A 60948-nucleotide genomic window follows, 5' to 3' on the forward strand; every position below is an offset into this window, starting at 1 on the left:
AGAGAAAGAGAGAGACAATGGACCGTTCTCTCAATGCGCTAATAAATTCTAAAGTCCAGTACTCGATGAGTTAAATTTCTGGACGTGCACCTACATCTCGTCTTAGAGATCCCGGGAGAAGTGGGCCCACCCGGGATCGTTTCTTCAATGGAATGGTGGGCGATCCACCGTGAATGGAGGTCATTTACTCGCATTCAACGTTCTCCGCATGCACCGTGGACCTGCCATTGTGCGCAGGAGGACGAAGACTGTACCAGGCCGGAGTCCATGATCCGACAAAGACTCGGACACGTCCGACATGACACTACCGGAGGTGACGTCTATCTTCGCTGTCTCCCTCCTTCATTCTCCGCGCGATCGTTCTGAAAGGATACCTGACGTCTTGTCCTCGGATGCTCCTTGAAGAAGTCACCGCGCAACAACTTCTATCTCGTGGTTTTATTATAGTTCGTTTATGCGGCAGTTTTGGTCACTTCCAAAACGACTATATTACGTTTCCAGCTGAATGAGAAGGAATTAAGACTCAAGCTGGAGTGGACAGACTGACGGCTAGGTCAAAGACCTTCGTGTGAGAGAAGCAAAAATTTTTTTTCTAAATGTAATAAACAACAAGTATAAATTTATAATTATTTTAATAATATGTGTATATATGTTATTTGTCATTTCCTCAGCGTTTGCGTTTTCTTTATTTTTTCTGATACAATTTTAAATTTAGTTTTCTCGTCAATCTTCTCAATGATTCGTTCATAGATCATCACGGATGCGACTAACACATGGCGCGTGTCTGCAACCATATATAGATCCTCAAAGACAGTTGAACGAGCGGCACGTCACCTTGCAGGTAATATATCGATGCGCGTGTCTGGAAAGCGATAGAGGGTGTAACCATCCTCTAGAGATGGGACTGACCACCATCGGTTATTGGTCCCATGGGCCAATAACGAGGGCGGATGCTAGTCGTTTAGTTATATTTTGCCGACGACTTGTCCCACCTGCTGTTGCGGGGGTTCCTTCCAATTTTTCCATAATAACGGAAAACCACCAGCCAATTCTTAATGACCATTTAATGCTGGGTTCCGTACCTCCAACGTCTTTGTTTTCAAGAGGATTCTAGACCTCATTCGTTTAAAAAAAAATTGATGTGTCTTTCAAATAGACTCCCTTGTCGCAACGTAATTAATACATAGTATTTTCTTTATTTTTCTAAACACGATATTTAATCAATAATGTTCGATAACATAATGAAAAATTATATGTTGTTATTGTATAAATAATGACTACGATTTGAATGTCATCGAATTATTCATTAGACCTTTGAATCTGAGAAAAAAATCACAAGACTGTTTCTAAATGTCTTCGCGAAGGCTATCACCTCGATATTTCTACGATTCTCGGTATCTCAATTCTGTTACTTTAAAACGTTACATTTGTAATAGCCGTGCGATGTCGCGGGAACGGTGAATATCGTGGACGATGTCGCGTAGCCGTGCGTCGACCACACACGTCGCTCCCAACGCAGGTTCTCTCGACGAAGGATTTGCCATGAAACGAGCGAGATTGTAAGCGCGAGATTCACAATGAAACGTGCATGAGGAGTCTCGGGGATTTACGGCCTTTTCTTCGAGCGACTCTCCTATGCGCTTGTCTTGGCCACGCACAATAGCACGTGTTGCGCGACCGCCGGTGCTTACCACTTGTTCCTTCATTGTAGACGCGGTACGGGGAACCAATGTCTCTGCAGCTCGCTTTTGATTACGCGATATGAGCCAGCTCTTAAACATTGTTGCGCGCGCGTCCGGCATCGCCGGCTACTTCGTAGGCATCGCATCCATTCAAGCACCATGACTCTCACGCGACACCGTTCCGTTTCATGCCGGACCACGGTGTGAGATACAGTTTAAGAGCCACTATGACCTATTGTGACTTCATCGTAAAAACATCGTCTTTATTGTTTCTAGCGCGCGGTGTTTCTCGCGAACGCATGTACGTCGACGCCTGTACGCGATACGAGTCTGGCGATCATTATAGCACCATTTTGTTGTATAGCAATTATAAAATAAAATTGGATATAATTATAAATTATAATTCGATATAACATGTCTAATGTCTAACATTTTGATTAACGCGAGATAACATTATTAAACAGGAATTTTCCTCATGTAATATTGCTTATAGATAAGCAATTCTCGTCTAATGATTTTTATTTATCATAATTCAGACTTTAAAATATGTAAATTATAAAAAAATGTTTTGAAAATTGACTCATTAAATTAACATCGATAACGGTTTTACGTTTTCTGTTTGGCATATTAGTAACATAAATTCGATCGAGGCGATATCTTATCCTTCCAGAAGATATCCTTCCTCGTTCTCCACTTAACTCGAGTCCGTATCTACCGCCATTTAATCTTTGCATCCCCTGAAGAAGAGAGGAAGATCGAAAGAGGGTGCCGAAGAGAGCCATATGGTATCTTCGGACGCGTGGCATAAAGAGGAAAGTCGGCATCGTTTTTAACGCCATGTGGCAATTCGAAGACGACGGGTATACGAAGACCCCAGACTCATTTGTAATCACAACTGTCAGATCTTTATAGAAGATCGTTGGTGGTAGTAAGCATTTTCCATTTGATTTTCACCGACCAGACGACACAGTAATCGAGTCGCTGCTTCAGGTGTGTGTGTCAGCTGTCTGTGCTGCAGCGTGATATCACCATGACTTTGCACATTTATGCAATTCTTCGCTTACAAGGCTTTCGTCGATTTCTTCCGGTTTCTTGCATCATCCGGATGCGTCGTCCGTATGCTATTGATTCGAGAATGGCGGAAGAGATTGGGTTTCGAGAGATTCGATTTCAAGAGGCTAGATATAAGACAACTAAGATGGTTTCTCGAGTAGCATTATGCGTTAATAGCTTCTACGATCTAAAAGCTGTACAGATTATTTATTATAATAATTTGAACTTAATTGTTATGCACATCACGATGTTCAGTCATTTATGGAATCTTGACAAAACGTGCCAAAATGAAGGGATTTCAAAAGCTTCTAAAGTATCTTCTCTCTCTACGTGAAATTACATTTCTCTTTTATGAATACGCTTTTTCCTAAGTGTCTGTCATTTCTACAAATTTATGAATATTTTGTAAAAAAAAAAAAACCCAAGCAGAGAAGTTCGGGCATGACCTCTCACAAACGACGGAAAGTGAACGATGGTAGAGTGTAAAGCTATTTTCGCGCGTAAAGACCGTTAACTCTGATCGCACCGCTCGAGGGCACGGCACTTAGAATAATTTCTACGGTTCTGTGCCAGAAACTGATGATTCCGCCTTCTCGCCCTTCCTACCGTTAACTCGGCGAATTTCGTCTCGATCGAAGTGAATGGCACGGATCCACTTAAGTAATTTCCCAGAATGACTGCCTTGCGAATCCTCACTCAGTTTGGGATATTAATGTACGGTTTTACCAATTTTGCAAATAACTTCAATCCGAGACGCAATCCCAATAACGTAATTATTTCCTGTTGACCGATTTAAAGACGTTAAGACGTCAGAGAATTCGCAATTCTATTTTTGTTATTGGTTTAACTATTATTGGTTTACTTAAATTCAGCCATCATCATTTACAATATCTATTACTTGCTATATATTTATTATCTAAAGCGCTCAATGTCGGTTGCTAGATAACAGACACATTTCCATTATTTTTTTTTATTTTTGTATGAGATGACAAAGGTTTCCGAGGATTACAACAAGCGTGAACTCCGATCAACTCGACGAGATTTGTCGGTACAAAGAGTAACTGAAGCGTAAAAAAGGAAATCTTATGTTAAAATCTCAAAGGATTGCGAAAGCCGTTGCGGCGACAACGAGGCGACAAAGATGATCGCTTTGTCGAGGTTTACGGATAAAAGGGCGAGAAGAAAACGAGGAAAAGCGTCCGCAGTTTCGCGGACGTTCCCATACAGTCTTTTCCCAGTAGGAGGATAGGGAAGGCGGGAGGGGGAAGGAAGAAAAAACATGGAGAATAGAAAAAGGTTTCCAGATTTCGAGCAAGTCTGTGGGAAAGGACTGAATGAGCATAGGTCGCTTTTAATGCTGTAATACTATTCTATAGGATAAAGAGTCTCGAGGCATGTCACATCAGAAATCAGGCGACATCTGATATCTCGTAAAATAATTACTATCTTCAAATCAGATAAGATGCACTGTAAATAACTTTTAGAAATAATAAAAACAGCAAATAATTACTTTTAACATTTCCAATGAGATCATAAAATATAAGTTTTAATACTATCTATCAATATTAAAAAATTAATTCTTTCATGTTATTCGGGAATGTAGAATTAATAAAGCGACTAAATTATCATTGTTAATAATCGACCGATATCTCGCTTAATCATTGTTCTTGATATTAATAGATTAGCGTAAATAGTCTATAATATCTGTGAATATTGCATTTGCAACGCGATTTTCGAGACAAGATACCCGTGTTCTCTGTTCGAGGTGTAGTCAGTCACGGCGTACACGGGCGAAATGCACAAAGAAGATCACGATAATTCGTCCGTCACACCCCGGCCGCGTCACCACGACCGGTCGCGCGCAATTTCGAATTCCTCGGGACTTAAAGAGCCTCGAGGATCAGGTGTGGTCGGTCCCTTTGGGTGCCTTCTGCATAGGTGTCGTCGCGCCATCACGTATTCGAGACGACAAAGGGTCCGCATCCGCGTAAAGCGAACTTGTCCGCGCGATAGACGACACGGCGGCGAAACTTCACAGGCCCCGAAACGGGGCCAGGCTGTCGGGGACCACGGCTCGTAATGGGGGTGGGTGAAGGGGGAAGGGAGGGAGCAGACGGTCGTTCCTCACCGCGCAACTCGCGCGGTACTCGCAACGAGAAAGAAAAAAAGAAGTTGTCAACAAGCAGGATCCGAGTAAAAAGTGCATTGTATAAGAGAAAACGGGGAAAGAGGGGCGATGGGATGTTAGAGAAGAAGGGAAACACTCTCTCGGAGACGAGAGATTAGCAGCGGAACCCCGCCGGTAAAAAAAGCGGTCTACCGGCGAAATAATATACCCAAATACTGGGACCTCGTTGCCAGGAATGTGAGATGTTTCTTTCTTAAATATGCCGACTCAGAGCACTACAAATTTGCTCGGTCGTAAAAAAAAATGGACACTGCGGTTATTAAGAAGGGTGACGTAAAATACGTGAAATAATGTTCACCCTGGTATTTGTAAATGTTGCTTGTATTTAACTCGTTTGAGAGAAATTGTATTTTATATAAAGATTATCGATTTTCCGATGTTATTAATTGTGGATTTCTTTAGGAATCAAACAATTTCATTTATACATTTTAAAGAACATTGACTCATTCTCTTTTTAATCATACAAATCTTAAATAAAATTACATGACAATTGTTGATTAATTCGATAGTTTTGAACAAATAAAGAAAGTTAAAAATAATTTCACAACAAAAAATATTATATACGAAAGAAGCATTAAATCATTTATATCCTTTATAAAATCTCATGTATGGAGTTCTATTCACAGAAAGAATCATTATTCATTTTATTTATACTCTATGAAAAAATATTCTATATATATATAAAATATTATATATTCTATGAAAAAAAAGAATCATGTCTATACTATCTTTACAAGCGCGTTTTTTGAAAAAAATAAAAAAATAAACAGGAAGTCTTCAAAAGCAATAAATACTTAAACTATGTTGAAATTCTTTTCTGAATTTGTTTCTTGGATATAAAATAAAATTAATAAGAAATAATGAAATTCTTCTTCTATGCCAAACCATGAAGATATTATCGTAAAAATCCTAGTTTTTTTCAATTTATTAATGTGCTTCAATACAGAGAAGATTGATCTGATGGTCAACGATGGCCAATTTATAGTTTTACATGAGAGGTTACATAGGAATTCTCTATGGAAGCGTAAGGTGCAGAGCATTGTTGCGAAGGTATGAATGGACGAAAGAATGAAAGTTGGAACAAGTGTACCGTCCCACAATGGGACACACCGGGAATGCGAAGAATCTCAAGTGATTTATGAACTTCGATGGATCCGATGAGTCGGAAAGATTTCAAGAACGAGTCGATAATAAATTGACGATGCCTACGTCATGTCTTATGAATGTGTAGTTCGTCGTTATAGATTACACCTAATTTCGCAGTAATCTCACTACTAATCAAACAATCATCTTTATTATATCTCTTTATACTTAATAAATACAGAAATGATTTAAAAATCTAAATTAATTTACAAAATAATTCTAAAAATAGTAAAATAAATATTTTTTTTTTATATAAAAGTGAAACAAGATGTACAAGATGTAATCAATTTCTCTTGAGAAATAATCGGAATATTTGTGCGCTTCTAGCATACAATGAACCGGTCATATTGGTATTCGAAGTGTCAAATTATTCGAATTTACTAACGCTAGGAATGTCCCTCGCAGCGTCTACGGCCTTGGTGCCAATTATCTATTTGCACGTGAACGCATAAATCGTAATTCGTTAATTCATGAGGCGACTCTTCGCGCGACTAGTGGGATTCGATATGCCAATGTCAAAATCTGCCCCCGAGCGCGATGCTATTCATTCGACTGGAGAAACTCGAGTCGGCTATTGTTTGTAAGTTATGTTCTCGTAAATCGAGAAATAAAGTTTCGATGCGATATATCGTCCTAACAGTTACCAATTCGCCCGTCTTCGAGATCGAATGTAATGCGCATTGCGAGAAAGTGTTTCGCTTCGTCGCGCTTGCGAGCGAAATTACGGGCTGAAGCTATGTTTACGAGAGCTTCTGCGAGATATTGCATGATTAGTTTGCTCTCGGGACAACTAAATTACCAGACAAAACAGATTAAATTATTTTGTTTTGTTTTTTATAAAAGATGCACGTTATTTCCGGTTCTGAATTTTAATTTATATATTTTTTTGCTCAATAAAATATAAATGCTCAATAAATATAAATTAATCAATTAATAGAATCTTAAATGAATCTTATAATGAAGTTTACATCTAAGTTTTTTTTTTTCGAAATCTCCTATATTAATTATACTTAATTTTTGAAATTCCTAAATTTGATATAAAAGATTAGTAGTCGTTTAAATTTCTTCAATTTTTCATAGTATGCACATGCTGGATGAAGAATGCGTTTTTCGGGCAGAAAAACGGAGAAGAAGGGAGGCTTATTCAATTGGGACAGGTTAAATTCAAGGTGCTTCACAAACTCTATAAAGTAATCCGACTTTGGCAGCGGATCGCGTATACAGTCCACAAACCTGCGGACGTAAGAAGCGAATAATGGCCTCATTCATCGAAATAACGAAAACCTCTGAGCGCGTAGTGCCGTCACTAACCGTCCAACGTTTATAAAGGCATTGTACTGATCTCAATATCTACTTGAAAGAAATGACATTCCATTCCATTTCAGAATCTTCCCAGCTAAACGACGCATAATCAGAAATATGAAAATATAAATTATTTTTCCTAATTTCATACGTAAAGGTGTAATTTAGATTTTCTAGAAAATTTTAATTTTTACAATATTATATATAAATATTTTTCTTGATGTATAAAGTCTATTAATTAACAATGAGATAAAAAATAGTAATATCATTATTAATAATCACTTATAAATCTTAATAGAACGAAAAATATGATAGAAAGAATTATATGCATCATAAAATTGTAGATCCCTGTGATTTGAGACAAAAGTTTAGTAGTAAAGTTCTTTTTAAGAGAAATAGATTTCAAGATTCTGGAGCACGAAGTGTATCGTCGATCTAATCTCCACAATTGTAGAGCAGTCGGAAAGAAGCGGTCTGTTCGTGAAGAAAAGCGATTTGAAAAGCGAAGGATGGAGTTGGAGGCGGTACAGGTCGTAAAACCCGTTGGAACTACGTAGAATTTAGAAACCAGATCGACACCGAGGCCAATGATGAATAGACCGATTCGTGAAGTAGCGAGGGGGAAAAAGGGGGTCACGATCATTGAGACGACTCTACGTATGCGTGTGAGACGTGCGACCGTGCACGTCTAGGTTCTACACGATAAATCTTGGACCTTGGTCCTGTTTTCGTGTCCGCGCACTCGAGCGTGTCGACTAAATCTCTGCGATACAAAGAATTTTATAAAGTGGGTGAAACTTATAAAGTGACCTTTTTTATGATCTCCGTGAATGAGAATGTCACGTGAACCGGGCGATCCCTCGGATTTTCCAAATTTTATTATGCTTCTACTAGGTGCTCGTGTGAACCTACAAAGTAATTCGAAACGAGGCCAATTTCCGCCTGCCCATTCGTGATAAAATATCTTAATTCATGGAAAATATATGTTCGTACGAAGTACGTCAAAGAAATTGATTACATCAGCCTACACGACATAAAAAAGTAATTTTAAATAGATGTATGTATAGATAAAATTAAAATTAAATCCCGCACCTTATATATGACATTGAAAATGATACTTCTATCTAAGTGACATTAAATTGTCGATATGTCATCCATAAATATATTAAAAAAAAAAATAAATGTACGTCTAGACAGAACAAGTTTCAACTACCGAATAATATTAAAGTCTGACTATATCAACATTTTAAGCGCTATGTTCACGGCCATTGAAACGCGATCGTTGGAGATCTCGTTTTGTATAAGGTGCACGCAAAGACCTTCCTAATGATGCTGATCAGTCAATCGAGGTGACAGCGAAAGCATGATCGAACCGGTCGCAGCACGTGCTCCTACTTCTGAGAAATATTCTCGTACGGATTTCGTGTGCCTCTCGGAAGCGCATCTAATACTAATGCATCGCCATTTTCTGATAAGCTGCCAGAGATAAAATGCAAATTTCTTCGGTGGAGTTTGAAAGCCGGTCGAGGATTAAAAGCTTGTTGCGAATTTGTTGCGAGTATGCTTCGATAAGCGCCGCTATAACGGACATTTGATAAGGACTCGCTCACTTTCCTGCGGAGCAGGAAATGTCCCAGGAAACCGGTATCCTTAAGCCTTTTTCTGAATGCGCGTTGTCCATATGGGATCAAAGGGAAATTTGATGAGCAGTATTTAATAAAGATTCCGCTATATTCCGACATGTATTCGTACATATCTGTGAATATTATTTATTATATTACACACGAATGTACAAATATATAAATTTAACGTGATTTATGTTGGCATAATAATAGTTGCAATAAATCGATAAAAGGAATTGACTCCAAAATAATTAAATAAAAGGATTTGTGGAATCGCAATTCGCAGGAATTCACAATTTTTGATATTTAGATCGTGAGGAATTACATTCCTGGAGTATTCAAGAATAACGGACTAGCGAATGACATCTCTTCGATCCCCACAGAATCACATGACCCTCGGTCATCAGAAACAATCCCAGATCGGTCTTGAGGATCCCGCATAACGGCTCGATCGTTCGATCATTGTTCTCATCCGCGTTTCTCAGAATGATGTGCAAAATGCTTCTCTCCGTAAAGGCATTTGACTTCTTAAGGATAGTTAGTGCTCGATTCAAGATAGTCATCAAAGACACGATAATTGCTGGTGAAGATTGCAGCATCGTGCGCTCGTAAATATTATAAAGAACTCATTCGGGCTAATTCTCACATTTAATTCTCACACGAACAAAGTTTTAAATGATAAATTTCAATATTCTCTTCTATAAATATTATATTGTATAGATATGAAAAATATTCCTGGATAAATATTATTCAATATTGCTGATATATAGATATTATATAAGTTAATATTGAAATTTTGGAAAAATTCTGCGTCGATGATCGATCAAATCCGCCGCCGGCGACACTTCAACAATAGTTGAATTTGCGCTGCTTCCAACAACTGCTTCTGACTCTTCGAGATTTTCCTTCCGCGCTTAACAATACTCCGCTGATACGAGCTGCGGCATGCCCGCGAGCGACGAGATCATAAAACCCCTATGAGTGATCGTAACCGGAAAACGAAGAAGAGGCACCGTGAGGTGGCCGTGCTTTACCCTAGCCTACTCTACCCTATGTCAGAATCGACCGCTCGCGATGGAAACTGTTTCCGGGTAGAAGGATCCGCCGGTGCGGTTAGCACGATGCCCCAAAGCGGGTTGACCTCGAGAGACCGTAGAGTCCGTAGGTCCAGGACGGTCGAAGCCAAGACCATCGTCTCTCCAATCTCGTTCCTTGCGTGTCTGTATGGGTCTTTTCTACCACCACACGAAGCGATACTCGTGGAGGAAATCGTAGAAGAGACGGAGCCGCTAAGGAACGACACGACGACGGGAGGACGGAGGAGGAGAAGAAGGGGGTGGACCACGAGGAGCGAGCATCTAGATCGCTGCGGAACGTCGTCCGCTTTACTCGGATCGGAGATTTGAAAAATGGCCGCGGGTCGGTTTCCGGGTCACGCGTCCGTCGAGACGCTCCCCGAGCATCAAGTGTCATTACCATTGCCTCCTCGACTCGCGCTCGATGCGCTTCGGGGATGCGCTTACCCGAAGCGGGACTCGTTGTTGAGAAAACGAGTACCGGTGCGGCCACTGAGCTACAAAGTAAATACGGATGTGGGACGACCAAGTGTTCCCAGTCACGCCCTGGCGACGGTGTTGCCTGCGACGAAACATATCGGCGGATCGCGAAGAGCTGTTCGGTTTCCGAGCAGCTTTTTGTGGTTCACGAGCAACATTAAATATTAATATTTATTTTAAATTGCAATAAAAATAATGTATCATTATTTATCTAAAAAATTATTATTGAGGAAAATTATTTTTTAAACGTATATCATTTGTATATCAATGTTAATATTTACGTCAAATAGTGCTTTGACAATCACTGCCATTATTATATCGATATTACCCGCAGCATGGCTGTGTATTTAATTACTGGAAATTCCCTTCTCTCGCTTTGATCATCCACGTACACGAGCTCCTACATCGCGCGGTTAGTTTCCTCGGGCCTGGTCGATCGTACGGCCGCGCCTCCGTGCAAAGATGATCATCCCGATGCCTAGCCCCCTACACGACTTCCTTCCTCAATTCCCGTGGCAATCGGACCGCGATTTCTGTCTACCCTCCCATGGACACAACGGGCAATTAGTTCGTCGAGCGTGTATCGGAGTGTATCGACCGATCGCCACGGCGTCCTGCTGCCGTTCGTGATTTATGCCGCATTGTCTTCTGGCCCACGGCAGCGGTCGTACAGTCCCAGATCGTTTGAATCCATCCGTCGCTTATATATTCTTTTTCCTCATCGCGGCCACCTTCTCCACTTCGCCATACGGATCGATATCGCGAGACTCGAGGAGTTCTCGAACTCCCGAGAGCTGGTTTCGCGCGCGTGACCAGAAGGTTCTTTCTCTTCGTCCCCCCGTGCGTTTCTCTTCGCTCCACCGCCGCCGCCGCCGCCGCCGCCGCCGCCGCCGCCGCCGCCGCCGAGGAGGTGCGATCGTCGTGGCTGTAGTCTCATTAGTCGCCTGATGTCTTTCTTAATTGCCTGGCTCCTTCCCGTTGCTTTATTTCTTAACGCTGATCGCCCGCCCAGTAAGTCGCGCAATTTTTCTTTTCGTTATTAATACGTAATGGAAGAGGGTAGCATGCAAAAAGCTCGTTAAAAGTCAGCTGATTGGCTTTGCATTGGCAGTAAATCTACATCACCCTTGATACTTCGCGGATGGAGGTCGGTGCTATGTAGATTAAACGCCGTAAGTGCCGTAAACACTGTGATCACGCATCGCGTGCATTACGCGGAAGAACGAGAGTGCATTGTCGCGTTTTCCCACATGATGGATGTGTCGGGGTGCCGAGGTTATTCCTGTGCGTTTTCCGCAAATTAAAAATGTTTCACCATAATAATGATTAATAGGATAATATATTACTATTGCGAATAATATATTATACTTAGGACATGATAATTTTGCGACAAAATGCGGAAGCGGAACATACGCGTGTGTATTATTATATTTAAAAAAAAAATCTAAACTTCAATAGAATTTTATATTAACATTTCCGAAAGTAATGCATAACGTACGTGAAAATAAAGAAAAGAATGAGCGTGATACCTCGAATCGCATGGAGTTTATAATAATGCTTACATTCACGATCGTAATGGAGCGTTCGCGAAGGAAGTGTTCTCTCACGTATCACCGCACCGCGTGGTCATATATTTTCCAGCAACGAACTCCGAGTCCCTTTACATCCGTATGCCGGTCGTGTATCGATCTCTTCTCACGAGTGATCGATGTGGAGATCCGAGTCTACGGCCTCGTCGATCGTCACCGTCATCGATATCGTCGTTGTTACCCGATGATTTAAGTTCTTAACCCGAGACTCCTGCTGTCAGACGCGGCGCAAACGACGTTCCCGCTTCCACGCGGCTGACACAATCTGCGCTCTGTTATCCTTCCTCCTTCACCCTTACACTCTTTTTCTTTTTTCCGAGTAACGATTGTTTCGAAAGATCGGTTATTGGCGTGAATGTCATATGCATAACTCGCGCAACGTATGGACGGTTCATGTAAACGTACTTACTTTCTATAAACCGAATGTCGGCACGTTGCCTAATCCATTTTCGCGCAGACAATCACTTCAGTTGTACTTCAGATAGCGCGCATTTTTACAATGCTCAATGTGAAGTTGTTGATCTAAAGTAGGAACGATTTCAATTCAACGTTCGATCTAGCGAATAACTTAAGTCAGAAAGTTACTTATAAATGCGGCAGAGCCGGAGGCAAAAAAACGGAGTTAAATTTGAAGTATATCGTACATTAATTCAGTATCGACAACGAATACGTAACGTCAGCGTATCTCGCATCGGTTATTTCAATTCTCCCGACTTTCGCGGAGACGCCTTGAATTTACAGTTGCGCCATCGATACTCCACGGGATACTCGAGCTCATGATAATGTTGTTCTACGAATCCGACAGCGGACGTACGCGCGTGGAGCGCGATTTCGCGATTGCTAGCCATATTGTACGTATCGATGCATACACATTGGAAAGTGAAAGAAGGAGCTCGAGTATCGAAGAAGGAGCCCGAGTACCGAAGAAAGAGCGGGAAAGAAGAAAGCCGGCGTACGGTTTTATATGCGACCGCGAGGAACGAGGAGGCGTCCGGAGGTCCGCCGGGGAGAGACCCGCTGAGTTATGGACACATTCGGGATTTCTTCAGGTTGTACCTGCTGGCATCGGTTAGAGGGAAAGGGCAGTCTGCTTTATTGAATTGAGTTACATGATTTATGATACCGCCTCCCGATCTCGTTCGATCACCGCTCCCTGTCGGGGTTGACTCATAACGTTTAACCCCTTGGGAGCTCACGTCGCTCGTTATTGCGAATCTGTCTTTCGTTTGGATTGATAAGATCGGACAAACTCGACAAACGACGTCGACGTCGAAAGATTTCTACGGTGAAATAGAAAATTCGACGGGGAAAGTAAGACTATGCAGAGAATGCGTGTTGCGATATGAACGAATTTGATAGATGCCAAGAAGTCGTTAGCATCTTCGGTATATAGTGCGTAGGCGGCTAAGAAATATTAATTCCTTCAGAGAACGCGACGGGGTGATTTAGCGATGCTCGAGAAATCTACCTATCGTCGGGACGAGCCTTACGTCTGCGCTTACCGGGAGATATTAGCGATAAGGTGTATCTGCTTCAACCTGTTGTGCACGCGGGGGAAATATTACCTCGGATTGATATAGTGCCGTGTCGCGGTGAATATGTTGCCCTGTGTACCGTTCACCGTAATGACGTTGTACGGTAATGACATGGTAATCACGGTGGCTATTAATACTCCGACGTGATATTTGTTCTCGGACCTGTGATCTTTCTCTGATCTTAACCACCGATGGACTTGACAGTAACGCGCACCCGGACCGCATTTCTGTTCATTGAAATTATCGCACGGCACGATCGCGATATATCGTCCCTTCAGTCGCGATTGCAACTTGCTCGCAACATTTAGAATATCAATGTTAACGTTTTTATCATTTCTCCACTTGATTAATCGCATACAAGACATCTTATAATATCCTATTATCTTTAATTATTCGCTATAATATCTTATCGATATAATTCGTACTCTGAAATGATCTATTTTGTGTTAAACAATAAGTCATTAATTTTTCAAAGATCAATGATGAAAAGTTGTGTACGTGTCATGTGAGCGGATAATCCCGCGGTGCGAAACGATAAATCAACGGTGAAATCATTTTTTTTCGTTCGCAAGGCGAAACAATTTCAGTTCGCGCAAGATGCAGAGCACGCGCCTTTTGCTTGCTCGTACGTCAATAAAATCAGCGGGTGTGGCTAAGCTCATTGGTAGACTTGTTCAGAGCTGCTCAGATATAGGAAGAGAATCTCGTAAAACTAGAGAGAGCGCCATTCGCTCGTAGACCGAACGCAGGAAAAGTTTCCGGTATCGTCGATTCGCTCGTAGATCACCCGATGGCGAAGGAGAAATCTGGATGGTTTCAGCGAGATAATCATCAATCGCCGTCTGAATTGTCAGTAAATTATCGCATCCCGATACGAAGTTCGCATCGACAAGGATCAATCTTCATCGATGCTTAATTCGCATTCTAGGATGAGTTAAATCGGAGCAATTCCAAATATGACACATTCGATAATGAGACTATCGCGCATCAACGCGGCGGTCGGACTCGATCGGGAACGCCGAATCATAAATATTTGACGCGCGATCGCATAAAGAATTGGGCGATCCGACAGATCCGACGGTAACGTCGGACGCAGACGGTTCGCCAATTTAAAGCGGCCTCGAAATCACAATCTATCAGGAAACCAGTTTGAGTGCGTTCCCGCTCTTGGCACACACTCATGCCGTTGAGTGATGGCTGGAGCCTAGGGGACCGCGCATTGGAACCCGTGTACCATAAAATCGCTTCACTATATCAATCTGCTTATTGCTTCGTCATATATGGCCTTTGTATCGCAATAAGCCCGGGCGAGGTGTACAAGAGTGTCACCTCCTCTTCCTCCTGTCTACGTCATAATAAATAGCGGCGTGAATCACACAGGAGGATCTTTATGTCAATCGGATATTCCGACGTGCGTAGTACAGTTTATTGTCGGTTTACGCAACTTAGCGCTGCATATTAGCATAAAAGATTTAATCAAACGTAAAATATACGGTGTATACTTGAAGAATTTCTTGCGCGTATTTTTCCCTTACGTAAGTTGCACGCGTTGCCAGGTATAATCTTTTACACTTCCACCGCCCGCTACTACTCGCAACAATGTCGACGATGAATTATGTAATCCGCACCGTTATCCCGAATCCTTGGAGGAACGCAATCGTGCGAGCATTAACAGTCCTGCGTACACTATGCCGGTAATTACTGTCTCGCAACAACGGAGTTCTCCGTTCGATAATAATTTATATTCGAATGATATACTGCGACGGCGGGGTTGACTGATATTGTTATATCCTACGTCTGACTATGTGCTGCACGATGTAAAGTCCATCTCTTTTGAATCGCGCGTAACAAGTATAGCTCCCGCAAGAAGACAACTAGAATAGAACCGAAAAGAGAAAGATCAACTTTCATGACGCTAGATGTAAAGAAAATGTTACAGTCTGATAATTATATCCTGATAAATATAACTCTATTAAAATATACGATATTATTTTTCTGCAATTACATTTCGAGTCTTATCGTTTGCTGTAATCTGCCGCCTTCATCAGTCCGATTGTCAAGAGAAATCTCTCATCGGAGAGAATTCTTTCTTCCGCTTGGAAGAAATCAAAGCTGGTGAGAAATAAAAGTCGAAGGACGTCTAAGGACTATTAGCGAATATCAATGACGGCACGACTACGAGGTTCACGGCTGAACTTAGGAATTATAGCGACGCGTCTCGCGAGCGGAAGAGCGGTAATACGATTTAACAGTGATTTAATAAGTGGACGCTGGTGCACGCGGCGTACGGGTAACGTCTCTCCGCGTCTCCTTCCCGAGTCGCTTCCACGATCAAGCTACGCGTTATCTTCTTTACCTTTCTCCTTGGTCTCTCCTCTTCTCTCGACGAACGATTCCTCTCGGTGCGGCTCCGTTGGACGTCGCCACATTGGCGCCAAGCACTCCCACCCGCACCTTCAAGTTACGCCGAGGGAGAGTGCACGCACGCACGCACGCACGCACGCACGCACGCACGCACGCACGCACACACGCACGCCCGGATGATCGCCGCGCAAGTGCAACGCGTGCATCAAGCGTACATCGACGATGATGTCAGGGGAATTTGCACCTGGCGGTACGCGCATGTACACACGCCGGCGATCGTACAGTATATCCGCTGCCACGACGAGGAAGGAGAGTCGGATTCCTCGCCATTAGAAAGCGCGCGCGTACGCAGATGGACGACGGCCACATGCGAAATTCTGCGGACGATGGAAAGTATCCTCGGCAACGTACGACTACATCTCACTCCGAGAGAGGCGACGGCAAATAATTATCGCCGTTGGTTTACGGCACCGCCGCGCGGACGGTATCGCCGCTACCACGATGAGGCGACCATGGAAAGTAAAATGTACGCATCCGACATGCATGTCCGCATGTTTGTGAGAGTTAACTAAAATACCGAGATGCAAATACTTCAGAGACGCAGGTATCGCTGATCATTGATGGTTTTCTCTCAATTCGAGTCCGCTAAAGTAAAAAATGCGGTTGTAGCTTTTAATGGACAATCGATTTAAAACTGTTGCACAACATGTAATTACGTTACCCTCCGGTCATAATTTTTTTCTCTCCGTGAAAAAAACATCGGGAAGTGAGCATGTTTTATGGAATATTCTGACAAAAAGCGTACGCGAAATCGAGATAATTTATGTGATTTTAAAGAGATCTTTAGTTAAAGTACCGTAGTTAATGTTGCGCATTCTTTCTGCACGCAAACCTATTACGATATCTCGCGTCTGACCTATTGTCCCAGAGAGAGAGAGAGAGAGAGAGAGAGAGAGAGAGAGAGAGAGAGAGAGAGAGAGAGATCCAGAAAGAGTAATAGAAATAAGGCCGCACGTTAAGTGTGTCGTCAGGCACCGTTACTGCCTGCGCAATCTACGCGAACAATTTGTTTTACGATCACATTGTCCCGTTTGATATAAGTCGCCGTCTTGTATTCCGTAAACGGGGCATAGTTAAATTTCAATTTGACGCATGAGAACGTGAGAAAAGAGGAAGAGTAGATGGGCGAAGCTCAGGCTGATCAATCTGGTAGATGGGTTACGTGCTCTCCTCCGGGGCGGCATCAGCAGGCCTTAAGAGGCCCCGGAGAGGCTACTGAATTACTGACAGCCAAATAACAGGCCGATCCGCGGCACGATGTTGTCGGCGCCCTTTCTCTTCTTCTTTCCCGCTTGTATCTCAGGCCCGCACTGCCCGGCTGTCCCAATATGGGCCAACATATTATGCATATCGGTCATCGTGGCTCTTATCTAAACGACGTAAGTACAGGCGCGTCCCTTTGGAGAAGCCGACCGCGAATGTTGCTCCTCGTGAATGTTTCGCAACCGGATCGCCGTCGGATTCGTCGAATCGGCTTGATTAGACGAGAATTCCAGACGAGAATTCTCGATCTCGGGAGAACGAAACCCTTCGGATGAACGATCGGCGATGTGATTGCTGATCGATGTAATATTGTGTTTCCCACCAATACTGAGAAAATGCCATTTACCATGTCGGATTAATGCGCCGTAAAAAGGAGGCGGCCTTATAAAGTTAAATTCGCGCTTGATTATTAACAGTCGTAATGCAACGCTGATATAGGCGCCTATTCATTATCTCCGCTCCGTCAAAAGGCTTTTAAAGGGAAGTTACGTAAAGTACGTATTATACGCGTGAATACGATTAATTGCCACGATTTGTTCCATCCACTTTAATGTATGTTCATATAATCACTGTCGTTTGTTCCTTTCTCTTGCAGCCGCGCCCGAATTCGTCGTCTCCTTACTTAACCGCGCACGTACAGCGCGGAAATCGATCGGCGTCGATCTTGAACCGGCACGTCTAAGCCGAGAGCGCCCCGTACGGTGTGCGCTCGTTAGTATCACCTAGCTCAATAATTACAATCGCGCGATATTTTTCCGCAGCTGTCCGATAAGATCCGGCGCAGAGGTCGCGCAGAGACATAATCTATAATTACATCGGTGCGCCGGCCGATGCATGTACACGATCGCGATGCTTGTTAACACACACTCGCGCTCGATCGCGCCTGCCGTTTCTTTTCGTTACGAGAAATAATACGTGAGTATTGAAGGATGCCTGGCTAGCTTTGTTGTATTAACTTGTAAAATAGATATATTCTCGGCTCTGAAAGAGAAACGATTACGTTCGGCTATTTATCCGAACTGCGGGCGTAGCGCCAAACATCTCAATATCCTCTACCTTGAAATAACGTATTGCTTATAACGTATCGCGCAGCAGCGGCATCGTGATACGATGAAGAAATCTGTGCCGCTCCGTCTGGCGAACACTTGGAAGGAAGATAAATCATACTTCCACACACAATTCGCCTTATATTCGCCCTATCAGCTTTCCCAATATAACGTCTCCCGGGAAATCGGTAATGTGGTCGACCACGCGTCCACCTTCTGCGCGAGCGATCCAGATGCGACGGGTGAACGTTAATTTGTTGCTCGTCGAATACGCTCGAGCCACAGGGGAGTTGTGTATAACGGTCCGTCGTGTCGCAGTTAGTCAACGCTGAAGTCGAGACCACCCCGATTTGCCCGGATTGCCCTCTTGCTCCTTCGTCTCGGTACAGACCTCCGCACTTCTCCACCCTCCGCCGTTATTCGCGCTCTCCTCTTACCTCTTTGGTACGCGATCTCTCCCTTTCTTACGTCTACGTGATTCATAGACTCGGCGAGAAGCGACTACACGCGGGTGTACATCCCGATTCGTTCCTGGGTAAAGCAACAGCCTATCTATCCATTTTCCTCGCGTCACGCTGAGATCTGAATGGAAAAGAAGCGAGAATTAGATGTCTTCGGATATCAAGTATATATTTATCGGCAATATGTTTCGTATGATGATGACGTTTAATCGTTACGTAATGATCTACGACATTAATTATTCATACAAAAGTAGGAATTTCGCAATAACGATATTGCTTCTTAGCCAGATTGAAGAGATGATTAGCTATTCATGTCGATGCACTTTCGAACCTGTGCTCGACGGTTTAGAGGATTTCAATCTGTCTGATCTTCGTTGACCGGTGAACCAAGCCGTTTCTCTTATCTCACGGTACCGATCCTGAATCCTGCGTAACCGTTACGAGAAAGCGAGAGAAGAACATTGTCATCATAAGGATTAATGCGTTCCACGTACTCCAGGCAGCCTTGATATTTCAGCCGACCGTTCTAGGGTGACCAGGCTGTTTTTCTTCGTCAACTCGTGCAGATACCGCGTGCGAGAATATCGCGAGCGGATACCCGTATCTTCGGTTTAGACGCTGGGCGGAGCGTGGCGAATTTCAATCGTGTGAATCCCATCGATGCCGTTCAAATGCATCGGTCGATTAGGGACGGTTAATAGTCATTTGAATGGTGAGAGACAAACTAGACGTCACGATCGCAAGGTACTGCTGACTAGGACGTTACTGCTGTTTGTATTCTTGACGATCAAGATTTTTATTTCACGCATGATTTCCAGATTGTAAGAGCGACGACAAATATATTCATCGCTTCTCCGACCTGCACAAGTGGAGGCATTTACAGAATCTATCTTTGCTAGATTATATCTTTTCTCATCTTTCAAACTTTTGGCGATTTGGTATTTAGAACAATTACGTAACGACTTCAATTTCTCTGTAAAGAAATGTCGCGTCGCTTTGCGCATCGGAAATAGGGATATCTGAATCGAGTAAAAGCGGCTAAGTAAGTAGCAACCGGTAAGAAGATAACGCGAGCGAGACAAACGCGGCAACTTAAAATATCCGATAAGCACGCGCGCGGGGCGCTTAACGATTTCATAAACGAGATAGTGGTCTCGAGGAGAGAGCTAATTAAGCGATACATCCCTGCATCCTAAGGGCCGTTAAAGCGAACATCAAACGCATGCTTATCCGTAGTGGAAGATACTTAAGATACCAACACCGGGTATCGATTCGCCTAATTATCCGTGACACTTCGGTGCACTGCGTTCGCTGCACGATTCAATCTTTTAGTATATTACGTTCATATTTGCTGTCACATAATGGCTTTCATATTTATAATTTTATATATTAATACAATTCACACAGTTTTATTATTATCTATAAAGAAATACTATTAATATTAAATTAATTAAATTTTAATTATAAAATTAATATATTAAATTTTATTTTTGAATTAAATACTATTAATCTTACAAATCGCTTACATGTTACACATATGCACACATACACACACACACACACACACACACACACACATTTCATAATAAAAATCTTCAAACTTCCGCTGGGTATTACCGAATGGGTTTCATCGGCTTTCGTCAATTCCAAATCGGAATATCGCGCGCCACACCCTGACAGCACACGCGTGCATAAGTGCGTGTTGCTTCTCGAGCCAAACATAAGAACGTTCACCAGCGATACAGGGTAGATAGGTGGAGTCGGTGTTCCAGACTGGTCGGAGCGACGCGAACAGATCCGCAGCCAGAAGTTGATCCACGATTATGGCCCCGCGCACGCCCTTGTTCCTTCGATGCTGCTTGATAACTCGGGACACTCGACGGTGCGAGTTCCCGGCCGTGAAACAGTTTTCGGTCGGAATTGTTCTCATTGTCGACACGACGCGGCCAATCTCCCTCGACACGGAATGTCCCGCGTTACTCTTGTAGATAACCCGCTGCGTCGCCGAATTCCTCGGAGAGCGATCTGCGCGACGAATGGTATCGCAAACATTCATCTGAAAAGGATCTGCTACTCCGAGAGCAATGCCTCGTCTTCCGGACACGAAATTTCAGATCTCTTTTTTTAACCGATTATATAAGAATTCAATGCTGAATCAGCGATAAGAAACGAGAGTTATGTATCCTAGAAAAATTGCAACGATAGTTCAATTGCCATCGAGTGAACACACGTTACCATACTTAGATATTCATGCATCACAATGCAAAATTTATGTCTGAGCGACGCGTTTTAAACATAACTGTTTTTGTCCCGTTAGCTCTCTGAAATTATACGTTGCTTGTAGATTGCAACATTATCACAATTATCTTCGTAATACGGATACGCGTGACTATAAGAAGACTGAAATTTCTTTTTCTCTTGGCGATCGCGAAGGTCTGACGAAATGTCTTACTCGCGCATGATCGCGACGCGTTTTGTGCCATGGAAAGAGCCATCGAATATAATCACGGTGAATTATAGATGAAATACGACGTTTAATGGAAGACTTATTCTAATGTTATGGCCGCGCGATATGCAGGCCTCCCCGGACTCGATTTATTAATTACTATGCAGGTCACCTGAAGTTGTCCGGCACTTTCGTAGTGAACGCGCGCATGATATCACATGCAACGAATAGGAATCATGCAGGTGCAACTTGACTCGAGAACCACGCGAGAATTCGCCTTCACCTCCCACCCTCGTCTCTCCCCTTGGTCTTTTCGCAACCTTTCTCTCCTTGCTATCACGAGGAACTGATTCGCACACTTCTCGCGTTTCCATAAAGAGACGAAGAAAGTCGCGGTGCATTCCTGGACCGGCGTGTGGTCCAGGCCGTGGAAGAAAATGGAAGTTCCGCGTCGCGTAAAAAGAGGCGGAAGGGCACACCTGCGCTTCTCAGCACGGTGCGACGTGGGCGTTCCGCGACAGCAAATGTCATCATGATGTATGCTTCGAGGACGTTTTCCTTCGCCATTATAATATCGCACATAATAATCGTCCTTGATTTTTAAAGAGATACCACGGGAAGATTTTAATGTTAAGACACGTTATAAGTTATACACCAAGTTATACACTCTTGATTAAATTCGTGGATTAAACTTATTAATGATCATGAGATTTTTTTAGCCTTTCGTGCTAACAAAGTTTTAGCTTTAATAGTTTGAAATGTACGTACAAAATTTATAGTTTTAATAACTTGCAAACTGTAAGTACCCCAAGAGTTATAGTGATTGCTGGACATCTAAGAATGACTATGTGTTTGTAAAAAAAATGATATACTAGCAATCGCATTTCCTGCTCTCAAGAGGCAAATAGCTCCAAGTCGCTCCGCATGTGGAGATCACTTTTACGAGGGGGTTTAATAGATTATAAAGACGTTACAGAGAAATACTTAGGACTCCTGCTGATGTGTTGTACTGCTCAAACTTTTGTAAACTTTTATCGCTCGTTTCCTTGTGGCTGATCGAAACTTGAATTTTCAGAATACCTTCGGAGCAAGTTCTATTGGTACTAACTTGTTTTACTGTCACCATAAAAATTTAAATTATTAAATTTCTTGTGTTTTATATATACCATCTATGTGTCTATGTGTAAATTCCTATGTGTAAAATATATTAGATGTAAACGTTCACGGAAATAATTCTCAAGTTCTGACGATGTTCTATCGAAAGCGATTCGTGCGAGAGATCGACGGGAGAAATTGAGCGATCACTTGAATCACGTTGTAAGTACCATTCGTGCGATAATAATCATCCCCGGAGACCCGCCGCAACCGTCCTCGTGATTATCTTCTCGAAGAGACACGTGATCCGGACGACTCCGGCCGATCGAGATAACCACGAGCTCCGAGGACGTTATTGACCGTCCAGACGCTGCTCGTACCTAAGCCGGGCCCGCGATCCGGCGGAATGGAAGCGACGGAGAGGGACATTTTTACAAACAACGACAACTTGTCCTGTGGTGTTCACGATTCGACCTGGGCTGTGACCTCGACGTCGTAAATTCCGCGTCATAGCGGTTGTCACCGGTTCACCTTTTTACGAGCGTACGGCTCGCATTCACGGCTCCCTCGAGATGTACTCCGCATTGCCAGGGTTCCCTGGATCAGCCGTGAGTTGTTAAAAGGACCTCTTCGACGGGAGGTCCGTGACAGCGACTTGGCGCATCTTTCACGGCGGTCCCGCTGTCGCGTCGCTTGGACTTTGAAGAACTACTGCGAACATCTCATGAAACGATAAGTTATATTTACTCTAAAAGCAGACAGTTCTTTTTGCATAATGGAGACCTTATCGAATTATTTCGCACTATAAATAACTGCTTGTTTTCTGATAACATACCAATTTGCATATCTATATCATGTTGTTAACAGAAACGATTGACGAGATTGGATATCCTGATTTTATATTCAGGAATATAACTTATGTAACTTATGTAACATTATATCCTATGAATAGTTGGATCATAGAATATTTTGGAATCACCAATGTAGGTTTATATAGAGCTATCGCAATAACTGTATCTTGAATGGATTTTGGAATAGGATCTGCTTATCGTGAGGCTAGTTAATGCGTCAGCTATGTTCGCCAAGATGGAGATGCTCTTAAGACGAGATATGACAAAGTTTTGATTTATAGTCTTGGCGTAATTCGACTGGAGACGTGACGATAATTCGTTAACGAAAAGACTACGTCGTTGATAGCGACCCGACTCACATTGTCACTCGCAGCAACAACGTTAATGTGACCAAGCCTTTTCTCATTTATAGCGTTTGTATACGCAGGTACACGTCATGCGGCTACCGTGTTTTGTGTCCAGCATCTCATTAATATTTCAATTACCTATTCCCGTTTACGATCGCGCTCGTGTGAGGAACAGTGTTCGAGGTGACATTTCTTTGCCTCGAAACGGCATATACGGATCAGAGTTTAATGGGCGATTGCTTTGTCACGGTCCTTTCGCCGAGGACTGCAACATTCTCGACGAAATTCCAACTTGAATTTAATGTAGTATCTTGAATGGATCTTGGAATAGTAGGATCGTAATGAAACGCGATATGGTCACAACTCACAACTCATTGCATAAATATAAGAGTTAAATATTTTACATGTTAGTTTTATGAGTATATTAATCCAATAAATAAATTAATATAATAATAAAATTTTATGTAATTTATGTTTTTATACAATTCCGTCCCTACTCATTAACTCTCTTATTTTTTTCCATCTGTTCTCTTTTTTTTTTTTCCATTGCAAAAGATGCATAAAAAGCTAAATAGCATCATTTTATTTATTTATTATTATGATAATTTTCAGCTATTCTAAGGCGACTTAATTACTTAATTTAAAATTTTAATTTATAAAACAGAGGGAACAAATTAAAAAAATAAAATTTTAATTAAAAATGATATTAAAGCGATTCGCGAACATGAGAAAGAAATTATTCATTTTTATATTTTCTCTTTATAATTTCTCTCGAATTTGCGATTAAATATTTATACGGAGAATTTTGGCGCGAGTAATTCGATGCGCACTTTCGAAAGCAGTTGGTCTTGAATTAAAGGTCTCTATGGACGAAACCTTAAACCTACTTCGCCAGCCCTCATGCAATAATTTAAGCTTCGCGCGTTCCTGGCATGTTCGCGACATCAGGAATCGCAACCTCGTGACCCTGTCGACACGAGGAAATAAATCGCGCGCCGAGTCACGGAGAAAATTCGTGGAGGACCTCTCTTGGAGGCGAAGAAGAATGATACGAAGGAAACGTCCTCCTGTCCTTGCCGGTGGATCGACGGCGATGTCGAGCCGCGCATTTAATCGTCCCGCTTCGTAATTAATTGGACCCGGTAACGAGCTGCGTGCGGAGATCTACGGAGCTCGCTGGTGGAATTGCAAACATTTATCATCTATTAATTAAGCGATTAGTCCGCGGCGTCGCACTAACGAGGAAGCCAGTGCGTGAAAGGGAATTTCTTTGGCGCGAGCGCCGACGGGCAATTTCTGTAATACTAGTCGGTATCTTGTAGAACCCGTTGGAATTCGAACGTGCATAATTCCAAGCGTTAGCAGATCCAATAATCATGGTATATTGATTTCCGAGAAATAAATTATTATTTCTTATCGTCCGTCACGCGAGGAGTCACCGACATTTAAATATATTCAGATTGATTCCTTGATTTACCTTTGCTTTTCGTCGCTTTCTGTTCCTCATGTTTTCTGCATCTATTCATGTTGGCGCTCAACGCTTGATTCTGAGTTTAGTGAACAGCGTGCTAATCATCGAAATGAGTTGACGATAATCCATCTCTACTTCACAACTCGTCAAACGTTACGAAGTGAGGATCGACACCGAGCATTGTATTCCTGTGACTCGCGATTCTGTCTAGCAGGAAAAGACGGCCATGCTTTACGTCTACGGACACGCATTGAAATGAGCGCGTGGGTGGAGCGAAGAGAAAAGACGCAGGTAGATTCGCGGAAAAATATACGGCACTTTACGTTTTCGTACGCAGATCGGCCGCGAGGAATTTCTCATAACATCTCCAATCGACTGTTGGGGGAAAGCGTATGCTTTTTTTTTTTTTAGCAATCCGTGCAATCCACTTGCATTCGTGAATTTCGCATTCGTTTGTGAAATTTTTCGATTGCGTGTGGGTGACCCGGTGTTCCCGTTTCGCAAGACGTTGCAATCGCAATGTGACGCGTCGCCCCCGCGATTTTCTCCGACGGGAGGAACCCCGAGATCTACGGGGAACATTATAACGCTGATTTTCGCGTAGGTTGACACCGGCTCTCTCGGCTGTGACACGCGGCGCCAACGTGGCGGCGACGGTTGGACGTTACGCCGATGTCACGGCGCTCGTATTATTCGCACGTTGCATTTCTGCGGAAACGTCGGAGTCCCCGTTTATCAGCGGCCGTTGCGAAAATCGTTGTTGCATCACAAAATCAATCTGGCGGGCGATATATGTCACCGGCGCGACTCTATGCGATCGCGACGCCGAAGAAATTTTACGACGATCGTCGTGACTTAAACGACGGCAATCAGTAGTTCCAATGGCCATAACTATACGCGCGAAGCTTAATAGCTCCGCTTATTTCAGGGATGTAAACCGGTTTCACTTCGCGAATAGCCTGTTTTCCGGTACCCTGCGACGCGACAATGAGCCATAGACTTATAATTGCATTGTTCATATCCTTTCTCCGTCTGCAATCCGGAAAATAGAGCATTTAATTTTCAATAGCTATAAATATCTGTCATAATCACAGGTAAATGCGTAAACGTAATATTATATAACGATGAAAATCAACACCTTTTATGTGTATGTATGTATGTATGTACACTAGAATTATCGAGCGCGCGCATCATGTGTTCTCCAATATACTTTTTATTTTTTATTTGATTTTTCTTCATTAATTTATAGATTTATCAAATATTATTTATTATTTATCTTTATCAATAAAGAAATATTATAGGAATGTTTTGTAAAATTTATCTGAAGCAATTTTGAATATGTCCAAAAAAAAAGAAGATAATTTTGTCATTGTGTAGAAGCAAATACTAAAACGTTTATATACTTATTTAATATCATAACACTATTACTATATAGTCATAACTCCCTCGAACATAACTATCAAAATAGACTTCTACAATGATAGCTACTCATAAAGTAAGCGCAACAAAAGAATTAATTAGCATCGTGGAAAAAAGCTTCAACATTCATTCATTCCGAGATTTTATTAACATGTCTTTTTTTTTAGAAAGGATGAATTATATTTTTCTATATAACGCGTAGTCTTTCGTTAAAATATCAATTTTATATAATTATATATCAAGAAACAACAAATTATCACGTAAATTGTCACGTCGCAACACAAGACATCTCTCAGAAAGATAATGCGATCGCGCCGTGACTGTGCCGACCGGAGAAAATCATCCTAACAATCCACGACGACAAAAGATTTACAAGAAGAAATAAAGATGGGCACACCGGTATAAATAGCGAGTACGAGGTACCGTTGTGATCGTATCGGGTTGAGGTCGTGGTGATGCGATCGTGATCGATGTAGAGCGTTCTTTCGATCTATCTGCGACAATCCGTGCTTGGGCAAGCCGGTGTGTCTTTACCAGTCCTGATCGCCAACAATCAACATATACCGGTAAACTACGCGACGCTTTTAACGTACACATATAGCGACAGATCTTCGTGCACGTACAAGCGAATAAATTACACATACACACACACACACACACACACACACACACACACACACACACACACACACACACATATATATATATATATATATATATGCAAAACGTTTATGTAGCGGGATTTGTTTCCGGGTCATGGCAGGTTGACGCCGAAGATATTGTCTCTTATGCTCGATATCTACTTGATCTTCTTGTCTCGATTAGCATTAATTTGTGGATCATCGTGATTATGTCGATTTATTCGGCTACGTACATAGCTGCTGTGACGATCTCCCGTTTTACGAATGATCACAAGTAATCAACTGTGGACACTTGCCCGCGGTCAGACGAGACCGAGATCGCTCGGTCCCACGTGGATCTCACGCATGGTACTCGTTATACTCCGATATTTCAATAGTTAAGTGTATGTCTGTGTTGTTGCAACTAAACACTTGAGACTTGATTGCATAATGCAGGGGGTGTTGCGAATTCAAATCCGCCGCGGCGTCAACATTGAAAAGAAACGGGAACAATGGGTGTCGCTCAAAGCTATGATAAGTTCCGTAGATTTGAATCCGTGCTCCTTTCGCTGCTGGATACGGACTATGCGGCTTTAATTGTATCGCAATGATCTCTCGTGAACTGAGAAAGACACCTGACGAGAGAGCCGCAGCTGATATCCGAGTCTTCCAGATTGCGTAACGACTCATGCCTAACAAAGTGTGGGACTCGATGTATTCGAGTTGGTGAATGTGGGGACCCTTAGATATTCAACTCGTACCTCCTTCTTTCTCCAATGAGCGAAATCGTATAAACCACGAAGATAGAATCTACCTCGACCACGCCTCGAGAATAGGATCGAACTGCCTCTTCCGTATACGTTGAAATCGTTTTTGACGTATCTCGAAGATTAGCATAAAGGTGCGTCTCATAAGCTAATCGTCTCGAGGATCTTTTCTTTACGTAAGAATATGATAAACGGAAGCCATTATTCGATATTATTAGACAACAATCCTCGCAAATTTCAGTTCATTTATTTTACGTTTATATTCGAACGACATTGCAATTTTCATATGTATTTAAATCTATGATACAAAACTTTCAACACAGTCCTCGCCAAGAATATAATAAAGAAAATATAAAAAATAAAAGTATTTTTATACAGAACGATTTACATCGATTATTTCATCAAATGATTTATTACAAAATTTATATTTTAAAAGTTTTCATAATTATTTTTAATTTTGTATTAAAAAATTAATAGAAAAATTAATAATATTGTAATAAATATTAATATTTCCAACGTCTAATTTTTACATTCTACGATGTATAAATAAAAGCTATAAACAAATACTTTCACCATCAATTTCCTAATAATAGCAACAGCAACCGCCCTCTTACATTTTTCTGCGTTACTCATTTCTATTTAACTTTATTTATAATTTATTATTTATAATAGATGCTTTTATCCACAACAGATATTCTACAGATATTCTACGGATATTCTACACATATCGTATATCGGATATTTATTATATCATTACTTGTTATATTATTTATCTGTTGTAGATACTCTAAGCTGCTATTTATTTTAATATACATTATCTTGATGTACATTATTATTATTCTTGATATACATTCTTATCTTTTCTACTATATATACTGATAGTTACATATCGATAGTAGATGAAAGATTTTATATTTTCTCTTCTATATCGGGACTCTGTGGGTAATACTACCTTTCATTGTAAGAAGAAATCCCATAGAGGGACTCGAGTCAGTTATATATACTTTCCCATATACCCCATACTTTCCCACCAGCCCACAAAATACACAGATTGATTCTGTTTCAAAGATTTAAATTTTCAAATGTTAGAAATCGCGTGTGTGAAGAGTCGAAAATGATTTTTTTATATGAAATTGATGACTTCACTTTTTGAAAAGAAAACAGTTGATTTATGATCGCAAATGACTTATCCTTGACAGTGACAATGTGTATTGCCATGTTGTACAAACGTGCTACACAGCTGACTGCGTGAAAGATAATTGAATACGACAGATTTTCTATTTATTTATGAAAGAAAGAAAAAGTATATTTTAATGTTCTTATTAGGAACAGGAAATTATTGAAATCAGTTTCAAATCAGTTTATTTGTAATTATTTTAAAGAAAATATTTTCTTTGTATTCCGTTCCAAGATAGACTGTATTATCGATCCGACAGACGGATCAGAAAAAACGCCGGTGTATTATTTAGAATAGAAAATAAAAAGTATTAAAACTTCGCTTCTTCACGGTCTGTTCAAGGCAAGCCAGTGCACAATGTCTATGATGTAAGCTGACTCATATCTCACAGATAGTGTCTTCAATATTACCTCCTCTCACCATATCTTCGCACCGTTCCACGCATGTGTGTTAATGCGCGGGTTGTGAGGTCATACACCCACCTTCACAGGTGGTTCGTTTTTCATTCAAACCGTACAGAACATTGCAAGACGGAGGCGCGAGGAACTCTTGAGAAACACCCGGTCAATTTCAGTTCTTTTTACACGATGATCATGAGGACGTTGTTCGAGATCTATTCTGTGTTATTGGTGCTTGTATTCACGGTCATTGCCATTGATGGCAATTACACAGATATTAATCTACCGCATGAGCATATCAAGTATTATTTCAACTCTTTTCCCACGGTAGCAGAAAAATGCCGCAATGATGTGACGTGTCCATATAAGGTAAGAAGTTGGAGTTATTTTTAATTTTTTTATGAGACATTTGACATTTCGTCTTATATGATATAGTTAAAACATCCAATATAAAATTTCATTTATAAATATTAAGCACACATTTTTTCTTAATTTTGAAATTATACATTAATATTACTCACATTCTTATTTCAATTTTATAAACAAATTTTATTATTTTTTTTTAATGATTTTATCATATAATTTATTTGAAAGTAAGTCATTATTTTGTGATATTTTCCAGGATAGTCTTGATATTAAAGCTTGTTGGGGCTATGAGGAAGATTGTAAAAGGAAACATTCGTTTTCCGTTCCGTTTTGCCCAGGTGATCATAAAGGATGGGTAGCAACAAAAAAGGCTCAATTGGATACATATTACGCACAAGGTGATTTCGGATATGTACGCGATCAGAGAAAGGAGATGATGCTACTATGTGAACCATTATTTGTAGTGAGTTTGATGTGAAATATAATTCTGATGTTATATGCAAATATAAAAGAATAATAATAAACTTGATATTCTCGGATTTAATTTCTTTTTTTTAGGATGACTCATCCTTGGAGTGTTCAGAGCATATGAGATTTTGTAGAGCGAGAAACGTGATGCTAAATTTCACAGATTTACTAAATCGAAAAGAACCTATACGATACAAAATGGACGTGCTAAAAGAAGGTCAAATTGGCGGTTACTGCACGTGAGTGAATCAGAGAGCAAAGCAGATCAAGCTGTGCAAGAAATTAGAAAGTATCTAACTCTCTCTTCTGCGATCAGGCTGAACGAAAAAAGGTTACAAGAAAACGCGGATCATATCAGCCCGCTGCAGTCTTGGGGACCAGAATTACGAAACTTTCAAAAATTATCTCACCGGCCGATCGTTCACGGCGATTGTGATGTCGTCATTGAAAAACCGACTTTTATCATGAAAATAGATGCCAGTAAGTTTAAAGATATTCGCAAAAGGATTTTCTTTCCAAAATACAGTTCATACTTCAAGTTCAATATTCGTTTCTTCATTAAATTTTTTTTTAGTAGTAAACATGTATCATCATTTTTGCGACTTCTTCAACTTGTATGCATCATTGCACGTGAATCTTTCGCACCCATCTGCCTTCGACACAGACAATCACATTATGATTTGGGAAAGTTATAGGTAACGATCATAAAACGAAACATAAGACAAAACTGGAACAAGTATAAATCAAAGATTACGAATCATTAGATATTAAGTTACATTTTGCTTTTAGCTACCGATCGGCGTTTCAAGATACCTTCGAAGCATTTACAAGAAATCCACTGTGGGACCTAAAAACGTTTCGAGGCGAGACAGTTTGCTTCAGAAACTTGGTGTTTCCTCTACTACCTCGAATGATATTCGGCCTTTTTTATAACACACCACTTGTACTAGCATTGTATATCCTTTCACTGAGATACTCCACATTCTAAGGAAGAGCATTAACTATTATTAACTATTAAAAATGTTGTTTCAGATTTATGGCTGTGAAAAATCTGGATTGTTCAAAGCCTTTGGCGATCATGTGCTGCATCGACTTCAAATTCCTCTTCATCAAAGAAAAGATCGAAAGATTCGCGTAACATTGCTGAGCAGAGACACTCAATACCGAAAGATTTTAAATGAAAATGAATTGGTAAAAGCTTTGAAGGAAAATCCAGAATATAAAGTTAAAAGGGTAAAACTTTAACAGAGATTTGATTATCTTAAATGTTCTACTTATCGTGTGTTACATGATCGATTCTTTCCTACAGGTGGTGTATAATAAAAATGTGCCATTTAAAAAGCAGTTGGAAATTACTAGAAATTCCGATATTTTTATCGGTATTCATGGTGCAGGCTTAACGCATTTAATGTTTCTCCCAGATTGGGCAGCGGTATTTGAAATGTAAGAATGTCGCGTATAACACATATACACATTTTAAATTATATATACATTATATACACATTTTTAAAAATTTGATTGTAAACGTAATTTATATTTTATGTAATATAAACATTTTAACCATTTTCTTCAGATATAATTGCGAAGATCCTAATTGTTACAAAGATCTAGCACGATTGAGAGGTGTGAAATATTTTACATGGCAGGATACGTCAAAATTAGTGCAACAAGATCCGGTATGTTCGTATAAATTTTTTGCTGAAACAACTGATTAGCCAAGTTTTTCATAAATTTTTTTCTATTTTATTGTATTTTTCCATTGATTTAAATATTAATAGAATTAAATTTATATCTTTGCATTACTAAACATGCATTATTAAATAATTATAATTTACAGGGGACACATCCTGATGGCGGAGCTCATGCTAAGTTTACAAATTACAGCTTCGATGTTAAAGAATTTCTCAGAATCGTTTCACTTGCAAGAAATCACGTAAAGCACCATAATGCATTTAAGAAATTTAATAATTCACATAACAAAATACAAAATGATACTAGGACAACGGATATCAAAGAACCGATACAACCTTCTAATACTAAAGAACCAATACAACTACAAAAATCAGATATATTATCCAAAGATGAATTATGACCAAGATTCTTAGGCACTAAATTAAGAAAATGAGACATGACAACAGTACATGATCTAAACTGTGTTTGTTGATCAAATTTCTTTATACACTTATTTTTATACTAATGTACATACTTTATTTTAATAAATAAAATAATAAATGTACGATAAATCTCGATATGTCTGCGTTACACTTGGCAGTACTTTTTCTTAGATATTAATTTATAATATTAAAATATTTACATATATGATATCTGTACATAATATTTAATTACATTATCTATTTGGATAATGCAAACTTCTTATATAGCAGAAAATAAAGTTGTTGATAAAATCTGTTATACATATGTTATATGTATACATTATAAATTAAGTTAATATTTAATACAATAACAAATATTTTTAATTTAATTATGAAAATTTCGACCAATTGTCGTAAATTGATTAAAATTAATTTCTAATTTTTGCACATATTTCATAGTTTAATTGGCACTTGTAGCCTGTAAAGTATCAATGTTGAAAGTATACTTATAGCCATATATGTAATTAGTATCAATAGAGCTACCGATTGCTTGGCATATAATGTGTACATTAACATATTGACAAGACCAGTTATAATGTTACTAATAAGAAAAAAGAACAGGCCGTTGTAATTTACAGCATCAAAAATCTCTAAGGATCTTCTGATTGCACATTCTTTATTTTCTTCTCTCTCATTTTCCACATGCTTTTTTAAATTCAATCTCAGATTTTTACGCAATCTTTCCGTTTTATTTTCAATGCATGGATCACCTACCGCATAATTCGTTATATCTAGCACGATCTCTACAAGTAGCAAGAGAGTAAGTAGTGTAGCCGTTAAGGTTACTATCCACATACAATATCCAGCATTGGCCAATCTTCTTGAAATCTTAAAATATGCATTACAAAATAATGTTGCGATGCAAGCTTTTGCAGAGATCAAAGATAATTTAATACACAACAGCATAGATTCATTGTAGCTCGCTTCAATTTCAAAACCATACAATTTCACAGAAATGGTCATGTTTGGTGTTATATGTGAATTTCGATATGTCGAATGTATCAACCTTCCAATAGCTACACCAAGAAAATACAATCCTATATAACCGGGTATAGAAATTAAACCCTCTCGATTGGCAGAGAAGAAATCATCTCTTGGCCCATCTCCCAAAACCCATGTCTTTAAACCTTTGGTACTCATTGTGTATTCATGCATACACAATATCCATATACCTGAGAGCAACGAATATTTTGAACTAATGGTGCTGGTAATCATGCTGGTGAACAATTTAACGATAGCTAAAGTTATAAAAAAGTTCCAATGAATGCCATATTCGGTGACATGTCTCTGATATCCTATATACTTGACTGACACAAAACGTCCGAAACCCAATACTAAGAGAGGCACGCAGCTTCGAAAGCAATTTTTTATATTTTTCATCAAGATTTCCTGAAATCCTGCTTGATGATGGGTAGAGAAATCTCGAGTCTCTGGCGCAACCAATGCGTTTGCCAATATAAACAATCCGACACCTGTATCCATCAAACTGTATCCGAACACCTCTGTCTTGGCGAACTTCCGCGGGAAGATACGGAAATCGACAGCTAATATAGAAATCGCAGTAATAATATTGGTCAGCGCGCGAAAATTAGTTATGAAGGGTCTCTTGCCGATAATCGGTCGCATAACTGAACTGGAGAGATTGGTTCCCTTGCTCCCCAGCAGCATTATGTTTAGCACAGAAATTGATAGCATTGTTATGCATACAATACCGATGTATTCCGACAGTACGGTACAACATAAGATAGTCGGAATCACAGTTAGTATAAATTCCAGCACGACCCTTACATTTTTGTGAATATATTTCCTAAGGATTCCCAGAGTCGTCGCTGTCAACAAAATGCCGCATACGTTTGGCAGAAGCGTAAAAATCACCTCTTGCGGGGTTGTGCCTCCGTGATTGGAAACAAACGCTTCTTGCTCGAGTCGGTATTGTTCCTTGCTTGTTGGCGACGTCATTGTTATTGAATTTCAGGGTTTCTACGAGAGCGTATCCAATTCAACTATAATTTTGCGCGAGAAAGTATATACACCTGATACACAAAAAACTTACGATTGTGAATGATCCGTCCATTAACTCATTACTCGCGTGTTGTGTTTGTTTCCATGTGCGATAAATATACATTATAGTAGTAATAGTAGTAGTAGTAGTAGTAGTAGTAGTAGTAATAGTAATAGTTTAGTTTGGCACGCAAAATTTGACATTAATGTTGCACATGATACATGTTCATATTGCTATAGGTGGCAGCACTTTTACTTACTTTTTATTCCAGATTACTTTCTTTTTATTCCACGATTTGACAAGAAGAAATACATCAATGAATTTGATGGTCTTTTAATAATTTTGACTTTTAATATCGTGTCAAAATTGTATTAATATATTGTCTTACGATTGAAATAATGACTGATGTGATAGTTTTTATATTAAATAATGTTTGTGTTTAATGCTGTAAATAAATATTTCCTCGAGTAATACTTTTTATTCATTAATGTTATACGTGTTATTCATTTAAATATTTAAACAAATATGCAAATGCGTATATTTTATATGTGAAAATTGAATAACCTAACTAAGAAGACCAGATAAGTCACATGGAAGCAAGAACTAAAAGATCATTTCCTTTTAATGAAGACTTTGTCACAAATATTCAAGTAAAAAAATTTAAACTACCTATTAATCAAGTGCTAAGTAATATGAACCGCACATCTGAACATAACTTTATAAAGCATTCCAAACCACAATCTTCAGAGAAATATGTTTCACTTGTTGAAAAGATGAGACCAACAAATATTACAAATTACATAGGACAGAAACAAATCATTGGTCCAGAAACGGTTTTAAGCTATTTATTGGAAAGAGGAGAGATTCCTAGTATGATATTTTGGGGCCCACATGGATGTGGAAAGGTAAAACTAATTTCTGATATTCATAATTCATTAAGTATTATTTTAGAATTTAAGATGATATTATGATTTTATGATTTATTTATGATATCTTGAATCTATCTATCTAAAGTCTTAATATACAGTCTTAAATATAAGATCTGACTATGAATCTTCTTGCTCTTAATCGCTATAACTATTTATAATAATTATTTGTTATCTATGTTTTAGACATCATTGGCGAATATAATAGCATGTTTAAGCAAAGAATTAACGAATGACAATATATACATTGTGAACCTATCTGCAGCCAGTTCTGGTGTAAAAGATATAAGAGATGTAGTCGCCACAGCAAATAACAAATCGAAATTTGGATGTAAAACTATTGTTTTCATGGATGAAATTCACTGTTTCAACAAGCTTCAGCAAGATATATTCTTGCCGCATGTAGAAGCAGGAACGTTTACCTTAATTGGATGTACCACCGAAAATCCATCTTACAGTTTAAATCCAGCTCTACTAAGCCGTTGTCGTGTATTTGTGTTAAAGAAATTAACAGAACATGATATAACCAAGATTCTTCTTAAGGCTATAGAGTGCATAAATGGAAACATGTTTGATGCACAAGAAAACAGAGAGCAATTGAAATTTCCTTCAAATTTAAATATTAAATTTCATATTGATAATAATACAATACAGTGGCTAGCAGAAGCATGCGATGGTGATGCGCGGGTAGCACTAAATACTTTAGACTTAGCAACACTTGCAAAACAAGCAGATGGATTAAAAACTTCACGCAATAATAATATAATAACTCTGGAAGATATTAAAGATAATTTAATAAAAGCGCATATGCTCTCTGAAAAAGAAACCAGTCAGAGTCATCACATGTATTCTGCACTTCATAAATCGATAAGAGCTGGCAAGGCAAATGCTTCTTTGTATTGGATGGCTAGAATTATGGCAGCTAAGGAAGATCCGGTAAACATTGCAAGACGGTTAGTTAGGATATCTAGTGAAGACATTGGTTTAGCAGATCCAGATGCTTTAGGTAAAGAAAAGAGATTTTATTGTGCATATGCAGTAAGCAAATGTTAGCAATATGCTTGCAGTCTGATAACTGATTCAAGCAAAATGTTATGACAAATTGGCATGCTGCATATAAATGACAGCTGCATTTATATTAAGCTTTTGTTTTATATCGAAATGTATCACAGATCTATTCTATGTCTTTCATCAATCTGTCATTGTATTCAGCATTTTCCAATATTTTGCCAATAATATTGTATATTTAATCTGATATCAATTCTATCCTATCTGTTGACAAAACATGTATCCGATGGTTTGCAAAATCTATTTTTAACAGGCTTTAATATAATATAATTTAATATAATTTAATTATCTGAGTATTTAATTAAATTATATTAAAAATTTAGGTGTAGCTGTTCATACAATGCATGGATGCCAAATGATAGGTATGCCAGAATGTGACGTGCTTTTGGGACAATGCACGGTTTACCTAGCAAGAGCACCAAAATCTCGATCGATATATAATGCATTAAAAGCAGCTGAGAAAACAATTTTGGAACATGAAGGTTCTCAACCTATTGTGCCATTACACATGAGATACAATTAAATAGAAGCAAAGTTATAGACTTGATATAAAATCTTTTTTCTTGCTTGTGTAATTATTACTAATTAATTTATAGTTTTTCATAATAAATTGTTCTTTTCTTGCAACCATTAATAATCTAGTCCAAGAAAATAAAATAATGGAACTTGTTTATTCATAATATTATAACATATTTCTATTTCTCCTAAAAAACAGCTTGTAAATAATTAAAATTTTCAGCTTAATATTGAGGAATAAATTAAACTAAAAATATTATCAATTCTTCTTAAGTTTGAATAATTAATCGTGCTCAGTTTAATCAATATATTATTTGTCATATCCTTTGTAATAACAATTATTTAACTATTATTAATTTCAAGAATGTAATCACTCATCCGTAATTTTTCTTTATTTTTTTACATAAACATATCATAGGGAGAAGATTCAAAAGATTTAAATCCTCTCCTCCGAAAAAAAATTAAAAAGTTGATAATTTACAAAATCTAATATTTTTTCAAAAATAATTCACAATCAAAAATGAGGATTCTAAGTTGTAAAATATCTAAAAAAGCAATCATTAACGCAAAAAATTGCTGTTTGTATCAATTGACAACAATAAAATTCGCCTTCCAAAAAAAAATCATACGTTTATGGCAATTATAATGACATCGTGTATCAATGAACGATGTGAGGTTTGTTTTCTGTTTCTACACTGCAGATTAAAATTTTTTATCTCGTTTTTTGTTAAACTTTATATCTATTTAATTTTAATACGGCTATTTCAACTATAAAAGAAAAAAAAACAAGAATATTTGAACTAGTGCGCCATTGCTGCCCATCACACAATCGACCAATGATGTGTGCTGCACGTGAATCATCGACTATTGGCTGACGTTGCTATCGCGGGGCAAGCAGATAGAGCACACTGTGTGGCCCTGATAGCGATCATTCCCACTTACATCACACATCTTCGAAGACGGTCTGACGCGCGACTGACACTCGAGATCACACAACCTATTCTTATTCACGTGTCGCACGTTAAATTACAGTACTCGCTCTACATGCAGTGTCGCTCGTCTTATCCGTAACGCTATGAAAATCTGGACATCAGAGCATATCTTCGAGTGAGTACGAAGTGATTATTTGGGGCGAATACTCCGCTGAACGGTGCATTCCGTTACTTGACGCAATTGTTTCGTACAATTCGTCAGACGTCTCAAACGTCGGATTTTATCTCGTCTAAAAAACCGCAATGCGGTTACGTTACGTGCTCTCCTTACACATTCTCGTTACACCTGTTACACCTCCAGAAATGAGCAATCGATGGACGTGGGTTATCTCCAAAATATAAAGCCATGCTGACATGCCATTTATTTTTATCTGTCCTTTTAAATTGATTTCCGAAAATCTACAGAATATTTTGTATTTACAAGAGTAAAAAAAAAAAAAGGATGATATTAAAACAGTCTATAGTTCCTAACACATCCAATTTGTCTTAACCTAGTTTTCGTAGTGGTACCTACTTTTCGTTACTTCTTTCTTAAACAGGAGATAATAGTTTTGTCAAATGTTTAATTAATTTAAGAATGACATTTTGATGCGATTTTTCTCAGAAAATAAATTTAATGAATTTCTTCACAGTCATCCTTGGGAGACAGTAGCTCAGGCTGCATGGAGAAAGTATCCGAATCCTATGGTGCCTTCAGTTATTGGAGCGGATGTCATCGATAGAAAAGTAGTTGACGGTGTGCTCCATACCCATAGACTCGTTGTTTCTACCCAATGGGGTTTTCCGAAATGGACGCAAGCGGTAAGCCCCACATCTTTTCCACGTGCTGTCATATTGCCGCGTTAATCCGATAACGCTCTAGCATGCTTAATTCTAACCTAACCTCTGACTTAACCTTTAATATTGCGGTATTGCGGGTCTGTAGAATTGCATCAATTTTTTTATGTCTCTTACAGATAATGTTGTAATAAATGAAATAGTGGAATTATATTTTTATACAAAATTCTTATATTTATTATTTGTATATTGAAATATATAAAATACATGAAAATATTACTCGAAATATTCAATATAAGTTAAATTTTTATTAAAAAAATAAGAAATATTTTTTATTATATATATTATATAATATTCCAAGATTTTTCACTCATCTATTTCGATACTATATTTGTAACATGCTGAACCAGCATATCGACCCTGACAATGCTGACGTGAACATGAGATCGCTACCAGTTATTACGTATACTGTCACGTGCCATTTACGAAATGCTGTCTGAGTATCAAGTGGATATATTGATATTCTTGAAGATTATAGTTCTGTAATTTATGTATAGCTTTTACAAATATCGATTAAGTTAAGACGCGCTTCGCGGTCAGAACAGAGTCTTCTATGACATTCTATAGAATAATGCAGAACAAGTTACAGTATAGAATACTCCATAGTATCTTATAAAGTGATAGTGGAAAATTATAAATACCAATCTTTAAGATATTTTTTAATTAGAAGATTAAGCTAGCTCAAGAAAGTTGTACCTAGCAATATTCAGAAGAACATTAAATTATGTATAATCCAATAATGTGTTAAATATTTAATAGGTTTAAGCCACAGCTGGGGATTTTACAATAAAAGTTTGCTTTTATACACCATATTGCTATAGATATTTAAAATCGAAAATCGATATTTCTTCAAATTTTGTTTTTTGTAATTTATTCCCCGTAATTGCTCGGATTTCGGAGTCGTACCTAATTGATGGCTAACAAGAGAAAATTATACTCTAATTATACGACTTCGCAAAGAATCTTTCTGTTTATGATAGAAAATTACCAACCGGTCGCATATGTAATGTCGTTATAAAGAACATTCCTGAACGTAACTATGAGCTTTCAGTATGTAACCACGTGGATGTTGACCTACTATACAAGGTCGCTATTCACGTTGATTTTACTGAGCGAGATGCGCAGAGCGAATTGACGGTAACTCTTTGCCAGAACTTATCGACAACTTTTGTAATAAAGCTAGGTGTAAGTAAAAAAATTGATATTAGATTTTATTATTCTACTTCTTTCATACCAAAGACGTATACGAGTCTTGTTCTTAAATTGGTATCTTATTTAAATAATCTATTGCTCTCTAATTGGGGTATTATCTAAATTATCTGTTGCTGTTGAGTAGCATTGTCATAAATACATATGTGTATGGCTGTGTATAATGTATAAATATATGTGAATGTTCGTTGGCATCGAATTTGGATTTGTGAGTTCATTAAACTTAAATAGGTCTGTTTGCTGTAATTGAATTAGCGTAATCTTGTATGTGTTGTTTGAAGTTCAGTGAAAGCGAGAAAAGAAATTTTAGTATAGTCCAATGCAGAAATAGAAAACAAATCTAATGACTGATGTGAATCCGTCATTCTTGTGAAACTTACCTACAGCTCGATTCATCGATTTTTTTGGCGCGCTCTCGCGGCACGTGTTTCATTTACGAACCGTTTCATTTACGAACTTATCGGACGACCTTCTCGAGACCTTCGCGATTCGATGTCCTCCGCTAATAATGCTTGAATAAGTTATCGACTTGCGCCGATTATTCAGAGACCTTTACAATTTATTCTTCTAACTTCTTGTAATGTGCAAAGTCACATAACTATGCTATTGGTACATACTTAACGAAAGAAAGCTATTACTTTGATATAGATTCATAAATTTTATCTATTGATTTTTTTCTGTAAATATTACGTGTTCAACCATAAATATAAAAAAAAACTGTTTTATATTTAAACATATTATTACTAAACTTTTTATTTTCTTCTTTAAATAGCTTTTAAATAAATTTCTTGTGTCAGAATCTTAAATTTTGAAATTATGCCACTACTTTTGCGCGTTTCCTTGAATTGAAATAAGTTTCAGAAAGTGCGATACGATGTCTAGTATTAATGTTTTGTTAGTAACTTATATACTTTTAGAGATTTTAGCATTTACTTTAATATCAATCTGAAGTAGGGTATAACATTTATATTAGTCTCTGAAATTTCTTAATTTAGTGAGAAAGTGAACTTTGAACAGAGGCAGACGTTACGACATTAGTTATTTACGATTACGTAACTAGCATGCTGTTTGACGTTTGACTTCTCAAGTGAAATCTTGCATGAACGAGTTGTTAACGTAACAGTATTTACGAATTATTTTCAAATGTAAATTTTCACTAATTTACGATGAGTTTTATTTTCCTTCAAGTTATATAACTTGGCTTTAAGCTTTTTTTATTATGGTTTATATGGAACGTGATCTGTATACAAATTTTTTTTACTTGCATCAGCTTTTATTTGCATCAGCTTTTGGTTTCTTTTTATAAACAAAGGCACAAGAGGTGTATAGCCTATCAATCATTTGTCATCTTATCTTCTCTTTTGTCTCATGCAATTTCTGATAATTTTTACTAGTACAATTTCTGATAATTCCATTTTATCAATCGATGATTCTTCATATTTTAATTACACAGATATATCGGTGTTGCATAATAATTTTTTAGAGAATCAACACCATTATATTTATAAGTTTCTTATTTCTGTTATTCGTAAAAAAATTTTTGATATTGCACCTTGATGCGTAATTTTATCGGTTGGCGCGGCTTTTTCACGGTGATTCGCACAGTAAAATTGATGTTGCACTGATCTCCGGCGGGCGACAAGAAATCAATCCATGAAGCAACCTAACAGAATCATTCACCTCTTTCTGGTATCGCCCGTGGCGTGCCGGTAAAAACCTCGCGCCATTCACCCCAGTCTAGCAATCTCCGCCGGCGCGTCGCGGCAACGCGGAGATCCGGAAATTCGAAACTTTCGACAAACGTGCGCAAAAAGAAGGTGCCGAGGACCCGGGGAATTGCAAAACAACATCTGCACTGGCATCAACTTTCATAATGAGCGCGCTCAATGTTACGCCGTTTGGCAATCATCCAGCCAGATGCGCCCGCCTTCTGGAATACTCAGGCAGCAGCCTCCGCTCTCTCGGATTCTCAATCCTTTGCTACCCTATGGTACTTTCGAAATACTAGGAATTCCAGGGCATCGAATCCCCTTTCGGCCCGGTGAATCGCTTCCTCGTCAGATTTTCTATAAGCTCGGCCATTTCGCCGGACCGTTTTGTTGTGAAACGGTTCGAATGCCTCTACTCATGGTATCATATACAAGATGTTCGAAGAACATAAAGAGATCCCCCCCCCCCCAATATCTGATGATAAGAAATTCCTTCGAAAGATTTACTTTGTACTTGAAAAGATTTAAAGTTCTATTGTTTCACACTATCGAAATGCTGGATTTTATCCTGGCATATTTTTATTTTGATATTTATCGTTTTATTACCGTTATAAATGCATATTTGTCTGTTAAATAATTAAACCACAAAAACTATGACCAAAGAATAACAAGGAAAAAAAAAAGCTTTTGGCTTTTTGAACAACGTAAAACGCAAATACAATTTAAATTTTAAAAAGCAGGAAAAACGATAATATTCGTAGGGTATTTAAATTCAATTAATTGTTTGAAAATTTAATTTAGCACAGATATATGTATATACGTTTTGAGCAGATCGGATTAAATGTAATGGTTATATTTTTTTGAAATATTCCATAGAATATAGTTACCGTGAAAAGTTGCAATATTTAAATACTGATTTAAATACTGATTACTTAACGGATAGAAAAGTGCGAAGGACCATTTCGGACCGCGATACTTTCGTCGGCACCATTTTCAACGCCCCCGGTGCTGCATCTGCCAGCGTGCTATCCGAGTAATTAGCGGATGCACTCGACAACGAAACGCGCTCTGGAAAAAAAGTATGCGAGAAAAGTTCACTTATCGTGCCCATTCGCCCGAAACGCTCGAATTGGCGGCAGAAGGTTCGTATAAGCAGGCCGGTTTATTCGTGCGACTAATTAGAATATGCATAATTAATCGGCGAGGAACGATAATTAAAGTGTGCTTAGCGTGCCAGTCCAATTAGCGTCTTTCTAATTACCTAATTACTCATGCTAATTTGTTATTAATATCGCGTCGCCACGCAAACTTACGGAGAACGGTGTTCTATTTCTTCACGGTCGGGATAGACGTTTCAGATCGATATCTACACTTTCGAATTATGTATCGTCGCTGATCAGTTCTAATGATTGCTCGTAAACGTAAGTAGTTGTCGATGCGTTAAACTGCTACCAATATGTAAAAAAATTTTAATGCAAGATAAAATTGATTGATTGATCTTTTGTCACCGGAGATAACTCTTATTTTCATTTGACAACATTTTATAATTAATCTCTTTCGGCCTTATGTCTTTCGGTGAAAAGAATGTCAATTCGTTATGATTGATGATTTTTTTATAGATTTGAAATTTTATCGGAACTTAGATATATTTTTTTATGATGATTAAATAAATATCATAAATTTAGGATATTTACGTTTCTCGTATAGTTATGAGAGCGAGAATAATGCAACCGTCCGCTGTAGGCGGTTAAATTAATTACCGTGCACGCCTTCTGACGTAGAACCAATTAATAATCGCTTATCGCTTTCTATAGAGTTCAGCATTATTCGTGTAAATGTTGGTTTGTTTGTTTAATTCCTGTGTACGTATAACATGCTGATATGAATACGTGGTGTATTTCCATAAAAGCTCGTTGTTACCTTCCGCATATTGAGCGTGAATACTACTGTAATTTCTGAAAATAATATCTTATTAATGTTAATCTGTAATGCATCAATAATAGCCAACGGAATAATTAAATATGGGGTTAATTATAACTTATATATTATAATGAGGAATGTTTACACTTGGTGGATTATTGAACCATGTAGAATGACATGTTATAGAATCGTAAGCAATGCTGTTTGCAAAGTTGTCATATATTAATTTAAAATTAATTTTATTTAATCTGTTATATTACGTTGCAATAAATAATTCACGAATTATTACGATTTTATTGCACTTCTTTTTTCCGCTCTACTAAGCACACTATGAAAAGTCGTGAAATCGAGCCGAAGTAGCTCTCGAAGACTGAAACATGCCATTGAAGTTTGGAAGGCTTTATCGTTGAATTCAACGCGGAAAGTTTTGAAACCGGAAGTGCTTGTCTATAGCACTTCCGAGATTTTTATCGGTGGCCGAATCGGTTTTTAGCAGTTTGCCAGCCAATTCTTGCCGGAACTACATTTAAATGATGCGAAATTCTTTTTTACACGAACACGATTTTTACGTTGATGCCAAGGCTTATTATGCGAGCGCACGTTTTCTCTTTTATTTTTACAGTTAATCGGCTACGCGAACTTGTGTTATGCCAGCGAACGCAGCGAGGTCGATCCCGTGAATAGACAAATGATCCTCAGGACACATAATGTAAGTATTCACTCTTTGTTCGAAAATGGGTTGAAAAACCGTTGTGCTTTCCCGCGATTCAACGATATGATGCAATTTCGTGCAATTTACGATACATTTTTTTGCATCACAGAATAGCTGCGATGGTTATATATTAAATGGGCTGGAAAATACGGCTAATGTATCATGGCGGTTGACTTGTCACTAATATAAACGGTTTCTCAATGTATATAATTGGTATATAATATAAAAATAATTTTAGATATTTTACGTTTCATGTTTAAAAAAAAAACGATTGACATTAATAAAATGAAAATTTCCTCTCGCGTAAGCCTCGCGTAAGCTGATGTCTCTCATAAAAGCAAGCAATGTGATGTGAGAGCACTCGCACACCACAAAAACGACATCTCTAACCGTAATCCAATATCTCCGATCATGTTTCCGGTATGCGTAGAATAGCATTGGATCCGAAATATCTATCAGTAATAGCTTGCTTCGTTTAATTAGAATTGTATAAATCTATGCTACTCGTGCGGTTTTCATTGAATTTTTTAATGGGAATATTTTTTACCGTCCCTTCTCTTGCAGATTTATTCATAATTGCATATTCGTAATTGCATACGTCGCTACATTTGGATTCAATTTGCGATCCTAAATTAGATGCAGAGTAGCGCATATGTATCATATGCTGAAATGACTTTTTGGCAGCATCAGTGTCCGATTTCGCAATTTGGCCTTAAGCCGTCATATTATTACGTTATATGAAAGTATTAAGAATTTGACGTCACTTATCATTACATAATTATCATTGATGAACCTGAATACTGATCGTTTCTGTTTTCAATTTTTCAAAATTTTTCAAAATTTCGATTTCGAGAGAGCATAAGTGAATATTAATAATTTTACATAGATGCGTATGTCCATCGAATAATATTCTCGTACTCGGTGGTCAGTTATCAACGGAAGCGCCGCGTCGAAACGCATCGGCGATCGCATCGCATATGATTTCTCGTTTCTGCGATAACGAAGTGAGCATTTTTGGGCGATTTTTCGACCATAACGAAATTGCGAATGCGTCGCGGTCCCTGTTGCGAAATGGCACTTTAATAGAGTGTCGCCCGGAAAGAAAGAGAGAATGCCGGGCGGTCACTCCATTAGCGCGTAATAAAAGCGTTCTTCCCGCAATGCTGTTTCTCTTTACATATTTCGCTAGTGAAATTGATGCAAATGTTATGAATAAATGAACTTGCTTTATAATGATTTAAAGTTATCATTCCGATTTATTGTTTTCGCGTCTATTGATTCGTTGATAGCCGAATTTACCATACGACCTTCATAGTATGTATTATATGATTCGTATATTGAAATTGTCGATTCATGTATTTTATTGCTTCTTCATCTTTCTTTTTTCCTTTAGCTTCAGAAAGGAAAATTGCATAAAAATATTGCGCATAAATATTACAGATATTTTAAAATAATGTCCCTCTTCTTGATTTAGATATTGTGTTAAATTTAAATTTGGGCATAATATACAATATCAATATAGCAATAAAAAATATAACACACACACACACACACACACACACACACACACACACACACACACACACACACACACACACACACACACACCCATCCTTTCACATATATTTAGAATATAAAATATATTCAAATGAAATAGATTACAGAGGATGACTTTTCTTATTACGCTCTCTTTTCTTCATATCGTATGGATAGTTAAAAGTTGGTCGAGGCGAATTACTATTCCTGGCTCGCTTTGTAACGAGCAAGTTTGTCAAATTACGTTAAAGTTTTTCATGCGGCGTTCGTGTCTGGAAAATTCACTTGGAAACTTAATATTTTTCAATACCTCTCGTAATATGCGGATTATAATAAAAAAGTTTGCGAGTTCCACGCGGTTCGGCCAGTCGTACATGCAACACGTTTCGGATGGAAGTGCGCTGACACAAAATCGCGGATTTTTTCCGTGGCCGCTATCAGAAAACGATTTTCGAGTCTCGATTTACATAACATCCGTTCCAAGGAGTATGCATAGTAAAGACCCTCAGGAAAAGTATCTGGCTGCAAGCTCGAAGAGATCGACGCGTCTGAGAGCAGGGGGAAAGGGAGGGAGGGCGAACGTGTCGAAGGGGGGAGGGAGCTGATGCACGCCACCACCGTATCCAGAAGGTTGGATATGATAGGTTATTGATGCGCGCATTACCGGGGGGTTGCATAGCTCGGGGGAGCTTCTCGACGCGGGGTATATCAGGTGGGGTGTCAGGGAAACGGCGGTGGGATATGGCAAACCGAAGGAGATAAAGGAGAAGAGGAGGGAGGGAGGGAGGGAGGGGGGGCACGGCATTGGTCGTGGCTCTCCCGTTCGCGTCGAAGATCATCCCCCGCTTCGTCGACGGAAAAGAGACCACGAGAAACGCGGGGCGGTAGATGCATTACTGGTATGATGAACGATCCGCAGGTGGCTTAAAGCAAAAGGAGAAGCCTCCCCCTTCCCATATCTAGGCGGAGCTGTTACGTCGACCTTTTATATCCATCGAGATTCCGTATGTATCCGTGCGAGTACATTATGTACCGACGATCGCACTCGTACGTTCCGATTCCGGCTAATTCGTACGAGAGGGTGCTTTTACAAGTGGAGGTAATCGGCGCCTGCTGAGCGATATACTCGCGCGGATAGCTGATGGGATGATTGAATAGGATGATCGAGCGAGAGTAAATCGCCTCGCGAAGGTCGGTGTAGCAATTCCATTAGCTATATACGCGCGGGTATTTTAACGGCAATTCATTGTTCATATGTTTATCGATGACTGATAAGAATACGATGAATTATAAGTTTGCATTCAATCGTATACGAAGGAAGATGGAGGATACCGGGATAGCGACCGGTTATGCAAAGTGGCTAATAGGTTCGCCATTTTTTATTATTTATGTAGCAAAGTGGAGCGACGGCGGGCCGCGTTATTTCTCTGCCAGGCACACATCGCGACATATAAAAGGGTGATACATTAAATCGCATAAAAGCGGCAAACGGTGTACCGCTATTGTGCCGCGTGTAAACCGATACGCGGCGGGCAAAGACAAATCGCGGAGCGTCTGAAGTATTAATGCGGAAAGCCGTATACAACACGCGGAGGATGCAGTCGCGCATGATCGATTCCGCTTCGAATCCGAAGGTGAATACCGCAGACGTCGTGCCACCGCAATAAATTCGCCTTTATCCGCTCATCGATCGTTTTACGGGTGCAATCTTGCCACCTTTATTCACGCCGGATGCGTCACGTATAATATACGCAAGGCCGTCCCACGGGAGTTTGTGGCGTAAGACGGCGAAATACGTTATCGTGTGCATTATGCGAAGTATCCAACAAGTGCGAAACGAGGAAGGAAGGTGAATTTAAGGAAAATTCCGGCGCGCACGCTGCCGTCACCGGGGAAATGCTGCGAACGGCATGCAGTTGATGCCTCGAATGAGACCGTCTCTCACTGCATTTCCCGCTCGCTGAGTGAGTCGACGTCATCTTTCTTGTTCGTGCCATCCTCCTCCACCTCAACGAGGAAACGTCTCCGCAATTAAGGCTCTGGCCGAATTCCCTGGAATGCACTGTTCATTTGCTGGCGTGTCTCCAGGATTTCCGCGGTGCCACAACGCAACGTGCTTTGTGAGGACTTAAATTCATGTTAAAATAAGCATTACTAGAAACTTTCCCGGAGAATGTCAGTTGTGTCGTGCTACGAGATACATGTGTCATGGAATATTTATATTACGCGATATCGTATTATAAATTTATCATACTAGACCACCACAGACGCGCGCTATGCCATTTATTTTCTTGCCACTACGTATTTTTCAATAGATTTACAATCAAAAATGTAATTTTAAATTTATCTACGTACTCTTAATTTCGACAAGTCATGACTGAATACGTCGTCCTATTTACATTTAGTTACGTTTCTATTTTGCCTATATATCGCATCTCGTCAAGATGGTTATATTTTAAAGATGATTCTAACGATTCTAAAGATTCTAACGATTGCTAATCGTAATAATTTATTAAGACGCGTTTGCCGCATTAGAGACGAGCTCAGACTGAAATTGAACAATCCTCTCGAGATGAGTTTACGTTACCTGCCGCGCATGTACGCATGTACGTAGACAGGCGTGCACGTTATACGTGTTATATTTTCGAGAAGATTACGCTGGACGATTCGAGCTCGGTCGAATCCAGTCGGGGTGTAACCAGTACCAATCGAATTCTCCTACCCCTACGGGTGAAGAGATATGTCTTTTAGCAATTTAGCTCCCTTATCGGATTAGGCTGTGTCGGCGCGATGCATACGCAACGCATACGTTGCATCGTGATACGCCGTTGTGTCGTTGATCCTAAGTACACGGGCGGTACACGTTGCATTGCGTTATAGGACCGAACATATAATGGGATAGCTGGATATCGTCCGCGAGGATTATACCTGGTACACGTGACTATTAAGACGATCACGATCACGTCCTGGAATAATGGAGTTGCCGCCCGCACGCACGCACGCACGGGGAGGGTTTGACGGATCCCCGCGCGCCGATTTTCGTAAGTCGGCATTATCTCCAGAAGATTACTTTCGCGATTGGTTATTAATTCCGCATGGAGGAATCGCGGTCCACGTGGTTGATACGACAATCGCAAGTCTTTTTCTTCTCATCTCGGGATAATCGAATCGGCCCGAGTTGTACGGATTTCCATAATAATGTCGCTGATGTTCCTCCTTACGAGATTACTCATGTGACTTACCGTTATCTACGACATACGACAATAGCATAAATTAGCATTAAATGGTAATACTGACAAAGATGCGCATAGAATGTGTTGCAGTTATGCATTTTATATTTAATATGAGATCTCTTTATGTGTTAAATAGTCTTACGATTATTTATCTAACTTATTTTAAAGTCATATATTATGGATGAAGCAAATCTTATTTTGTCGAGATAAACAGACTGACACTGTCCACAAGCCAATTACACGAAGAATCCAATTAAGGTAATGGAATTTGAAGCTCTTTCCCGCTAATGCTTAAGTTGACACATATAAACAAGCGTTATTGCGTCGCAATATGGTGGACGGTAAAAAGTTGCAATGTTAGCGTAGCTATTTTACGGCTTGTCAAAATCATCGTCATTTGCAGTCCGGTTACGGGTGCACTGCCGCGCGATAAAACCGCGATGATACACCGTTACGGGAACATTGAAAATAAAACGCTATTTTTTTTTTCGGTGAGTTACACGGCGCTGGTGATAGTTACGAGCAAGGTGTTTTACGCGCCGGTCCGCTTAAACTCGCGCTAATGAAAATACTGCACTGTCCGGGCGTCGCAAATATTGCGCTGCTATAAAATTGCATATTGTTAATTTACAGCGATACGGGGTCTGCCCCGGCGCCTCGCGGGAATTCGCGGGCGTCATTGTTTCGTAGTGAATATAAGCGACGGCGCAAAAATGATGAAATATTTTCCCGTTGCTACTGACCGGATATTATCAGATTATAGAACAAGCGCGGGCTCTGCAAGCTGACCGTATGTTGCACGTGTCTGCTTGCACAACGTTAATCGCGTATATGCGCCTGTTTAAATCCATTCATCCTTTTCTCGCGCTGCTCGCGCAGATGGGGCATCTTGGACTGTCGGCTTAACCCATTATGCTTTCGGGACAGTAATACTGGCAAATGCTACCGAGATTATTACCCAGTCTCATTAGAAGCAAGAAGCTGCCGAGAAAATCGAGTTGTAATTGATAACTTTAATCCCTAACAAGATGTAATATTCGTCAGTGACGAACGTAATGCGGCTACCAACCAGCATTCGTCGTATCAAAGCGTCAAACGTAAACGTCACGGTTATAGTCCGCGTGCAAAAGTAAATAGCGCAGCTGTTAGTACCTAATACGATAAAGCGAAGTTATATCCGGTACATCAATTAGATTCCACGGAACAAAGACAAACGAGCCGAGAGCGGACCGCGAAAGGGATGTATATTTCGGCAGCCCGTCCGAGACGACAGATCGCATCGGGGATGGCGGGTTAAAGGGGATGAACGACTATACAAGACCGCCGGAGCTCATTCCGCGACGCGACGTGAAGTTACCATTTTTCATTAAACTATCCACCCACCCAGGAAATCCGACCGCCGATTCTATATTTCAATCGGTTCGAAAAGTGCTGGCGCTACCCGCTCGCATTCATATAAATACCCCCGCGGAAATGTATATACGTGGTCGTGAGAGGTGTGCGAAACACGTGGCCCCTCTCTCTCGTGCAGCGCGGCGTTATGGCGCGCGTTGAGCCGCGTGCAATTTGTTGTTTTTATGATTTAGAGGACCGCACGTACAATAATTCAGTCGCCTATACGTCCAGCGAAGCACCCTCCCTCTCGCCTGCCATCCTCTCTGTCGTCCCTTCTCGCCCTTGTTCACTCGGGACCGGTCGGGAGGGATCCTCCATCATCCAAATCCACGGGGAGTCCGCGAGTACGAGCCGGGAATACATCGCCGATACGCGCACGTCCGTTATTAATTCTCGTCCTCGATGGCGAGCGGTCGAGCATCCCCTTTGCCGACGTCGCGCTACTCTCCTCTCTTCGTTCATCTCGCTCGCGTCTCGGTGTTTTCGCGCTCGCGCACAGAAATTCGTGCGGCGATGAAGGCGGCCGCGCGGGCAGAGGGATCGTTAGCCGGGGAAATACACACGAGTCGTTGCCGCTAAAATATCGTTCCGGTTTCCTTCATGCTCGGCAACGTATTGCGATCCCTGCTTACACGCAGGCGTGCTTGATTGATTTACTGGGTCTCTGTTTTTGCGGGATTCCCGGAAAGCCCGCCCCGCGATCGGCGGGGAACCGATGCGTATTAACCCTTCGGTGACGCGCGCTTAAATCATCTGGATTCGATGGGCCCCAATTTTCTTCCGAATCACCGGGATGATACCGCAGGATTTTATAAGCACGTCGTTTTGGAGTGATGAATGGCCTTGGTCACGTTTGTCTCGCGGGTTTGTGTGCATTTAATCTCTCGCTCGGTTAATTTTATTCAGAGATTTTGGCGATATTCTGTACTAATATGCCAGATGTAAAAAAAAAACCATTTAGAAAGTATTTCGATTCAATTAAAACGAGTTCTCGATCATCCTGTTAGAAAATACAAATACGCACCTTACGAGTGTACGGTCCGTGTATCTTGCTAGCTTGAGTGTGAGAGCAAGCGCTCTAGAAGTTCTCGGTTACGCGATCTAATATCGATTTGTCAGCAACGGCGAAATCGGCTGAAATCGACGATTACCACGCGCGGAGGAAACGTCCGAATTGTGCGTTGGGGTCGATCCAGCTTCCAGAGTTGTGTGCCGCTCGGCAGATTTGGGTTTCCGGCCGCGAAACCCTCTCGAGGCATCAGATGGTATGGGCGAATTGCGAGCACACCAGGCCCCGAACAATGCAGCCTGCGCAGCTAAATCCGCAAAGTCCTCTCAATTATGCGGCAATGCTAATTACTCGCGAGTGCACGCTGAAGGAGAGCCTCCACTCCACACAACGGCTCTCCCTACTCTCTGCAGTCTTCCATTCTCCCTTGCTAATACCAAAGGGTGAAGCGGAATCGAGGAAATTCGATCGAGAAGTAGAGAGACGCATACTGTGCCTACCAGAGGAAACCTCTCCTTCGACGAGATTTTAATTAGCAAAGTTTAAGTTAATATTTCTCTGCCTACTGTGGGAAAATGGATATGTACATTACAATCACATGCATACATTGATAATATTTCCATGTGAAAGATTAATTTATTATTTGTGTATTCCCATATTATATATTATTTATGTTATCTAGCAAAAGTGATCATACTATATTTTTGAAATGATAAAATAGATTGCAAAGTATTTTTTGATTATATAAACACACACACACTCTCTCTCTCTCTCTTTCTCTCTCTCTCTCTCTCTCTCTCTCTCTCTCTCTTCCTTTTTCTCTCTATTTTTAGGAAGAACATGTACCAGCAATTGAATCTCTTGGTATTGAACGAGTATCTTCAACTTCCAAATTGAATTTCTACTTATTTTAGCTCCTACTCGTTTTTGCATCATAATTCAGTTTATGAAAGAAAGATATTGTATTCATAAAGTATGAAATGCTCACTTTGCTATAAATGCCGGCGCAAAATCGATACGATGCTTTCGTGGTGGCCATTCAGAAATCGTCCGAGATATCTCGTCTCCCAGTTGATGCGTCATCGGGTGCGGCCGCCGCGTTGCAACGCTCGCCGGTAAATGGAAAGCAAACGAGAGGTTTTGGCACAGAGAGGCGGACCGATTGGCAAACATCGGTTTCGACGCGCGACTGACGAGAAAAATTTTCAATTAGCCGATGCACCCGCGGCATCGCGTAACGTCGCTCGCCGCCAGCACAACGATGCACCACCGCTCTTCGCGGTCACGCCGAAAAAAGAGACCGAAATTAATTACTTTCGGCATCAACGCAGATTCGCAGCTGACGGGAATCGTTGATCGATCGCTTCGCTTGACACGATTAAATTCGGTTTGTTCTGCGACGGTCCGCTGCCTTTGCGACTGCTTACGACGCTGTCTAAGACGCTGATGACATTCGACGACGAGGAAGTCGTTCGTTGTTCAAAGCACGCAATGCGAGCAAACTTCTCTAAATATTTATGGAGAAAGAATTTATTTCGGCACTGAGAAAACACGCTTGTTTCGTGGGAAGATTCGGTAGGAATTAAATACGATTGTCGGATTTCGCGTACACGGAATAGCATCGCTATTAGCATATACATCTGACACAGGAATTTTTATGGAAAAATGATAATCCTCGTAAAAAAAAATAAAAAAAAATCGTGGTGAGTCGAAATCGACGGAACGTATTTGCAACGTATTTCAATCGCCCGTTACTTTATTATCCGTTTATATTCGCGAAAAAATATTTTCGCAGCTATGGTATGCTGTAAATGCGCGCTTAAAGGCTTACAATTTTCAATCCATGCAAAAAAATATTTACATATGTCATTTGCCGAAATGTTTCGAAAATCAGAAGTTAAAACAATTTCTGTTTCGTGCACTTGGTTACTATTTGAGATTGAAGAGAATTGGAATAGGAACCGAAGGAAAGAGACAAGCGACTGCTCTTTGATATAATACCGGATTGCCGTAATTCTACCTGGTATTAAGCGAAGCGTTTTTCGCGCCGCGGTTAAAAAATTCGTTTCAATAGGAGTGCGATTACATCCCGTCACAGACATGACAATGGAATCTCTCGTCTCACCAATTACACCTCTTTCCATTTATCTTTTTCTCGTCGTTGAAACGTTCACCTTTTTCCATGCATAAACCCCTGTGCAGCGTTAAGCTATTGAATATTATCAGATATTTTGCAAAAAACAAAATGGTATTTCTGCTATTTCTTTAAATGCTCGAAGGAAATTATTAATATTTTGAGTTATAAGCAACAAAGATGTCGTTTCCAAGGGAACGATGATTAATTACGTGACTTTCGAGAAATATAGCTTCGTTTAATTAAGTTATTGGAATAATTACATTGAAATATAGCGAAATATTTAAATTGGATGTTATTAGTCGAGAAATAATAGAATGTGCTCGACGCGCGATTGTAATATTCTTTCCGCGAGAGAAAATTAAGTACAGAGCACAATACTGGCAACAACAATACTAGTATTTCACATTGGTAGGCTTGTTGCGGCTGCGGTACAATAACAGTATCTTATTTAGATAACCAGTCGTGTACTTTAGTAACAGCTCTTCAATTGCTACGAACCTTGCCTTTCTTCCCATGTTCCATGACCTGTATACTATATTTAGAATGGATTCGGAAACTCTCAGAGAAATGCATTACTAAATAACAAAATTTAATATCTTATATTTCTTGCTGATTATTGCGCGTTTTGTATATTTAAATATTTCCTAAATATATAAATCCCGTCTTTTAGCATATCGTAATTATTATTATTTTTCAAACGATTTTGCGAGTAATTATTTTCTACCCGTTGAGACCGGAATAATATCGCGAGATCGTTATAACACGCGAAACTCGGATTACATCGGCGCTTTGGGATCGACTTCTGACGTCGATATAATTTCGCGAATTTCACAGTGATATGGTGCATGAACAGTGGTGCAACGGCCACATGTAGCGTCTATACTGCCGACGGAAATTTCATTTCCCTCGGATTTAATCGACGTCTTTGTCCCTGACTCGCCGACCGTGAGCCTCGTGAAACGCAGCAGCTCGCGGACGTAATGTTAATTTTTCGTTTCTTCTTTCACGTCTGTGGATCATGGCGCTTTGGAAACCGACTCGCGCGCGGCGCGAGGCAAAGTTGAACGGCGAATTGACCACGGTGTAACACAGTCGGCTTCACTGATTGCCAATATGGTGGAGTCCATAGGGTACAACACTGTGCCATTCTATATCTGGGATAGTCGCGGACTCGCACAATGTGCCGCGGGCGTTAATTTCCTCGTGAAACGTATTGCGCCCCTGCGATTCAATTGTTCTACCCCACGGCATACGATGCCACGATGGTGCTCGACCGGAGCTCATAATGAGTAACTGTTCTCTGGCCTCTTGTCTACGTGTTGTTAGGACCATTTTAGGACCGTGCACGCTCTTCCACTGGATTTCCATAGCAAAATTATAATGATTATTAACAAATTTTGACCATATCAATTTGAGGTCTGACGTACATCTTTACATGACAAGTGAAGAAATGTCAACTTAAACTTTGCTAATTAAAGCTATATCGAAACGGAGGTTTTCTCGAAATGATTATCCAGCTGCATCAAGATGCGATTTTAGAGAGATTAGATCATGTCACAGCACTAAAGATATACGAAGTAAACAATCAACACTACAATACAGCTGCAATTTTTGGATCAAACAGCGTCTAAAAGCGTATACATTTACCCGCGCCAATAACAGCGAAAAATCGAAATCCGGGGCCGATTTTCCCGCCACAAATTTGCAACAACGAAGGCTCTACGGTACCAACAGCAAATACGTTTCAGCTAGGTACAAATTTTATGACAGCGACACAGATTAAACTTTAGGCCTCGGGGTAACTGGCTCGAGGCGCCCAGTTGTCGCGCTAGTTTTCAGCCCTCTCAGCCCGTTCCCATCCCCTTCGCCATCGTCGCAGCGTGGGTGATTGTTTCTCTCGCGGCGGGAAACAAATCCGCACGCGATGACAACGCGACGCACGCTGCACTCTAACAGGCTTCATCTACCAACGGTATGCCGCGCTGCAACAAAAGCATGCCGCGCATCGCTCCGCAGAGTGCTGTTTGTCGCTTTGGCGTCGCGTATTTACGCACTGGCGCACTGTAATGAATTCGAGATAGTCTTCCAACGCGCGCGCGACTCTCCGGTTTTGTTACACTCTACGTTCCTCTACGTATTCGATTAGTTGCGGCGTGCTATATACATCTGGGTCTGTACAGCTACCTGTTCGGTTTCTAACACATACACGCTGTGGCGCATTGTGAGATCACGAGATATATATATATATATATATATAAAATGGTGATTTGACCTGAGATTGCATTATCGCTGCGAATCTTTCGTGAACTCGGCAGTTTTTATTGCAACATGATATCGTAGAACTCGTTGCGCGAATATTACCTTTGGATCGTCTTAGAATCGCGCATAAAAAGAGCACGAGAATTTTCGATATCCATATGGATTTATATAATCAAGCGAGGTAATAGAATATTTACACCGGATGGACGCTATATTGGAGAAAATAAAAAAATAATTCTATTGGTCCTGTCAAATAAAATATGTATCGTATGATGGACATCGAAAAATCAATTTAGATCGCCACAAATAAATGTCGTGTCCAAGTCATTTGGAAAGAGAAGATAATAATTCTGAAAATAGCTCAGAAATTTACGTCGAATAATAGAGCCAAAATAAAAGGAGAAAAAAGAGAAGAAAAAATATCGTAATGGAAGGTATGGAAGCGGAATGCAGGGTACGCTTTTTTCTCTGTGACGGGAGTCACTACCGACTCGTTTGCTTGTTTAGTGGCATTGATTATTCAAAGGTACGTCACTTTCGTGATAACGTTCCATCTCGATAATTCCAACTGCCCATCTACCTCGAGGGTTACTAACCCCCCGAGTTGCACACAATAATCGATACGAGCGACCAAAATTTATGATACGAATATATGGCAATACGAATGTATTAAGCAATGTGTTTCTTATCTCGTAATATGACAGATTTGATAATATAACTCACGTGTGTCTTATCAAAGTTGGAAAATCTATATAGCTATATTATTTCAATGATATTCTCAATGATAATGATATAATATTCAATGAACATCTATGTTTATTCAATGAATAAAAATACCAGAATTTATTTTTACTTGATTATGTTCAATAAAATGTTTTATGAATATTTGTATTAATTTGATCAACTATTGCTACTTTTTACAGTTAACCTTCGGTAATTATATCGCTGTAGACGAAGCTGTCAGATATACACCTCATCCAGAGGACCCTTCCAAGACATTACTCACGCAAGAAGCGGTGGTCACTGTCCGGGGGGTACCGCTGACTAATTACATGGAAGACCTCTTAGCTTCAAAAATTTCCTTCAATGCAAGTAAAGTAAGTGAAGTAAAGTAAGTCCTCTTTTGTTTAGATATTCCGTTTGTATATACAACTTTCTAAAAATTTGACAAAGTTATATATTGTTAAAAATTATACAATTTTTATAAATTATTTTCATTTACTATTCAATATGAATTACGACATATTAACGTTTAGAAAAGTTTTTTATGATTGAATAAAAAGAAGAAAAAGATGCGTAAACTTTTTCTCGAGAAAATCATAGATTTTTATCCGTATAGAAATTTTTCCATTGCATGCTATTGGTACTTTTTTCAATTCGATAAACAGTCTGTCAAAGATTCGCCATAAAAAGCGCTTCATAACGGTGATGCGCCCGTGCGTTTCATAAAAGTTTATGAATGACATCAGCTGCAATGACGTTTCCGCGATCAAACTTTTTCACACATGCATGTAATCTTTTTTTGAGGGCCGACAAGGGTTGGAATGGGTGATCAACAAGCTCGAATCCGAGATGAAGGAGTTTGCCTGAAAGGCCCAGCCGCCGTCGCGAAACTTCTGAACTGCCGCTATCAGCACAACACGAGCGCCGGCGTCGATAGGGAGCGGCAACTTCTAGATCGAACGATTACGCGGATCAGAAGAACATTAACGTCCCGGGCTTCGTCAGAAACGAGCAGATGATTCGCCGCGGGCCACGTAGATCGCCTAATTGAATTTTGCGAAACTTGTTACTAACCGGTTCGTAGGAAACGAACGTTCCCTTTGAAGGGCGATCGCTTCTGTAACCATACACTTGGGTCCAGGCCTGCAAGGATCGGTTGAACGGGCGAGATAACACGACTGATATAGAAATACGAAAATACGTAAGTTTAACTCAAATGAACAAGTACAATGGTTGATACAGCAGTGGGATGGCAATAATTCCAATGTTTCAACCTATACATCTCATATACATCTGTCGGCAAATCGCCGATTCGTGATGTATCTATCATGAATTTATCTAGCCAATTCAAATACGTGGACGTGAACATGGACGACCTCCACCATTTAGAGAATTCAAAAAATAATATTGTCAATATTATATGTAATTTATTAATTTAATTTAAAATATTTAATTGAAAAAAGTTTTAATAAGTATTAGACACAATTTCTTTATGAAATCCACAAATTTTTGTTTTCTACCTTCCCACACGCTTTCTATTTTTTTATTATATTCTATTTTTTTTTATTACATTTGTTATTGCAAATTACTTTTGCTTGGACGTAAATTGTACGAGTACGTCCTACGAAACCTATTACAAGCTCAACATGCGAACGATCCCATTGACTGGCCGAAGACGAACAATGCAGACACAGACTTTCGCGAAACTATGTTTCCTGGAACTATGTTGGCCGGACTCTCATTCCTCCTCAGCGAGAAGCCAAACCTCTTTGATCGCGGCGAGGAGGCAACTTACATCGCGAAATCACTGCGTGGTCTCTTTGACGCATCGGCGTATTTGCATCCGAGAATTGTACCGTTGTCGCGACTAATTAATTTCGCGGTTTTCTCTTTGACACTTTGTCGACGTACCGAGGATTTATAAGTCACATCGATCTTTTCTCACGTTGACTTTCACGATTTTACCGATATTTTTTTCGTATCGATGATTTGTTCTTTCAGCCAGTGTGACCTGTCGATTTAAATCCACCGATTGTTTTTAAATCCCAATTGAAACCCACGTGAAACTGCTCTGTTGGCTAAAAATAAAAGAAACACCGGACGAAAGTGGTATTTTTTATATCAAAAAGTCGAACGAAAAGGGAAAGAAGGGGATGAATTTATGTACGGCCTACGCGCGGGCCAGAACGCTTTAATTTAGGAAAGTCGACATGCACGTCGAACGCGGACGTTGATTTACCAACGAGCTCAGCGGTTCGATAGGAAAACCGAGCAGACAAGCACTGGGGACGCGTGCGTGGGGACGCGTACAAAGGATACTGCTCACCGCTTTGTGATCGGAAGCTGTCAATATTTGTCTGCGTCGGGTAACAGAGAGGGCAGCAATGAACCGTAACGTCATCAATTATCTCTTACATACCACCACCAAACGAACCACGCGTCAAATTTGTCCGTCCTACGTTACTTTGGCCTCCTCGCCTCTGATCGTAGTCGTTCGCGGCCAACCTGGTGATTTCGATCGAAACTGAAGGACATGAAACCGTTTCCGATGAAAATCGTCTCTCGACGGCAACAATGACCCGATCGAAACTTCAGTCCATTCGAAATCAGAGATTGCCAGGAATGTCGAGTCCGATCCTTCAATGATGAATCGATTTCTCGCGCTATGTTGTGTGCTACACACGTGGAAGTACTCTATGGCTTGGCGCAAGCACTCTCGAAAGGTAGTTAAGCCGAGCGAATGCCCGGAGAAGAGAGAGTGGCATTGAGATATTTCGCGGAGAGTATTGCGGACATTGGTAGACCACCTTGACCGATATGTCAAGGTCTTTCACGTGATGCTGTGAAAAAGATGTTAATAAATTAGATTTTTGCAAACAACGATCGTCATTTGAATAATTCGATTTACAAATTATGTTACGTTATGATTTCGATTACTTGTTATTATGGACGAATTTAAACGAGTTAAAGTAAGGTAAGGTAAGATCGAAAAAGGAAAATGCATTCTCTCCGTTCTATATACGTTTCACAAATTTGATTCAAATTTCCAAATTTCTCATCTGCAGCATCGACAATTCCGGATCGGCCAGTGATGCTGAACATGTTCAGCCAGGATATATATGTTACGTATTACATATTTACTCTGGTATCGCGAATAAAGCCCGCGCGTCTTGCCTTATTCATATTTAGATTGCAATACTTTACAATGCTACATTAGAGACAATACAGGCGAAGTGGCAATACTTGAGAGAGGTCTCCCATGTGCGGTTTTTGGAAAATCAAAAAGCGTCTCGCTGCTTGCTTCGGATTCTCGTGACTCTGCAATGAGAAGACTCTGCAGCGAGGAGACGGATAGAGGAACTCGGGACACCGAGTGCCATCGTTCTCGTTCCTTCGACCTTCGGGCGTATGTACCCGAGCTCGTAAAAAGGATTCGCCTTTCACAGTCGAATCTCATCCCCATTCCTCTCGGTTCTCCCGGGAGAGGGTGAAATTCGAAGAATCGTCGAACGGTCTCATGGTTTACACATCGTGACGGCGCGCTCTCGTCAAAACCCGTAAAAGCTCTCGGGAACGATCGACTCTGAGAGCTAGCAAACGGTCAAGGAGATCCTCCATACAGTTGCCGATTCACGACCTCGTGAAAAGCCATCCACCGCAGTCTTGGCGCTCGTCTTATTTTCCCCCCGTGTTGCTCCGTTGCGCCGCTCAGCGCCGACGGTCGCAAAAGCGCAGCGTCAATTTTCTTCCAAATAATAAACTCGATCGACCCACGCGAGTCCATACACCACCTATTCGATCGGTCATTCACGCCCTGAAAAGTTCTAACGACTTGCTTCTTTTTTATTTCAAATGTTTTCAAAAGTTTCGAGAACTCACTTCTGCGTGCTTCGATCATTTCCGTTTGTAGAATTAGGGTCGATAGGGGAAAAAAGTTTTCCCCCCCTGTGTGCAGCAAGTAATACGCGTTTTGATATTTAATTCGAAAAGTTCTTATCTGCGGAGAGATTGCATTTTACTAGTCCAAGGAAATTCTGGAAAAATGCCAAACGCATTTCGCTATTAAAATCTCGTTGCCTTTTTTATGTGCAGTTGAGACATTTTTTCCAATAATTTAAGAAAGATCATAATTTTAACGTGGAAGATTTTCCCTTTTTTTACGGATTATCTTTCCGTATTGCCCGTCAAGCTCTTATTTTACTTGCATCAGTAGATAAAGAGAATTGGCCGCAAACCCGATGTTCGCAAACTCGGTGTATTTCTAAACCAACTTCGTCAATACATCCCGTTTTATCCTTTCTGAGAAAGAACTTTTAATGAGTT

At 39.9% G+C, this 60948-nt stretch overlaps 4 protein-coding genes across 8 annotated transcripts; 3 read left to right on the plus strand and 1 right to left on the minus strand.

The window, feature by feature from the left end:
• The first annotated feature begins 28879 nt into the window (after positions 1–28879).
• On the plus strand, positions 28880–32532 carry Eogt (EGF-domain O-GlcNAc transferase). 3 transcript variants are annotated; one of them, XM_011632445.3, is made up of 11 exons: positions 28881–29183; positions 29400–29824; positions 30078–30284; positions 30380–30528; positions 30606–30769; positions 30864–30984; positions 31079–31232; positions 31322–31522; positions 31599–31732; positions 31863–31965; positions 32127–32532. In XM_011632445.3, the coding sequence occupies exons 2-11, from the start codon at positions 29501–29503 to the stop codon at positions 32379–32381; spliced, it is 1812 nt and encodes a 603-aa protein (XP_011630747.2). In that variant the 5' UTR covers positions 28881–29183; positions 29400–29500; the 3' UTR covers positions 32382–32532. The 3 variants fall into 3 exon arrangements, with proteins under 3 accessions (XP_011630748.2, XP_011630747.2, XP_088938928.1); XM_011632446.3 differs by having other exon boundaries at positions 28880–29824; positions 30867–30984; XM_089082802.1 differs by having other exon boundaries at positions 28881–29824.
• LOC105422888 (uncharacterized) lies at positions 32446–34661 on the minus strand. The gene is made up of 2 exons (XM_011632447.2): positions 34496–34661; positions 32446–34422 (listed from the first exon to the last, which is right to left on the minus strand). The coding sequence occupies exon 2, from the start codon at positions 34399–34401 to the stop codon at positions 32836–32838; it is 1566 nt and encodes a 521-aa protein (XP_011630749.2). The 5' UTR covers positions 34402–34422; positions 34496–34661; the 3' UTR covers positions 32446–32835.
• Positions 34662–34724: 63 nt separating this feature from the next.
• Positions 34725–37118, plus strand: LOC105422885 (ATPase WRNIP1). Of its 2 annotated transcripts, XM_089082803.1 has the most exons (4): positions 34726–35094; positions 35192–35349; positions 35557–36376; positions 36762–37118. In XM_089082803.1, exons 2-4 carry the CDS (start codon positions 35218–35220, stop codon positions 36959–36961), a joined length of 1152 nt encoding a protein of 383 aa, XP_088938929.1. In that variant the 5' UTR covers positions 34726–35094; positions 35192–35217; the 3' UTR covers positions 36962–37118. The 2 variants fall into 2 exon arrangements, with proteins under 2 accessions (XP_011630745.2, XP_088938929.1); XM_011632443.2 differs by having other exon boundaries at positions 34725–35349.
• A 456-nt stretch (positions 37119–37574) lies between these two features.
• On the plus strand, positions 37575–58123 carry slmo (PRELI domain containing slowmo). 2 transcript variants are annotated; one of them, XM_011632442.3, is made up of 5 exons: positions 37593–38061; positions 38579–38747; positions 44244–44330; positions 56826–56999; positions 57430–58123. In XM_011632442.3, the coding sequence occupies exons 1-5, from the start codon at positions 38030–38032 to the stop codon at positions 57490–57492; spliced, it is 525 nt and encodes a 174-aa protein (XP_011630744.1). In that variant the 5' UTR covers positions 37593–38029; the 3' UTR covers positions 57493–58123. The 2 variants fall into 2 exon arrangements, with proteins under 2 accessions (XP_088938930.1, XP_011630744.1); XM_089082804.1 differs by lacking the exon at positions 44244–44330 and having other exon boundaries at positions 37575–38061.
• The last annotated feature ends 2825 nt before the right edge of the window (positions 58124–60948 follow it).

The sequence above is a fragment of the Pogonomyrmex barbatus genome, unplaced genomic scaffold (assembly GCF_055798465.1).
Source record: "Pogonomyrmex barbatus isolate J1 unplaced genomic scaffold, ASM5579846v1 scaffold6, whole genome shotgun sequence".
Classification (NCBI taxonomy): Eukaryota; Metazoa; Arthropoda; class Insecta; order Hymenoptera; family Formicidae; genus Pogonomyrmex; species Pogonomyrmex barbatus.

What these genes read in the sequence shown, in the direction of transcription:
- LOC105422888 (XM_011632447.2), bottom strand. Translation starts at nt 34,401, where the DNA reads ATGACGTCGCCAACAAGCAAGGAACAATACCGACTCGAGCAAGAAGCG.
- LOC105422885 (XM_011632443.2), top strand. Translation starts at nt 35,035, where the DNA reads ATGGAAGCAAGAACTAAAAGATCATTTCCTTTTAATGAAGACTTTGTC. An exon ending in GCCCACATGGATGTGGAAAG is followed by an intron (nt 35,350 to 35,556) that starts GTAAAACTAATT and finishes TCTATGTTTTAG; the next exon opens with ACATCATTGGCGAATATAAT. An exon ending in AGCAGATCCAGATGCTTTAG is followed by an intron (nt 36,377 to 36,761) that starts GTAAAGAAAAGA and finishes TTAAAAATTTAG; the next exon opens with GTGTAGCTGTTCATACAATG.
- Eogt (XM_089082802.1), top strand. Translation starts at nt 29,501, where the DNA reads ATGTGTGTTAATGCGCGGGTTGTGAGGTCATACACCCACCTTCACAGG. An exon ending in TGGGCAGCGGTATTTGAAAT is followed by an intron (nt 31,733 to 31,862) that starts GTAAGAATGTCG and finishes CATTTTCTTCAG; the next exon opens with ATATAATTGCGAAGATCCTA. An exon ending in AATTAGTGCAACAAGATCCG is followed by an intron (nt 31,966 to 32,126) that starts GTATGTTCGTAT and finishes TATAATTTACAG; the next exon opens with GGGACACATCCTGATGGCGG.
- slmo (XM_011632442.3), top strand. Translation starts at nt 38,030, where the DNA reads ATGAAAATCTGGACATCAGAGCATATCTTCGA. An exon ending in ACATCAGAGCATATCTTCGA is followed by an intron (nt 38,062 to 38,578) that starts GTGAGTACGAAG and finishes ATTTCTTCACAG; the next exon opens with TCATCCTTGGGAGACAGTAG. An exon ending in TTCCGAAATGGACGCAAGCG is followed by an intron (nt 38,748 to 44,243) that starts GTAAGCCCCACA and finishes TTATTTTTACAG; the next exon opens with TTAATCGGCTACGCGAACTT.